Raw genomic sequence first — 72,089 nt, 5'->3', positions numbered from 1 at the left:
ACTTAACTATCTTTCACTTCATATGACTATATAACTATTGTCTAACCACAATTCAAACAGAGAAGTTTTAGAACTTGCTCTGTTAGATCTCAGTCATAGTAGGCAATTATGAATGTAATTGGCACAGGGCTTTTCCTCGACTATCAGCTGATTGTGCTCACTTAGTTTTTACGCAAAAGACTGGCAGTCTTGATCCTTAATTGTTTATGGAAATCTCAAGAACCTCTCTAGTCTAAAAGCACCTTTGTCATGGATAAACTGTTTTCACAGAAACCATTCTGATTAAATATAACCTGTTTGCAGGGGAAGAATTCACTCACTGTCTCTCTGGCTGAAGGAGGAGTTTTGCTGTCGACACAAAAAACAAGTTGCATGAATACGGATGGAGAGTTAAGTTTCAAAGGAGATAGAGGTGAGTTAAGAAATGAGGGGAATTACATCTCAAAGAAAACACATAAATCAAGGTGTCCTTATTGCATCTCTAACTAGATAGACATCAAATTCTTCTCAAACCTCTATTAGGAATGAGAAGTCTGAGCTTCTTGACCCTTGACCCCCTAAGGGGACTGAAGTTGCAGGTTCTTCAAATTCAGTTTTCTTACTGATGCTATGCTTTTTTCCGACTCAGAGAGTTAATTTTATGATTATCATGTTAAAGACCTTTTAGTATTCCAATATTCCATTACACCATGCTAGTTTAAAGGGCTGAAATATCTCTGTTGGTGGTGGTGTAATATCAGTTCAGATACCGCGGAGAGGATCTCTTTGGTCTCTGCTCTTTCACTAATTCCTTCCTTCTTTCACTTCTGCCCTCCCCCCGCCCCATCATGGGGACTCTCATCACAGACTTCTCACTGGCACATTATCACTAAGCTTTACCAATTTTCTTGCCCCATTTTAACTCCCTTCCTTCAGTGAAGAGGAGGATTTTTGTTATTGTTGCTGTTACCTTGGAAGGGGACTCTTTGAGTAGTTCTGTTGGTCAGAGCAGGGGAACACCCCTGAAAAGACTACCTAAAAATGTCCACACAGGAGAGCTAAATTTGGCAGAATAAGCATGTAAGCCAAATGGGTCTAAGTGTTCTAAGGACCAAAGGACAAAGTGGCTTAAAGCCCCAAAAAATAGCTGAGTAATCAGTGGTTAGTAATTTATATTAAAATTTTAAGATATATTAAATATATACCATAAATCAATTTCAAGTTTTGTATAATATGAGTAATGAGCTCATATTTTTATTTCAACTATATTAAACATAGTTTCATTGTTTTTCCTATTGTGATTTCTGTCAAAATGAAATACTGGCACTTATAACAATGTTTCAATATTACACATAATATATGCTAAATCGTTATGTTGTCATTTCATCACATACTATGTCTTTTCATTAGATATATGTAAATTTGTCTTATTAGTTTTCAAGTTGTAATGTCTTGTATAGATGTAATGTTTTCCTTTGACTCAGAAGCCTGGTTTCAGGTATCTTTCATGAATGCAAATATTTAGGTTATTTCAGACTGAAATGCAAAAGTTTGCTTCTTTTATGCGTACTTGAACTTTAAATAAGGTCATTTCCAAAGGTCAAGGCTAATTATCTATACTTGTGACATCTTACAAATTGTATTCTATATGATTGGTCAAGAATTTTCAAAGAGTGGGAACCTCCCCACTTTCCATTAAGTTACATTCTGCAGGAAATACCTGCTACTGTGTTTATGCTTAAAGGTGATCTTACATTTTATTTAATAAAAGTTAAAATGATATTTCATCAAAGATCACTACTGGTATTCAATAAATTATTATGATTAATTTTCTTTCTGTTAGTAGACATATTGCTTACTTTGGCAGAGCCTCTTTTATATTATACTCACAAAATCTGAAGCACGGTCCTTAAGATTCTTTAATGCTAACCAAATCTGAACAAATGGTATTTATCCTAAAAGGACAGTTTTCAAATGAAGAGCATTTGTTCTTCATTTTTGTTTTTAAGCAGCTAAAATGCTACCTTCTCCACCCCTTCCAATGCATTTACCATCCCAATGGATGGTTTCTCCAAATTCATGAAAAGCTATTTCCCATTAAAGAGGCGAATGGAAAGATCCACATTGACTTTACAAGCATGCAACTTCTGTTTGCCTGTGCTGTAGAATGAAAATGTACAACTGCTTAAAAAATGAACTTGTAACCTGCAGAGGTTTATAAACAGAGAGTGGGTGGATTGGCCTCAGGATAAGAGAGTGTGAAAATGTTTGTAGGGAATTCTTTCCCAGAATAGTTACTTAAACGTTTACTTTCATCTGAGGTGCATCTGGTCATAACAAAGGCAATTGCAGCCAAGCCTCTGGGGTCCCTGTCTCTGTCGTCACGATTTGCACCCTGCTGAATGAAATATCAATGCACTGAACCATGTCAGGGCAATGAGCATAATGATAGGGACTCAGTGGTATAAATGAGGTTAATAACTTGTGAGAAAGCAGAGCTTTGTTCCTAGATCCCTCACATCTTCTCCGCACAGTGTAGCTCTTTAGAAATATTGCCTGTCCGTGGAGAGCTAATGGCTCTCGTCATAAAGCTAATACACTGTGCTTCAGTAGTCTTGGAACTCATTTCTGAAGTCACACTAATCTGCCTTTCCTCCGCTATGTTTTGTTTTTGCTCCTGAAAGGTTTTCTTATTCCCCAAGACTTCAAGCTGAGCGTAAAGCTTTTCTGCTGCTTCTTATGCCATTTCTAATCAGGGGTGACACTTTTGTTTTCAGAGACTTTTTGTGTGTGTGTGTGATTCCAATTTTTTAATACACAAAGAAGCATTTGTGAAAGAAATAAACAGAATTTTGAAAATATCACAGCCCTGCTTTGACACCACTGCTTTAGTCATCCATATGCACTCTTCCTTCTCCCCTCCCTCACCCTTTTGCTACCTCTCTGCATCTCAGGGGAAGCTGGCTATCTACTGCTCTTGCTTGCTCCTTGCACTCTGTCTCTCTTACAAACCACTTTGTGGATATTGAATCTCACAATAAACTAAGAAAACCATATTTTATATATATATATATATATATATATGTAAAATACACACACACAGACACATATATATACACACATATTTTATGTTGCCAGGAAACTAAGTACCTAAGGACAACTGGATCCATCTTATTGTTTTCTGTACCAGTATTTCCTGGTAAGCAGTTTTGATTTCTTTTGCTCATTCCTCCCCCCCACCCCCACCCCTTACTCCTGGATTCTGAAGATCTGTAAGAGTATAGGGATGAAACTAAATAAGCAATCCTGAAGGGACATCAGATCACAAAGGATGAGAAGAAATTTATTTCTAACATTCATCGCATTGACTGAAACACAATCAGCCATGAGTTTTGACCATTTCCTTTTGGTACGCCTTTGCCTTTTCAGTGTGCTTGTCTCTTAAAATGCTTATAGAAATGCTACTGTGAGGGTAGTTAAAAGGTTACATAGTGCCAGGCACTGCTTTTGTACATATTAACACCTGTAAGGTAGATAGAATTATTAGCCTCCTTTTACAAAAGAGAACAAACACAGTTGACCCTTGAACAACATATCCACTTATATGCAGATTTTTGATAAATACCGTACAGTACTGTAAATGTATTTTTCTTATGATTTTGCATTTTCCTGTCTCTAGGTTACATTATTATAAAGCACAGTATATAATACATGTAACACACAAAATTTGTATTAATCAACTGTGTGTGTTACTGGTAAGGCTTCTAGTCAACAGGAGGCTATTAGTAGTTCAGTTTTGGGGAGTCCAAAGATACATGTGGATTTTTGGCTATGTGGCTGGTTGGTGCTCTTAACTCCTGTGTTGTTCAAGGGTCAACTGTAATCTGCTCCAAAATGGTTTAATTATCTCTACAAAGAGATCAGATAATTTGCTCAAGTTTATCAGCTGACAAGTGGCAGACGTGGGCTGTGCACCGAGACAATCTAACTGTAGAGATCATGGTGCCAAGCCCCACACCATACACAGTACAATAGGTTTATGTTGAATTTAGGAGGAAAAGAACATCAGCGTGTGATCTGCTAGATCCACTTAATGGAATTTATGATGGTGTGCGTAACCATTTGCTTCTTGAGCCTCAGCTTTCTTTTTGGTAAAATGGAACTAATAAACTTGTTCAAATTGTGATTTATTAAGGATTAAAATATATAGTTACTAACTCTGATTGTCTTATAGAAAAACAGTATGCATAGAGATTAGATGGTATGGATGACTACAGAGCTTGGAAAGTGAAGCCAGTTCTTGAATAACATTTTTTTTTTTCCTATGTCCATACCCTCCATGCCCTTAGCCAATAAAATTATTCTCTCCAGACATCCCCATTCTTTGCCCCTTTACCCAGTGTCTGCTCTGCTTTTGCGATTCATTGATGGATATCCTGTCATTCCCAGTGGTGTTGAAACTTGCTACTATATTCCATAATGGCTGCACCATTTTATATTCCTATCAACAGTATGCAAGGGCGAGGATTTTTCTGCATCCATGTCAATACTTGTTATCTTTTTTTTCTTTTATCTTTTTTTTCTAATAGTCATTCTGGAAGGTATGAAGTGATATCTCATTATGGTTTTGATTTGCATCTTCCTGATGATATAACTGTTGACCTTTTGTATATCTTCTTCAAAGAAATGTTTATAAATGTTTATAAAGTCCTTAACCCATTTTTAAATCGTTATTCTTTTTTTTTTTTTTTTTTTGCTACTGACTTGTAGGAGTGCCTTAAACTTTTTCAGTATTAACCCCTTACCAGATAGATGTTTTACAAATATATTTTCCCATTTTATATGTTGCCTTTTCACTCTGTTGATTGTTTCCTTTGCTGTGTGGAAGGTTTTTAGTTTTATATTTTTATATTTTATATTTAGTTTTATATTTTCTTCTAGGAGTTTTAGTTTCAGGCCTTAAATTTAAGTCTTTAATCCATTTTGAGTTGACTTTTGTGGTGTAAGATAAGAGTCTATTTTATTCTTATGTATGTGGATACTCAGTTTACCCAGCATCATTTATTGAGGAGACTGTCCTTACCTCGTGTATTTGTGGCCCCCTTCTCCAAGATCAATTGACTCTATATACATGGATTTATTTCCGGGCTCTCTACTGTGTTCCATTGGTCTAAATATCTGTTTCATGACAGTATCATGTCATCTGAATTACTGTACTTTTGTAATGTATTTTGATTCGGGAACTGTGATGCTTTCATCTTTGCTTTTCTTTCTCAAGATTGCTTTGACTATTTGAGTCTTTTGTTGTTCCATATGAGTTTCAGGATTTTTTTTTAATAAAAAATGCCACTGAGTTTTGATACCAATTGCATTGAATATGTAGATTACTCTGGGTAATAAGGACATTTTAACAATATCAATTCTTCCAATTAATTAACGTAGAAAGTCTTTTGTCTTCCTTAATTTCTTCAATCAATATTTTATAGTTTTCAGTTTATATGCTTTTCACCTCCTTGGTTAAGTTTATTCTAAGTGTGTTACTTTTTTTTTCATGATATTATAGATAGAACTGTTTCATGAATTTCCTTTTCAGATAGTTCATTGTTAGTGTATGGAACTCAGCTGATCTTTACATGTTGATTTCGTATCCTGCCACTTTATTAATTTTATCTATTATATTAGGTTTTGTGCGTGTGTGTGTAGTCTTTAGAGGTTTTTACATACAAGATCATGTCATGTGCAAACAGAGATAATTTGACTTCTTCCTTTCTGGTATGGATGTCCTTTATTTCTTTCACTTGCCTAATTCCTCTGTCTAGAACTTCAGTTCTATGTTGAATAGAAATGGTGAGAGTGGGCACCATTGTCTTGTTTCTAATTTTAAAGGAAAAGCTTATTGTGTATGATATTAGCTGTGGACTTGTCATATATGGCCTTTATTATGTTGGGCTAAATTTATTTTATACCTGGTTTGTTGAAAGTTTTTAATCATAAAATGGTGTTGAATTTTGTCATTTTTTTTTCTCCTCAAAAATTAAAACTAAAACTACTATATTATCTATTGATCCCACTTCTGGGTATATATTTAAAAGCATTGAAGTCAAGATCTCAAAGAGATATCTGCACTCCTATGTTCATGGCAGCTTTATTCATAATAGCCATGAAAACAACATAAATATCCATCAATGGATGGACAAAAAAAAATGTAGTATATATGTAAAATGGATTATTATTATTCAGTCTTAAAAATGAAAGAAATCCTGCCATATGGGATAACATGACTGAACCTGGTGGACATTATGCTAACTGAAATATGCTGGTCACAGAAAGACAAATACTGTGTGATTCCACTTATATGAGACATTAAAATAGTCAAACTTACAGAAATAGACAGAAAAATGGTGATTACCCAGGTTTGGGGGGAGGGAAAAAGGGGAGAGCCTATTCCATGGATACAAAGATTCAGTTCTAAATTCTAGGGATTGGGCATCTGGGTAGTGTAGTCAGTGTCTGACTCTTAGTTTCTGATCAGGTAGTGAACTCAGGGTCATGGGATCAAGCCTTGCATCAGGCTCCAGGCTTAGCAGTGTCTGCTTGAGATTCTCTCTCCCTCTCCCCCTGCGCCTGTCCCTCATGCACGTGCTTGCTCTCTCTCTCTAAAATAAATGAATAAATCTTTAAAAAAAATCCTAGGGGTGTGCTATACAACTTTGCGCCTATAGTTGAAAACATCCTATTGTGTACTTCAGTTTTTTAAGAGGATAAATGTCAAGTGTTTTTATCACAATAAGAGAAAAAGAAACTTGCCAATGTATATCTAGACCCCTAAGGACCAGCTTGCTTTCTTTCATGAGCAAGTTTCTCAAGTTAATCTAAGCATTAAACATTTGCTCAAAGTGAAGGATACGAAGGGCTACAGCATTTCCTGGATAATTATAAATTTTAATGGTATTTAATGACAATGCCATTGATATCTGGTCCCATGATGTAGAAGTAAGAACCTTTGACCTGGCAAGGAAGACACATTGAGGTGGAAGAAATTTACCATACTTCTCATTGAACATTGCATTAATTGTCTCTTTACTTGCCTATATGAAGTGCTCAGTACTGACCTCCAGCAACACTGAAAATGAGTATTAAGGAAATAAGTTGATCGATCTGTGATGTTCCTTTCTCAAAGAACTTTTAGAGATATAGCCCAATGTATAAATCCAAGGACCAGGCATTTAGGAAGTAACTGCTCTTTTATGTTCTCCTTGTAAAAGGCCACTTTCATGTTCTTTTTAAGTTTTATTTATTTATTTATTTATTTATTTATTTGTTTTTAAACATTTTTTAAAAGATTTTATTTATTTATTTGAGAAAGAGAGAGAGAGCACAAGCTGGGGGGAGAGGCAGAGGGTGAGGGAGAAGCAGGCTAAGCAGGGAGCCCCACGTGGGGCTTGATCCCAGGACCCTGGGATCATGACCTGAGCCAAAGGCAGACTCTTAACCTACTGGGCCACCCAAGCACCCCTCTCTTTAAGTTTTATAATTCAGGATCATCGATATGTTTCTCGTTTCTCTTTATTGTTTTTCCCATTTGTGTCCCATATGGAGTTTTAAAAATGAAATAAAAAGTATGTTCTGGATCAATTTGTAGATACCAGACCGATTACACATTTTCCTGCTTCTTCCCAATCTATAGAGCATCCCTGTGTAAATAAAGCATATTCCTAATTATACTTAGAGGTTCACTTTGAAGCAAGAAGTTCCCCCAAACAGATTTATTTCATCCTCTTTGTTTCATTTGCACTTTTAAAATCCTTGGATTATATAGTACTTGTTATATCACATTGTGACTTTGTTTCTATTAATGCAATTGAGAATACATAACAATGGAATATTTAATAAGAATTTACTTGGCATCCCCAACAATGTTTACTTTGGGAGGCAATATACAGTCTGAAATAGTCCAAATCCCAAAGGTGCTTATAGCCTCGTTGAGACAGGGGCAAGCTCTAATCACAAGATAATATACTAAACTATATATAACAGAATAGTTCAAGCTACCCAACCCAACATGCTATCAATAATTTCTATGGAAACATGTCTGTCCTTGCAGCAATGATGAAGAACAGGAAAATATTATATGAGTTCCTAAAATATTGGGAAATTTTCAAAAATTTTCTTCATAAGGTGTCATGCCAGGCATGGATTATCTGGAAAGAAATAAGTCAACATCCCACATTTGATGGAGTTCACTATGAGGCAAGGATGACAGACTGACAAACAGAAAATACTTTCTCATAGTAAGTGCAGTAGTAAATATACACATGCTGACTGGGAACAGAAAGGAAAAAATTCAGCTTTCCTGGTGTTAGTAGGTCAGAACATCCTCAGGAAGATAATTGCATCATAGACAGAAACAGCAACTTGAACAAAAGCACAGAGATGAAATATCATGAAGTTGCCTTTGAGTTGCAAGCAAATTCCCATAACTGGAGTAGAAGGACAAGACTAGTATGACAAAAGATAAAGCTGGGAATGTAGAAGGGGAGAAAATTATGCAGAGAATAAATATGTTGTTAGTCCTACATCGTATCAAATCAGACCTTGCACAAGAAGGGCAGGTCAATTTGGAACCTCCCTAAATCACTGACACTGGTAGAAAGAAATATTGCTGGTGATTTTGTGATCACTTTTATAAACTATGGAAATAACCTGAATATTTAACCAATATGATCTCTCAGAAAACACCGTGTCTTTACCTCCCAAGTACATTAAAATCTATACTTTGCTACCTACTTCCCTTGATTAATGTGGGAAGAAGGATGGCATAAGAAGGAAATGGAACCACCTTAAGAATCTGGACATTTCACCTTGTGCTTTCATCAACATGATGTGTTTTCTTGAGTGTTGAGACTGACTTTAGTGAATAATGAATGTTTAGAAGAAATCTCTTACATCAGAGCTGCAAATTAGGAAAATGCTGAGGCTTGAGTTAATGCTCAAACATTTGTTAATTGCTATATAATTGTGGATAGTGTCAGAAAAAATATTTATTCATATTTTGGATGACTAATTAAAACCCTAATTTCACTTTTGCTATAAACCAAAATATTTCCTTTTGTACTTTTTCATGCTTCAAATTTCTCAGATTTGGTTATATTTGTAAATTAGTATCTTTATATCAGTGACTTCTTACTAAATATAATTTTTATAATATGCGTTACAAAGTTTACAGTGTTACTGATTATACATTTAAAGACAAGGCAAACTCATATCCATTTTATTTGGTCAGCAGATGGCAGTGTTTCTGAATTGGTGAGTACAACTTCCTGTTACTATCAAATTTGAAGTTCTGCTTTAGGGGCGCGTGGGTGGCTCAGTCCTTAAGCCTCTGCTCACAGCCCCTTGTTGGGCTCCCTGCTCAGTGGTGAGCCTGCTTCTCCCTCTCCAGCTCCCCCCTGCTTGTGTTCCCTCTCTCTCTGTCTCTCTGTCAAATAAATAAATGAAATCTTTTAAAAAAAATGAAGTTTTGGTTTTGAAATATAAAATTCTTTCTTTTTCTTGTTTTAAATACAGATTTCTTATAATCTGAATTCTAATACTGTAAAGTTGTATTGGGAAATGTGTTAATATTTTTGGAAAGATTAAACACACTGAATCCGGGAAGCCCTTCCCTCCTGATTTGATTTGATCCACACTTGCAGTAATCTTTTTCTCCCCCTTCCCTCCCTTTCTTCTTCTCATCCTTCTTTCCCTCCCTCCTTCCTTCATTCCTTTCTTCCTGTTTCCCTTTATTCCTTCTTCAATTTCTCATTCCCTATTTGTATGCGTGCCCTTCTTTCATTCTTTCTCCTTTCCTATTTAAAATCATTCTTAAAAAATTTTATTTGGCAAGTTAAAAATGAAAGTAAGTGAAAAGCATTTAATTAAAGGTGAGCCTTGCAAAAGAGAGAGATTTTAGTAGAAGCCACCTGTGGGAGTGTGTATTTAAAAATATTTTTACTCTGAGAATAATGTTTTTAAAGTTAGACTAATTGACATGCTGTTTGCTGATTTACTTCAACAGTCCAAATAGTGTCATTTTTAGTGCGTAAAAAATAGATTATTTTTGAAATCCATATGGTAATTTTAGCTGTTTTGATGCAGAAAGTATCATTTAAGTCTTTGAAGATGCTTGGATTATCTTTTTTTTTCAAGAGTCAGGGAATGGATTTACAGAGCATAAGAAGTAATTTTGAGCTGTTTGGAAGGTATTTATTTTCCAGGCGTCAAATTATATTGTTTGTATGTCTAAAAGATAACCTATTTGAAAAGGAACTATTTTACTTAGGATTCCATAGGACTTGGTTTACAGCAAAGACTTACTGTACTATTGAACAGTTGAATTTTGTCATAGCTATTTCATAGCTAATAGTTAAATGTTGGATAATGTTTGAAGCAAGAAAAATGGTGAACTCTTTAGTAAATAAAGCCTCTATTTATTTTCATTCTGGAAGCTTACTGTTCTATGTAAGGAAAGGAGCATATCTTAATTAAGACCATTAATAGCTATTGATCATTAAATTTCCTTGGGATTTTTAAAGTATATTTAACTTTTAGCACTTGTGTGCTTCTTATTAAGAAGCTAAACTCAATGAACATGTTTTCTTATACAGAATGTAGCAGGTTATAAATCCTCACTGTCTTTATACAGAAGTTGTTGCCAAAATTGGAGATTTCCTATCACCCACAAACAGGGCATTCAAGCACAAAAGCTTCAGTCATGTTTGAGAGAAAGTAACATCCCATCTGAGTCAAGTCTTTGCCTACTGCATCTTCAGTATTCCTCTGAGTACACCTTCTCTGAAATGCTCGAGGAGGCCTTCAGTGCACGTCTGGGTATGTTCCAAGTTTGGGGGAATTCTGCTCCTAGCAGTTTAAAGAAAACCCGAGCAAACCACAAATACCTGGGCACAAAGACATAGAGGGTCCCATAAAATTTAAAATTTAATCCAAAGCTTTTTATCATTGTTTTTGTTCCAATTTCAACTCCAACGTGCAACATATTTCTAATTTAAATGTGTGCAATAACGATCCCTAACATTTGTCTATATCAGGAACTCTAAGCACTAAATGTGCTTTCATTATCTTTATAGTACAGCTGGGGAAATTTAGGAAACTCATACAGTCAGATATTGGTATATTCTTTAGGGAATAGGGACACATTGGTTGAAAGTTTAAAAAAAATATCCAACTAACGGGCCAACAAGGACATACAAGCGGGTGGGAGGGCAGGATTAAAGATAGATTATAAAGGGGTACCTCTGAGGCACTGCGGGGAACCTTGGTGGAGAGAGAGCACAGGGGCTCTTGGGTGGTACAAATAGTGGGAGGTAATTCAGATCTAAACAGTAGCAGTGGTAAGAATATTGAGAATTAAGGGGATATCCAAAGTTGAGCTTAACATAATTCATTTATTTTGTTTTGAGAGCAAAAGAAATGGATTTCACTTACCTCTCTAATAAACTCTCTGAAGTTCTTTTATCTTTACTTTGCCTTCTACTCAAAGGGTAGTCAGGCAAGTCAATAAATGTAAATATATTGACATACAGCTGCTTTTAACTCTTGAAAAATTTAATGTGAATTTTTTCCTAAGATAGAACTATAATTAACATATGTGGTTGATTTAATTTGAAATGGATAACATTATTTACCTCCCTTGTGCCTCCCTAGAGGCACAAAATGAAAATCTATGAGGGCAGGCATAGATTGGAAGAATAGACTGCAAGAATCAAGCAAGCACCATTTTTTTCTCTGACTCTGAGGGAAAAAATGAGAATGGTAATGTTATTGCTTTGGGAATAAGAGATAATTCACACTGAAGTAATAAAAATTGAAGTAATTTTTTTTTTAAAGATTTTATTTATTTGACAGAGAGAGACACAGCAAGAGAGGGAACACAAGCAGGGGGAGTGGGAGAGGAAGAAGCAGGCTTCCCACTGAGCAGGGAGTTCGATGCCGGGCTCGATCCCAGGACCCCGGGATCATGACCTGAGCCAAAGGCAGACGCTTAATGACTGAGCCACCCAGGCGCCCCAAAATTGAAGTAATTTTTGAAAAATAAGAATGCCATGAATAAAATAAGGAAAAAAAAGATAAAGAGCAGGTCATACAGATATCAACATGTATCAATATCAAAGCAAACAAAAAAAAGAAAATTGTGTGGTACACACACACACACACACACACACATCCCCATGCATCATTCTTACAATGCAATTGACTATATTCCCTATGCTGTACCTTTATCACTGTGACTTACTCATTCCATAACTGGAAGCCTGTATCTCCCATTCCCCTTCACTCATATTGCCCATCCCTCTGTCACTCATCAGTTTTTTCTCTGTATTTATGGGTCTTATTCTGCTTTCTGTCTGTTTATTCATTTTTGTTTTTAGATTCCACATGTAAATGAAATCAAATTGTATTTGTCCTTCTCTGTCAGACTTATTTCACTTAGCGTAATAGCCTCTAGGCCCATCTGTATTGTTGCAAATGGACAGATCTCATTCCTTTTCATGGCCGAGTAATGTTCTGGTGTGTGTGTGTGTGTGTGTGTGTGTGTGTGTGTGTGTGCGCGCGCGTGTGTGTATGCCTCTTCTTTATCTGTTCATCTGTCAGTGGACACTTGGGTTGCCTCCGTAATTGCGCTATTGTAAATAATGCTGCGGTAAACATGGGGTTGCTTATATCTTTTGAAATTAGTGTTTTCATTTTCTTTGGGCAAATACCCAGTGGTGAATTTACTGGATTGTATGGGAGTTCTATTTTTAATTTTTTGAAGAACCTCCATACTATTTTCCAGAATGGTTGCGTCAGTTTGCATTCCCACCAGCCATGCACAAGGGTTCCTTTTCTCCACATCCTCGCCAACACCTGTTTTTTCTTGTCTTTTTGAGCCTAGCAATTCTGACAGATGTGAGATGATATCTCATTGCAGTTTTGATTTCTATTTCCTTGTGGTTTAGTGATGTTGTGCATCTTTTCACGTGTCTGTTGCCCATCTGTATGTCTCCTTTGGAAAAATGTCTATTCAGGTCCTCTGCCTAGTTTTTAATTGAGTTATTTGGGTTTTCTTGGTGTTGAGCTGTGTAAGTTCTTTATATATTTTGGATGTTATTAAATATATCATTTGTGAATATCTTCTCCCATTCCCAATAGTACAGTCCCAATAGTTTATTTTTGCTTTTGTTTCCCTTGCCTGAAGAGACATACCTAGAAAAATATTACTAAGACTAACATCAAAAAAATAACTGCCTTTTTTTTCTAGTAGTTTTATGGTTTCGTGTCTCGCCTTCAGGTCTTTAATCCATTTTGAGGGATTTGAGGGTATTTTTGTGTATGGTGTAGGAAACTGGTCCGGTGTCATGTAGCTTGTCCAGTTTTCCCAGGACCATTTATTGAAAAGCCTGTCTTCTCCCCATTGCATATTCTTGCCTCCTTTGTTATAGATTAATTGACCATATAAGTGTGGGTTTCATTCTGGACTCTCTGTTCTGTTCCATTGATCTGTGTCTGTTTTTGTGCTGGTACCATACTATTTTGATTACTACAACTTTGTAGTTAATCTTGAAATCTGAAATTGTGATACCATCAGTTTTGTTATTCTTTCTCAAGATTGCTTTGGCTATTTGGGGTCTTTTGTCATTCCATATAAATTTTAGTGTTATTTGTTCTAGTTCTGTGACAAACGCTGCATGATATTTTTGTTAATGATAAAAAGACAGGTTTGAATTCAGAACAGCCTTACTATGGCCTATTACATGCCCAGGCTCATCCTTCTCTTTAACTTGGTGTCCCATCAGTCTTTTACACTGCACCTTCACTCAGCCATATCAGAGCGTTCAGTTAAATTGGAGATTTTGGGCAAGAGACCCAGGGAACAAAAAAGATTTCCTTCTGTGCCAAATAAGGAATTTCTTCTAAGGAAATTATATTTTATAAGAAGGCGGAACATTAGTGCTATTGGAATATATACTCCTCACATGCAATAAGAAGGGAAATATAGGCTGGTGGAACAAAAGATGATACACTGAATTCTTACTGCATACCAGATACTTTATATTTCTTCTTTCCATGGCCTTATAATTATCCTCATCGTACAGGTGAGAAAATTGAGGATGAAAGAACTTAAATAACATGCACAAGGTCAAACTCCATTCTACCTTCAGACCCCACATTTATAATTACTTTCCAGTCACATTGGATATTTCACTCCTGATAGATGCTAAATCAAAATATTAACATTTCATGTTTAATGTTTAGGATACATTTTCTAAGGGCAATCTTTTTCTTGATTAAAAATAGCTATGACATCATGAAAATATCTAAAGATGTGTCTGTACAATGCAGAGTGATTACAAAGGGGAAAAAATTGAAACATTAGCATTGTAGAAGACAGCTCATTCTCTACCTGCATCTGTAGGTAGAGGTTGCTGTGTGCAGCCTTTTTTCTTAATAGTTTATGAAAAAATTAAAATGCAAATAAATTCCCAGATGGTCATTGATATTTGCAAGTCTGTAGATATTTATTATACTTTGAATGGTAGAAAGATAATTAGTTTTGAAAATATAAATGGCAGGCTGAAAATTAGTATAATGTATATATTATAGGCCAAATGAGAATAACTGCCCAACTGCTTTCTGAGTGATCTGGCTCTATTTTGGTGCATTGATAAGGCCTGCATATATGCAGACTAAAAAATAATTCCAGATTTAGATGATTTTCCAAAAATCTTTCTTGAAAATTAAAAATTTTGCTTAAAACTACAGAAATTTTCTTTTATTTTAGAATCAGTGTAAATGGCTTTTATTTATATAAATATATTTTGGAATAATTTTTAAATGGCATAAAAATTGCAGAATAGTTGAGCTTACAAAAATGTGGCAGTGGAGCTTTCATATACCTTTCACCCAGATTACCTAGTTGATGATATTTTACCACATTCAATCACCATTTTTTTACTCACTGCATATAAATGTCAAGAATTATGAAGTTTGTGAGATTTTATCCAGCTTGCGAGCTAACAAGTTACCTTGCTATAGCCTCATAGACTGGCACATGTCAAGAGACTTGAGTCAGAGACTTTATTATTACTCATTAAAGCTGTATTACTCAAGACACAATGAGCAGCATTAGCTGTCCCCATTGGTTCCTCTTGCCCAACACAATGAAGATGATGACGAGGATGATGAGAAGGCAGGCCTCGATGGATGATTACACACACAGCGGGGCTTTATTATAACTGAGTAATTACAAACTTTGAAATGTCTTCATCTCATAAGAAGACTGAAAACTTACCTGTCCAAACTTTAAAGCAGAGAGACATATTAACTGTGCTATCCTACTCATAAAACAAACCTCTCTGCCCAGCAGGAGATATTAGGTCTATCTTCCACAGCTATTTGTTCTAGAAACATCCTTGCAAAGACAGGATGGGATAAAGTCTTTCTTAAGGTACATACAAATGCAAAGACCCATGGAGAATTACATATGGGCACCTATTAGAATTCTTCCCTTTTGAGCCATTAAAAATAGTTCCAAACATGATGCCTCTTCAGTCTTTAACACTATTGCTCATATTTTATGAAGACATTAATAAGACATTAATCTATACAACCAGAACACAGCCATGCAAATCTGGAAATCAAAATTGATATAATCTTATCAAGCATTTACAGATTCCATTCAAATTTTGCCAACAGTGCAACAATATTCTTTTTCCTTTCTTCTCCAAATCTAATCTAGGGTCACAGGTTGCATTTTCATGTCTCTTCTTTGTTCTTCAGTCTGGAGTATTTCCCCAGTCTTGCAGTCTTTCATGACCCAGACTCTTGTAAGGAATTTAAGGCCTTCCATCTGCACAATTTCCCTGAATCTGGTTCTGTGGAATGTTTCCTCATATGTAGACTTTCTGGGTGGAATACTGTGCAACGATGCTATGGCTTTCGGTGCATCTCCACATCACTGGACCAGGACATCTTACCCTCCACCGAAGCTGCACCTCTCTGATCAGCTGGCCAAGTTCCAAAATTATCCCTAAATTTTCTTTACTGAAAAGTCATGGTTTATCCTTGTGTAACTTCTAAATATTTGGGGGTAAATTACTATGAATCTGCCTTAATATGTTATCATCAAGTTTCCACCTCCCAGCTTTACAATATTGTTGCTCCTGGCCTGAATCAGCATCCATTATAATAGGTTATTTTCTATTTCTCTCATTCTTCCTGTATGTATTTTGATTGTGGCATAAGAATGAGATTTCTATTTATTTATATCTGTATGAAATCATGAATTATAATTTATCCAATGTGATGTAAGCCATTATGTTACTATTGATGTATTTTATGCACAAGTTTCCCTAGATTTAGTAAGTAGGAGCCTCTTCAAGCTTTTTTGTTGTTGTTGTTCCTTGAGAACTTTAATTTTTATCACGAACATGTGTTCCAGTTTCTTCTTGTACTTTCCCTTCTTGAAATTAACCATTCAGCCATTTTGGTTCTTTTTAGTAGATGTTATTTAGTAGATCTATGCATTTATGTCTTCATTGCTAGAGACAGAATCAAAGCATGGCAAAGCTAAATGACAAAGCTAACTACATATAAGCATACATATTATATATGCATTCGTACATTTATTTCTATATGTAAATCTGTAGAGATCTATTTACAACAATATAATCAAGGCCAATCCAACATTTTGTCCCTTTTTACATTTGTAAATCCTTTCTTTGATAGTGAGATCCTGGCTCCTAATATCTCAGTATATTTACTTAGTTGCTCATTCCCTCTAGATACACCAATCTTCTGACTGTTTTACTCCATCAACCGCTGGCCATGCTGTTATCTTCTTGGCTCCACTGCCTGCTCAGTCCCAGTCCCACAAGAGTCCAACTCCTTGGCACTTCATTTTTTCAGCCTTACCAGGTACTTGGCTGTATTGCAGTCTCTTCCTCCATACTGCCTGGTGGCCTCTTCAAGGAAAGAGAGGTGGAAGAAAAAGAAATTTTCTTTTAATTGTTATTTTGCAAATAATCTTTTTTTTTTTTTTTTACATTTGACTAGGTTAAATTTTGTACTTAGAGAAATGACATTTTGCAAAATAACCTAGAATCAATAAAACTGGGGGTGGGGTGGGGAGATATCATGCCATCCTACCTTGCCTAAAATTATTTTAATATCGTTGTATGCAGATTATAGTAGTAAGACATCATTTTTTAAACTCTGGCTGATGCCCCACAATTTTAGTCTTCCAGTTTTGCTACGTTAGAGATGACATTCTACTAAATCAATGAAATGCTGTTCAGTATAGTCCCAGCGGTATGGAGCTTCTGAGAAAAAGCAGAAACCAGTGACTTATCAGAAATAGTGTCTTTGAACCATGACAGGCCATCATATACCTTCAGCAGAACTGGGACAGTTGGGTCCCAAGAGTTGCAGATAAAACTCTGAGTAACTTAGATGTTATAAAAAAAGAAAATGTTGGAAGTGCCCTGCTATCTCTTCAGGATTCCAATATGATTTTCTAAGATATGTACATGAAAAAGGAAGACAGAATCACTTCTGAAATGAATGTGAATCTTTTATCAAACCTAATTCAACATGAATTGAAGCCTTAAAAAAAGAAGGTGCTCAGAGAACACTGGTATATAAAAGTGTTAATAGAGCACTAGTAAACTCCTTTGTGATTCAGATACTCTCTGGGGTCATTTCCTATATTTAATGCCGTCCTCCATATTCTATTTCATGTTCTCTAGTATTCGTTTGTATAAATTAACACATAACCAAGAGAGACAAAGATACAAGCTAATTATTATTCTGTATATAATGGCCTTTAATATTTTTCATGAGAATTTTCTTCATCTGTCAAGCTCTGGTTCTTTGTGTGTAGTAAAATTATATCAACTACTGACGTCTACCATTAATGTTTTGGTTATAGTTTACTCCAACAAATGAACCAGGAGCTGCGTCCTGTTGAAGACTGAGTCCCTCTGGTCGATCAAAAAATCCACATATACAGGAAAAATAAAACATGGATACAAGAAAGACTAAATTCGAGGTGTAGAGAATGTTTCTGAACCAACAAATGTTTAGGGACATATTTTGATCCTAAGGTGAAATAACACTGATAAATAGTAGGTACTCAAAAAATCTTAGCTATTATTATTTTATGATGTGGATTTGTTTTTAAGAGAGGAGGTGTTCGTTTTCTCTACTACCTAGTAGATCTTGGTTATGTACTAATCTGACCAGGCAAACAATATAGAACTTTCTTCAGTCAGTCAAAACCATATTAGAAACCAAGATTCTGGTATGTATGTCAAGGCTAAAGCTCTTTGATGAAGTTTTGCAAAAAGAAAATGACAGTTTTCATATAATTAAGTAAATACTTTTCTATTCTTATATTGAGCTGTCATTTAAATAAAAATAAAAGTAATATTATATGTAAGTCTTATGTTTTTAGATATTAATCCTGGAAACCACCTAAAAATAGCATAATGAAACTTGCAGATCATATAACCAGAAAGCCGTAATTGCTGCTGTGTAGTTTAACCCAAGTGTTTGTTGTTAATGTGGGTCCTGTAAATCTGCAGCTTAGTAGTTCAATTCATAATCCTCTCCTCACCCTGCTGATTGTCATTTTCTCTTGGCTCTTCTTCACTGAATATTTTGGCCACATGCCTCATTCCACCCTCACCTGCTTTTATTTTTTTTAAAAGTGTAACCTCTTTTGCCATTGTCTCCTTTTTGTTTATTTTTCTCATCTATACCCAAAGACCTTGTCATTTTTCAAATGTTTTACTTGAGAAAATGTTTCATTACTTCATACACATCTGATTTTGTCCTTCTTGTATCCATATTTTTTTTTCCTGTGTGTGTGGTTTTTGATCAAACAGAGGGACTCAGTCCTCACAGGGAGCAGCACCTGGTTGATTTATCTGAATGGAGTGTGACCAAAAAATTAATGGTAAACAACAGTAGTTGATATAATTTCATTACACAGAAAGAACCAAAGCTTGATAGAAGAAGAACATTTTCTTCGAAAGTATTAAGGGTCATTATACGCAGAGTAATAATTAGCTTCTATCCCTGTCTCTTTGGGTTATTAATTTAAATGTAAACAAATACTAGGAAACAAAAAATGGGATACGTGAAAATGGCATTAAATATAGGAAATATCCCCAGAGAAATTATGCAACATGTTCTGGATTTCTTAAGTGCCAGACAAATATTCTTCTGAATGGCAACTTGAGAATTGGCTAAGCAATCAGTGGGGTGAGGGCCCATGGGAGTCAGTCCATTTCTCGATTCTGCAGCACTATAAAAACAATGCTGGTAAAGTTGGTCTAGCAGGCCAAAAATTTCTTTCAATCATACAACCACCATCAGTACAGAATTGGGGTGAGTTATTGCAGTCAAAGTGACTCTGTGACAGTATGTGCTGGGCAGAAACAAACTATACTGAGCCTGATTTCTTGGCTACATACTGTAACGATTTTTTACATCAGTATCACTGTCACTTTTGCATTCCCTGAGAAAAACAGTTTCTGCTTTTGTATGGTTTAGAAAGCTTAGTCTACTACCAACACAGACTGAGATCTAAAACAACCTAAGCGTATTTAATAATAAAAAACCCACTCCATTTCATATTAATTAATTGTATGTGATTATTATTAGAATTCAGACTTCAGTGATAGATGAGAATGGAGTTAAGAAATTGATCTTTGTTTGGGGAGATTAGTCATATGAAAGTAAGAAATAAAATTCTCTGAGATGAACATATGTGTAAATAATAAAACTCCTCCACTGTTTGCTTTATCTAGCTGTTCCAGGATTTCTATAAAATTATCCAAATTAAAATAAAACAATATGTCAAGGACACTGTGGATGTTAATTCCAACAAATTAATGTTTTTTTTTCAAATGTAATTAAGGTCATTTATTCAGTGATTTGATTATCCTTCCCATGATAATATTATTATTCTTGTATACTCATTCATCTCCAAATTCTGAAAGTCACTAAGCTGGTTTGAATCTGAACACTACAGATGTTTAAAATGGCATCTTTGAAGTTATGTAAGGTGGGTTCATATCCTCTCTCTTACTTACTAGTCATTGAAAGCAAGTATTTAAACTTCTTGTCCAAATAATTTAATATTTTAAGCCCCAATTTTCTTCCCTGTTTTACAAGATTAAATGAGTTCAGGTCTGCAGTATGTTAAGCACATTTAAAATGATCAATAATTCGGGGTACCTATAAATGTCACCATCACCATCATCATCATGTAAAAATATCTTTCCTAACTATTCCCAAAGAAGCACATGATATCTTGGTTAAAAAAAAAAAATGTTTACAAACCTATTTTTTCCAGAATTAGTTAAATGCTAATGCTAACATATGTATTAATCTGAATCCATTCTGCATTGTCAAATATATAAGCAATTCATCTTCATTTCCTGACCTAAGATGCTCTGGAGTAACCACATTCATCAATAAAAAGCTATTATATAGGGCAAGAATGGTGGGTGGAAAGTCTCAAAATAGTTTGTATATTTTGTTTACATCCATCAAGATGAAAGTGGAAAACTGTAAAACACATTTTATTACCTGATAAGCACCATGAAGTGTTTACCACTACTGTATATAAAAGTCATATTTTATTAACACAGGTTAATGGAAGGGAGCAACATTTGCAGGATAGCATGCATTTATGAGTGCACATATCCACAATCTCATTTTAAAACCCTTAGTGACTATGGAAAATCTATTGTATTTGCTTCTATTTGTTATGTAGGCATTTGTTAATGCAGAAAACACTTATTGAGAATCAACTATAGATCAAGCAAGTCTTTAGATCCTGGATACCTACAAGAAAGTATACATGTCCCCTGATCTCCAAAAGCTCACAAATGAAGGAGAAAGATTACTATCAGAATAACTATATTGGCTGTAGCTAGATCACATGCACATCTCTTTAATATGATTATATTCATGGACCAAGAAACCCACCGCCTCTATTTATGTGCCTGAGTGCATCTGTTGGGGTGTGGGGAGTGGCAGGGTTTTGGAGGAAGAAATACAGAAAACTTCACAAGATAGGTGTCACAGTGAAAAAATACATTCACAAATAAATAGCCATAGGTGTGTTTTAGAAAGGATATTCGTTTTGATACGGTTCTGCAGATGTTGAATATGGAGAAATGACCAGCAATGAAAGTGGAAAATTCTTTAATTCCACACTTGGCTTGTTTGGGCTTTATTTTTCAGTTGTTCAAAGTGATACAGAGACTTCTGAAAATTCATTCATTCATAAGTATTCATTCAAGAATTATTTCCTGAATACATAATAAGTTCCAGGAACTATTTACATGCTGAAAAATATAACGTTAGGCAATGATGCACACATTTGTTGCTCTCATAAAGTTGGCAATGCAATGGATGAATCAGATAGGAACTAAATAATCTTATAAATATATACATATCAAATACAATTTAAAAAGCGATAAGTACTCTGATGGAAAGGAAGGAAGTGCTATGGCAACATAAATCAGAATAAATAAATGATGGAAGGAGTCAGGGAAGGTTTTTTAAAGAAATGAGAATTAAACTTAGATCTTAAGATAATTAAGACTTACTCAGAGGAAGGAGCTGAGGATGGGTGGAAACATAGTTCATGGCAGAACAATGTTTTTATGTAGATGGTACATAACTGGTTTGAAAGTCCAGTGTGGCTGGAGCACAGGCCATGATGAAAATAGGTAGTTTGGCATACAGATGTTAAGTCTTCATAACTAATATCAAATATCTGTTTTTGTTTCTCTTAAGAGAAATTATTACTGAAGAACTTAATAAAGAATTGCATAGGTAGTGTGGGAGAGAACCATGCCCAGGTTTACTTTGTGGTTTCTGGCTAATGGCAAAGACTTCATGGTGCCATCATTCTCAAGGGACAGGATATGATAAAATGACCAAATAGAGAAGGAAATGGAATGATATTTTAGAATAATTCTAATAGTAATGTAGACAATGTTTGGATCTGGGAAAATAGGGAGCTGGGAAAGGATGATACTTCTAATGATAAAACCAGTTTTTATTTTCTTTTTAGTCTTTTTTATGTAAATTTTTTAGTTGAAGTATAATTAACATACAGTGTTATATTAGGTATATTATATTAGTGTTATATCAGGTGTACAATATAATGATTCAACAATTCTATGTATTACTCAGCGCTTATTATGGTAAGTGTACTTTTAATACCTTTATCTATTTCACCCATCCCCCTCAACTACCTTCCCTCTGGCAACCACAAATTTGACTCTCTGTATTTAAGAATTTTGTTTTTTTGTTTCTTTTTTCCTTTGTTGGTTTGTTTTGCTTCCTAAGTTCTACATATGAATGAAATCATATGGCATTTGTCTTTCTGTGACTTATTCACCTAGCATTGTATCTTCTAGGTCCACTCATGTTGTAAATGGCAAGCTCTCATATATATATATATATATACATACACACACACACACACACACACACACACCACCTCTTCTTTATGCATTCATCTTATTTATTTATTTATATTTTAATTCCAGTGTGGTTAACATACAGTGTTAAATTAATTTCAGTTGTACAATATAGTGATTCAACAGTTCCATATATTACTCAGTGTCATCAATATAAATGTACTCTTAATCCCTTTCACCTATTTCACCCATCCCCCAACCCACCTGCCCTCTGGTGGCCATCTGTTTGTTCTCCATAGTTAAGAGGCCGTTTTTTGGGTTATTCTCTCTTTTTTTTTCCCTTTGTTCATTTGTTTTGTTTCTTAGAGTCCACATATGGGTAAAATCATATGGTATTTGTCTTTCTTTGACTGTTTTATTTCACTTAGCATTTTACTCTCTGGATCCATGCATGTTGTTGCAAATGGCAATGTATCATTCTTCTCTATGGCTGAATAATATTCCATTGTGTGTGTGTGTGTGTGTATGTGTGTGTGTGTGTGTGTGTGTGTGTACACAGCACATCTTCATTATCTATTCACCTATTGATGGACAACTGGACTGTTGCCATAATTTGACTATGGTAAATAATGCTGCAATAAATATAGGGATGTACATAACCTTTCAAATTAATGTTTTTGTACTTTGGGGGTAATCACCCAGTAGTGTGATTGCTGGATCAAAGTGTAGTTTTATTTTTAGTTTTTTGAGGAACTTCCATACTGTCTTCCACAGTGGCTACACCAGTTTACATTCCCACCAATAGTGCATGAGGGTGATATCTCATTGTCAGAATGGCTAAAATCAAAAACACAAGAAACAAAAAGTATTGGCAAGAATGTGGAGAAAAAGGAACCCTCATTATATGTGAGCAGGAGGAGAGGCAGAGGGAGAAGGACTCTCAAGCAGACTCCCCGCTGAGCATGGAGCCCAACACAGGGCTTGATCCCACAACCCTGAGATCATGACCTGAGCAGAAACTGAGGCGGTTGCTCAACCAGCTAGCCACCCAGGTGCCCCAACAGATTTCTCTATATTAATTTTGTATCCTGTGACTTTACCGAATTCATTAATCAGTTTCAGTAGTTGTTTGGTGAAGTCTTTAGTGTTTTCTATATATGTAGCATCATTTCATCTGCAAATAGTAAAAGTTTTACTTCTTACTTAGCAATGCCTTTTATTTCTTTTTCTTATCCTATTGCTGTGGTTAAGACTATGTCAAATAAAAGTGGTGAGAGTGGACATTCTTATCTTTTCTCTGATCTTAGAGGAAAACCTTTCAGTTTTTCACCAGTGACTGTGATTTTAACTGTGGGTTTTTTATATACGGCCTTTATTATGTGGAGGTATGTTCCTTCTATACCTACTTGGTGAGAGTTTTTATCATGAATGGATGGTGTATTTTGTTAAAAGCATTTCTTCATCTATTGAGATGATCATATGGATACAGCATGTTAATAAGAGAAAAATAAAAACCATATGATCATCTCAATAGATGTTATAGTTTTCTTTACTGTGTAACAAATTATATACACATTTAATGGCTTAAATTGAAATTTTTCCAGGCAGAAGTAATGTGCTATAGGTTAAAACTTGTACCTACAAAAGGAAATGAAAATTTTTGAAAATAGAATAAATTAAGATAGAATAGACTTTGTTATTGTGTTTAATTGCTCTAAAAATTACTGACAGCTTAAAGCAACAAAAGTAAAAACTGTGTCTTTATGGTGTATATCAAAGTGAAATGTTTGATAACAGTACAAGAGATGGAGGGGGAATTAGAAATATACCATTTTAAGATTTTTACACTATTTAAGAAATAGAATATTTCTTCTGATATTTCTAATGATGGACTCAAGCTATTTTAAAGATATATTTTAAATCCCATGGAATCTTAATTTTAAATTTTAATAAGATTAGCAATTTATTTCTTCGGATATCCTGTCATAGTACTTTCTTCCTTTCCTTCAGAGTACTTGCCTCTTTTTAAATTATATATATTTTATTATACATGTATAAGATTATTTCATATCCAATTCCTCCATTGGTTTGCAAACTCTATGAGAGCAACAAATGTGTGCATCATTGCCTAACGTTATATTCACATTTTATTCACAGCATTTAAACAGTGACTGGAACTTATTAAGTATTCAGGAAATAGTTGAATAACTATGAATGAATGAATGAATTGACTTAGGTAATAAGTCAAAAGAACATAAAATGGAATCATAAAAAGTGTCCAATTAATCCAAAGAAATCAGAAAAATGTTTAAAAAGAAACAACAAATGGTTTGTATAAATCTATTTATACTAACAATACTTTAAAAGTAAAGCAGTCACTCTGGCAAAAAGTTTGGTGCTTCTTCAAAAAGTTAAATGTAGAATCACGATATGACCCAATAATTCCACCTCTAGGTAAATAGTCTCAATTTTTGAAAACAGCATTTAAAAAGATACTGGTATGCCAATGTTCATAATTGCATTACTCATAATAACCAAAAGATGGAAACAACCCAAGTATCCATCAACACATTAAAAGATAGATAAAATGCAGTATATACATACTATGGGATATTATTCAGTTATAGAAAGAATGAGACTATGATAGATGCTATAACATGAATAAGCCTTAAAACATTATGCTAAGTGAGATAAGCCATTCACAAGAAGATAAATATTGTATGATTACACTTAAAAGAAGTATCTAGAATTGGCAAATTTATGGAGACTGAAAGTAGAGTAGAGGTCATAAGGGCCTAGGGAGACAGGGGATGGGAAGTTATTGCTTAATAAATGGGTACAGAGTTCCTAATTGAGTGATGTGGTAAATAGTGGTAATGGTTGTACAACATTGTGAAAGTAATTATGATACTGATACCAATTTCAGTGTGGGTTTTTCCCCCACACGAAGCAATTCTCTGATATCATTTAAGCGTCTTTCAATTCAACTCCTTTCTGACACAATTTATCTGGAGATAGTGTTAGAGCCCACAAGTTAAGGGCTCATTTCTACAAGACTTCCCTCCACCTCACTTCGGACACCAATTGAAAGTCCATGTTCATAAGATTTCTTGTGCTTCTAATTAACTAGTCATAGAACAGAGGTTCTAATGACCCCCTCTTTAGGTTTGGTTAATTTGCTACAGCAGCTCACAGAACTTAGAGAAACATTTTACTAGCTAGATTACCATTTTATTATGGAAGGTTTTAACTTAGGAACAGCCAGATGGAAGACAAGTTGATAGGGCAATATATGGAGAAAGGATGAGAAGCTTTCATGCACTCCCCAAGTGTACTATTCTACGCAAATCTTCACGTGTTCACCAACTGGAAACTCCCCAAACCCTATCCTTTTGGGTTTTCATGGAGGATTCATTACATAGGCATGACTGATTAAATCACTGGCCACTGGTAATTGAGCTCAATCTCTAGCCCTTCTCCTTTCCCTAGACATTGAGGGGAAGCAAGGTACTGAAAGTTCTAACGCTCTAATCACATGGTTGGTTACCCTGGCAAGCAGTCTCAGTCCTTAAGTTACCTAGGGGTTGTCCAAAAGTCACCTCATTAACATAATTAAAGACATCCTTATTGCTCTCACCACTTAAAAAATGCCAAGGGTTTTAGGAGTTCTGTGCCAAGAAGGTAGACAAAGACTAAATATATATTTCTTATTATGAATAAAAATATCTCAGGAATTAATGCAACTGATCATATACTTAAAACAGGTAAAATGTTATATTTTGTTATATATATATATATATATATTTATGACAAAAATTATCTAAATAAGAAGGCAGAAATTTCAAATTGGATAAAAGGCAGGACCTGACTACATGCTGTCTACATGAAACCCACTTTATATATAATGATATAGATAGTTTAAAAGTAAAATGATGGAGAAACCAGTGAAGAATGAACTAGAATATTATGTAAACAAAGGAAAAAGTCTACTAAGATGTTGGGGCATCCTGGGATAGAATCCAATTCTACTACAAGTGTATGCTACAATCTCAATATGGGGGACAGGGGAAAAGGAGATAATTCGAAGTCTGAATTGTAAAGTCTGCATTCATTTTCGAGATTAAACTGCTGACTACTTTCAAGCCCTACTATTCTGTCTTTCCCTCTTGTCCTATATCCACACAAACTTATAAAAAAAAAAAAGCCCACAATTCCCCTTCCTTGACACCAGTGGCATGTTCAAACCATGTAAGCTTCAGCCTATAATCGTATAGGAACTCTCAACCAGGCCCCACCCCCTAAATACACGCACATACACACACATACAAATAGTTCTTTCTCCTTTCTCTTGGAAGCAGTTTTTGGACCTTAGATATCAGCTCTGTTCTTCCCAGAAAGCCTCATTATGTAAATAATACCTCTCTTCATACTCACTCGGTGCATGTGTGGTGTCATCAGTTACAACATTGGAACCATTTGAGGCTGGGACGGGGTGTCTTCTGCCTCTCAAGGGTGACTACAGTATCACTGATTTATATAAATTTAGAAAATTATGTGTTTTTTTTTTTACTGGATTCTATAAGACTATTAATAAAAGAAAACATGCATAAACACTGTAATATAGAGTGTAAGTTCCCCCCACCTCACCACACATACACACACACACAGGACACATATTAGAAATTCTGAAACCACTTTACTTGTATAATAAGGTTGAATAAACATAACAAAGTCAAGTTTCTCAATCTCAGCGTACTAGTTTACAAATTAGGTAAAATTTTACATATAAAAATGTGAGTAGGCTAAAATGCAATTAGAATTGTAGATATTTTGATGTGTATGTGTGCATATTTTTTTTCAGATAGAGGTTAAAAATATCTCTCTATCTCTCTATATAGATAGATACATGTAATAAAAAGCACATCAAAGTATCTATATACTGGTTTCTGCATGCCATTCTTTAATACAAGGAGCCAAGGCTCCTTGGAGAAATGGCTGATTCTATAGCTCCAGCAGGGAAAATACAAAATTAGTCTGTAGCATCTTACTATGCCAGAAACTAAAAGGATGCCAGAAACTAAAAACAAAACAACAGGGCATGACAAAGGGACATAGGAGCCAACCTGAAAGAACCTCCAATAGTCAAATCTGGAATAGTCTGAGGAAATAGTAGCAGTAGCAGGGGTAATGGTAGGAGGTGGCTCCCGGGTGGCTCAGCGGGTTAAGCAGACTTTTGGTTTGGGCTGAGGTCATGACTTCGAGGTTGTGGGATCAAGCCCCTCCAGTTGGGCTCTGCAGTCAGCCTGGAGTCTGCTTGTCCCTCTCCCTACCCCTTTGTGCCTCCTCCACTGCTCTCTCTCACTCTCAAATAAATAAAATCTTAAAAAAAAAAGTAGTAGTAGTAGTAATGGATTTTAACCCAAGTATTAATATAACTCCATGCACCCATACTGACACAAATGATTGACAAAATTTAAAAGCGAGGAAAAAGGGATAAGTCATTCGTACTTAAGAATTTCAAATAATAGATAGAAAACCCCTCTTCTAGGAGATAGAGCTTAATTGCTTTCCCCTTGAGTAGAGCTGGGCTTAGTGATTATCTTCCAAAGGATAGAATATAAAATGGGAAAAATGGTAACTTTAAATTGGAGAAAATTGTCAGACAGCATCTTTACCAAGCAATCAATATAAATATCACCAGTAATAAATAATGTTAATATAATATTCATTTCTCCCCAGATATTCTTTATCTCTATGATATACTTCCTAAAACTTAATAACCCCAGTGTAATAATGAGAAAACATCAAACAACTGCAAATTGAATGACTTTCAAAAACATACCTGACCAAATCTCTTCAAAAGTGTCAAGATCATAAAAAACAAGAGAATATTAAAAATTTGTCACAGACAGGAGTAGACTAAGGAGACATAATGACTAAATGCAATGTATCCTGGAATGTATCTTTGAACAGAAAAAAAAATGACCTTAATAAAAAACCAGTACATCAGAATAAATTTGTAGTATAGTCAGTAGTATACAAATATCAATTTATGCTTTTGATTAATATGTCATGATTATATAAGATATTAACATTAGTGCAACTGAATTGAAGATTATATGATAACTCTGAACTGTCTTTGAAACTTTTCTGTAAATCTAAACTATTGCATAATAAAAGTATATTTAATAAACTTGACATATCAATAATATAATAAGCTCACGATATATTCCTTCTGTTGTTATGCAATAACACACATCACAACTCATACAATAGTCTTACCAAAAAGTCTTATCTCAAACATAAGAGATTAATATGTACACTTGACACTTTCTACTAGACAACAGTTATGGGTTTGAAAAAAATAAAAGCCAATACCATGAAATATGGTATTGAATTTAAAGAAGGTGGGGAGTATGCTAGTTTTCCAGGGCTGTTCTAACAAATTACCATAAATTCATGGTGTAAAACAATGTAATTTGTCCTCTCACAGTTCTATAGGCCAGAAGTTCAGAATCAAGGTGTCATCAGAGCCCTGCTTCCTTCGTAGGCTCTACGGGAAAATCCTTCCTTGCCACATAAAGCATCTGCTGGTTCCAGCCATCTGCTTGTGGCACCGTCACTCCAGCCTTTGCTTCCGTCTTCACATAGTCTTCTACTTCGTGTAGGACAAGTATAAGGATACTTGTCATTGGATTTAGGTCCCACCTGGATAATTCAAGATGATCTCTCCTCTAAATCCGTAATTTAATTACATTTGAAAAGACTCTTCTTTGCCCCAGATAAGGTCCCATTCACAAGTTCTGGGACATAATGTATCTTTTTGGAGTCACCACTTATCCTATTATGGGGGGAACTGAGGATACTACATATTTAGGAGACATGAAAATTACATGCCCTGAGTGACACTTGGTTGGATTATGGATGTTTTTAAAAACCTCGAGAGACATTAATGGAACAGTTGGGAACATTTTATATGGACCGTACCTATTAGATATTTGTTATTTTATGAGTATTATATTTATTGGATCTGATGATATGTTCATTGCATGAATGAATGCATTGGTTCTTAGTGGTTACATGCAGATATATTTGAATTTGAAACGATGATTGCAACTTACTTCCAAATAGTGAAGAAATATTATGGAGGGATATGTAAGTGTAAAACAAAGGTATAAGTAATGAGAGAGAGAATAATGAGAGAATATTGTAAAATGCTAACAATTTGTTAAATCTAATTAAAGAATACAATCACTTTATTCCTCTTTTATTTTTTGTGGCTTAAAATTATTTTTAAATGAAGCATTAGGGGTGCTTGGGTGGCTGTCAGTTAAGCATCTGCCTTCAGCTCAGGTCAGGATCCCAGGGTCCTGGGATCGAGCCCCACGTCAGGCTCCCTGACTGAGCCTGGAGCAGGGAGCCTGCTTCTCCCTCTCCTGGTTTGTGCTCTTTCTCGCTATCTCTGTCTCTCTGTCTCAACTAAAGTCTTTAAAAAAAAAGAGTTTAAAAAAATAAAAAATAAATGAAGCATTAAGAAGACAAAACAATAATACGTTAGTGATATTCTGTTTTTTATCTTAGGGAAGAGAACTGTGACTCAAGATTTAGAGGCCAAATACTTCCTCTTCTACCACTAAAGCTTATGTAGTTAACAGTCTTAAGAATTAGTCTACCTGTAAAAGCTGACACTTTTACCTTCTAAAATATTGTTTGAAATTATGTAAAATGTATTTTTTATTAAGCAAATAGTTTTTCGATGGTGACTGAAGAATTGTGTGGGAAAATTTACATATCTAAGCAAACAACAGAATTCTTTTAAGTGCAAAATATTAAGATTTAGGTATTCAGAGACAGTCATGCACAGGGTAAGAATTTTTGTCAATAAATGTTCAGCTTCTTTTGGTTTTGCCAATAATATATCAGATTTATTCATCTATAATATTTAGAATTCAGCAAATTACTAAATAAGGTTCATTTCCCAAAGTAGAAAAATAAATGGTTCCAGAGAAGCCCTGGATATTGGATATATAGATTGGTGTTATTCACCCCCTGAATGTTTATAGCTGTTGTCTCCTCTATTGGACACTAAGCTACTTACGTAGTGAACAGTTAGAGGATTGTTATTTATGTTGCTTGACTCTGTCACTTTTTCACATTCAAGGAATTTGCTGAATATCATCTCAATGCATGACTGCAGGTGCACTGACATGGGAATATAAGGCAGTTATTGCCAACTGAAGTGGTGAATATGGGGTGGGTGTGTGTGTGTGTGTGTGTGTGTGTGTGTGTGTTTTAAAGTATGGGTATGCTTCAGAATTTCTGGAACAATTTGGTTTTGATTTATGAAGGTCACTAGTGAGTATATAGATCAAAATTTGACTTGTTTTCAATAAGGGTCTTGATTAGCCAGTCAATAGCCAAGTGCATTTCAGAGTGCAGTTCTAAAGTTCCTTGGAAACACTTCCTTAAGTAGTATGAGTCAGAAACATACTATTCTGACCATGGAACAATTTTTTTTTTTAAACGTATGCCAAGGTCTACTTTCTAAAGGATTACAGAGAATTATGAATTATTTTTATTTCAAAAAGTGCCTTACTAGTAATGACAAGTAACATTTTTTCTGTTAAAGAGATTATTACATGCCTTGCTGTTCTATAGCTTTTTATTTAATCTAATAAAAATAAAAGTAAATTGGAATTACTTCATTTTATTTATTTATATTTTTATTTTTTAAAGATTTTATTTATTATTTATTTATGAGAGAGAGAGATAGAGAGAGAGAGAGAGAGAGAGAGAGCACAAATGCGGGGAGAGGCTGAGGGAGCGGGAGAAGCAGACTTCCTGCTGAGCAGGGAGCCCCATATGGGACTGGACCCCAGAACCCTGGGATCATGACCTGAGCTGAAGGCAGATGCTTAACTGACCGAGCCACCCAGGAGCCCCAAATTACTTGATTTTGTCCAATTAACAGAAATACTAAAGTATATATACCCAAATTAATGTTATTTAAATTTAGTAAGCTTCCAGGATACAATACCAATATTAAAAATATTCATTTCTATATACTAGCAATAAACAATCAGAAGCTAAAACAAAAGAAAGTGAAACAAAAAAACCCCAAAGGGGCACCTGGGTGGCTCAGTTGGTTAAGCAGCTGCCTTTGGCTCAGGTCATGATCCCAGGGTCCTGGGATCCAGCCCCAAATCCAGGCTTCCTGCTCAGCAGGGAGTCTACTATTCCCTCTTCCTCTACCCCTCCCCCTGCTCATGCTCTTGCTCTCTCTCTTTCAAATACATAAAATCTTTAAGATAAAATAAAATAAAAATACCCTTTACAATATCATCAAGAAATATGGAGGACTTACATTTAGGAATATATTTGATAAAATATATGAAAAACCTTTACACTGACAAATTACTGTTAAACTATTTTGTACAAAGTAGCAAACTGATTCTAAAATTCATACAGCCATTCAAGATGCAGAATACCAAAAACAACTTTGAAAAGTAAGAGTAAATTTAGAATATTTATACTCTATGACTTCCAGACTTATTATAAACCTGTTCTAATCAAGACAATGTGGTAGTGGTATAAAAATAGTCAAATAAATCAATGGAATAGAACAGCAAGCCAAAATACTCCCACACAGATATGAATAGTTGATTTTTGACCAAAGTACAAAGGCAATTTCAGCAAATGGTGCTGAAATAATTGCATATCCATATGCAAGAAAAAAGCAAAAATACAAAAAACCCCACAAAGAAACTGCAAATCTCTCACACTCTTTATTAAAATTAACTAAAATGGATTATGAACTAAATGTAAGAGCTATACTGTAAGATTTCTAGAAGGTAATATTGGGAAAAAACTTTTGTTCCTTTTGTGTAGGCAAATATTTCTTAGATACAGCACAGTTCCATAAAAGAACACACTGATAAACTGAACGTCACCAAAATTAAAATTTTCTGCTATTCCAAAAACCCTGATAAGAGAATGAAAACATAAGTCATAGACTGGGAGGAAATTTTTGTAAACTATTTGATAAAACACTTGTATTCAGAAATTAAAATAACTATAGAAACTTAAGAAGAAAACAAAACACCCCAATAAGAAATGGGCAATAAATTTGAAAAGACTCATTTGCTGTGAAGTGAGAGTTACACAATGCTATATGGAATACCATGACAGGGCATAAGGCATTCTGTAAATCCACAGTTGGTAGTGTTGCAGAAGCATTGCATTCAAGGCAAGCAAACTCTTACCAGAGTGTCTACTGCAGTAAGGACAAGATGCTGACCCTTCCATGATGGAAGCAGTCTCATATAACCAACCCACCACCAGGTAATTGGCTGCTCACTGAAGAGAAGAGGGTCATTTAGAGGCTCAGGGTTGGTCTCTGCTGCTAACAGATTGAGCACTTGAGCACAAGCCAAGTCGACCTTGGCGAGTGGAAGTCCATGTTGTGAGCCCATGCATAACCTCCATTCCTGCTACCATGGCAACTTTGTTCATGTGCCTATTGGGCAATGACAGAGGTGGTTGGGAAAACAGGCTGACTGGTATCCACAGAACACGTCATCCTGTCCACTTGATTATTAAATGCTCCTCTGCTGGGTCACCCTTTGGTGAACATTCACATGGGACACAAATATCTTCATGTTTTTGCCTAGTTAGAGAAGACTATCCACATACTACTTCCCAAATTTTCTTGTCCCCCAATTTTTGGTTATATTGTCATCCAGTACCTGACCATCCAGGCAAACCATTGGCCACAGCCCTTGAATTGGTATGTAATTCCGTATCTGGTTATTTATTTTTCAAGCAAAGTGCACAGCCAAGTGAATTTCTTGAAGTTCTGCCCACTGGGAATATTTCCCTTCACCAAGGTCCTTGATGGATATCCCTGAGATGTCACTATAGTGTTGCAGCTGTCCACTTTTGGGTAATGCCTATACATTATGTAGAAACCATCGGTAAACCAGGCCCATCTTCCCTTGTCAAATGATCAGAGGAAACTCCCCATGAGACCATAGGTGCAGGTTTGGAGAGAGAAGCTAATGTACCAAGAGTGGAGACCCTGGACATTTAGGCCACTTCTTCATGTAACTTATTTGTGTCTTCAGGGCCTCTTCAAGTCCAATCATGTTTACCATTTCATTTGATGCTGGAGTACTGCTGTATATGCCCAGATTTGGGGGTTGGTGAGTCAGATAACACCAAGTTCATGATAGATAGATCAGGTTGCTTGATAACTTTGATAATCCATGGTCAAGTATTCACTCTCTACTAATGTCTAGTTGTAGGCCAAGAGCTGTTTCTCAAAAGGAGAGTAGTTATCTGCAAGACGGAAGGGTTTTCCCCAAAATCCAAAGAGCCTGTGCTGCAGTTCCAGACAGACCTGCTGTAAGCTCTTTCAGCTGCTCTAAAGTTCAAGAATTAAAAACAGTAGAACAAAGATAGAAAATAACCCCAATAAAGGCAATATTTCTGTTTTTTCCAACCTTTTATTCATGCATATTTTGATCTGCTTACATTGTTATTCTTATTTTTTCAGCTTTATTGAGGTATAATTAATTAATAAAATTGTGCATATATTTACGTGTACATGATGATGATTTGATATATGTATACTTTGTGAAATGATTACTACAATCAGGTTAATTTATGCAACCATCATTTTAGATAGTTCTCTGAGTTTGTGTTGAAAATGCTTAAGGTTTACTTTCTTAACAAATTTAAAGTACACAAAAAATAATATTAACTATAGTCATCATGCTGTACATTAGATCCCTAGAGCTTACCCATTTTATAACTGAAGGTTTATACCCTTTGTCTAGCGTATCTCAATCTCCCCCAACCCCCAGCCCCTGGTAACCACTTTTCTACTCTTTCTATGAGTTCAACACTTTTTGTTTGTTTGTTCGTTTTTTTAGAATTCACATATAAGTGAGATCATATATTCTTTCTCTGTCTGGCTAATTTAACTTAGCATAATGTCCTCTAGATTCATCCATATTGTTGCAAATGGCAGGATTTCCTTCTTTCTTATGGCTGAATAATATTCCATTGAATATACATACCACATCTTAATCCATTCATCCATTAACAAACTGTTTGTACATTTTCATGTACCTATTGACCCTCCAAATATCTTCTTTGGAAAAATGTTTATTCAGGTCTTCTGCCCATTTTTAATTGGATTATTCCTTTTTTCTTTTTTTTTTTTTACCTTCTTCTTCTTCTTCTTCTTCTTCTTCTTCTTCTTCTTCTTCGCTATTGAGTTGTGTGACTTTTTTATCTTCTAGATATTAATACCTTATCTGATATGTGGCTTGCAAATATTTTCTCCTATTCCATAGGTTGCCTTTTCATTTTACTGATAACTTCCTTTGCTGTACAGAAGCTTTTTAGTTTGATGTAATTGTTTATTTTTCCTCTTCTTACATTTACTTTGAGTATCATATCCAAAAAAAAAAAAAAAAAGAAAGAAAGAAAAAAGAAAGAAAAAGAAATCATTGCAAAAATCAGCCTCAAGGAATTTTATCCCTATATTTCCTCTTAGGAGTTTTATGGTTTAAGGTCTTAAATTTAAGTCTTTCGTCCGTTTTGAATTAAATTCTGTGAATGATGTAAGATAGGGATGCCCTTTTGTATGTGAATATCCAGTTTTCCCAATTTTATTTATTGAAGAGACTATCTTTCCTCTATTGTGTGCTTTTTGTTCCTTTGTCAAATATGAGCTGATGATATATGCATGAATTTATATCTGGGCTCTCTATCTTATTCCATTGCCTCTATTTTTATGTCAGCCCTATACTATGTTGGTCATTATAGCTTTGAAATATATTTCGAAATCAGGAAGTGTAATGCCTCTAGCCTTTTTTTTTTTTTTTTCAAGATTGTTTTGTCTATTCGAGGACTCTTACAGTGTTATATGACTTTTAGGTTTGTATTTCATATTTCTTTGGAAAATGCCAATAGAATTTTGATAAGGATTGCATTGACTCTGTAGATGGCTTTAGGTGGTTCACATATTTTAACAATATTTTTCTTTTAATCCATGGATATGGGATCTTTTTTCATTTATTTGTGTCTGCCTCAATTTATTTCATTAATGTCTTATAGTTTTCATTGTAAAGGTGACTCAGCTCCATGATTAAATTTATTCTAAACTATTTTATTGCTGATGCTACTGAAAATGGAATTGTGGATTTTTTTTCTTTCTGATATTTTGTTATTAGTATATAGAAATGCAGTTGATTTTTGTATATTAATTTTATATCCCGAGGCTTTACTGAATTCACTTATTGATTCTAACACTTTTTGGTGGAGTCTTTAAAGTTTTCTATAAATAAGATCATGTCTTCAGTAGAGACCATTTTACTTCTCCTGTTCTGATTTGGATACATTTTGTATCTTTTACTTGCCTAATTTCTTCCAGACTTCCAGCAGTATGTTGAAAGAAATGACAAGAGTAGGCCATCTTGTTTGTTTGTTTGTTTGTTTGTCTTTTAGGCAACCTTGCTTTGCTCTTGATTTTAGAGAGAGAGCTTTCAATGTTTCACCATTAAGTATGATGTTAGCTGCAGGCTTGTCATATACAACTTTTATGATGTTGAGATATATTCCTCTATACCCACTTTGTTAAAGAGTTTTACCATAAATGGATGTTGAATTTTGTCAAATGCTTTTTATGCATCACAATAGATATTGAGATGATCGTGTGATTTTTATCCTTTATTTTGTTATGTGGTGTATCACATCTATTGATTTGTGAATCATTCTTGCATCCCTGGAGTAAATCCCTGTTGATCATGGTGTATGATCCTTCTAATGTATTGTTGAATTTGGTTTGCTAATATTTTTTGAGGATTTTTTTTTTAATTCTATGTTTATCGGGGATATCAGCCTGTAATTTTCTTTTTTGTGGCATTCTTGTCTGGTTTTGGTATCAAGGTAATGCTAGCCTCATAAATTGACTTTGGAAATATTCCTTCCTTGTCTATTCTTCAGTAGAATTTGAGAAGGATTGGTATTCTTTCCCTTTCATTTCTGAGAGATAGTCTTGCCAGATAAAGTAATTTTATTATTTGTCAAGGTTGGCATGAGGTGGAGGGGAGGGGTGGTGGCGGTGATGGTGGCGGTGGTATTCTCTTAATCCTGCAAAGTCAGGCCAGTTACTGACAGTCTCCGGTTTGCTCTCCATAGGGCAGTACTGAATGCTTAAGCTTGTGTGCTTTCTCCCAGTCCCTCAGAGTCAGGTCAACTTTCCACCCACACTCATTAACCAACTGCAGAAGCTCACATTCACTGTCCTCAGGAACATGCACAAGGAGACGGCCATGTTGTGGGAGTGGGTAAGAGTCACACAGTGTTGGGAATGCCCATACTACAGTTGTGGGAATCCACAGACAAGATATACCAGCATCTCCTGGTCTAGCTTCTGATGGAAACCATCAAACAATTAGTAGGATATCAGTCCCTTTGATGCCTTCAGAGCAATGGCTGCTGTTCTCCTAGCTCCCCTACCCTACGGCAGTTATGCAGACATCTTGGTATTCTGGATGGTGAAAAAGAATTGGGCCTCTTTGACAGCATCCTGTATGCACAGCTGGGGAAACCGGGTATTCAATTGCATGTTCTTATTCACCATGTGGGAGAAATTGCCAGTCAAATAGGTCTCTCTTGGCACTGAGCACTGTTTTACCCAGCATGTCTGTCTTGGATTTTTCTTTGCTCCAAGGGTGTGTTGGAGCTTTTCTACTGGACTTCTGGGCTTCTGCAAAGGGACTCTCATCCTTAGATGATTTTCAAAACTTGTGTTCTTTTGGGGGGAAGAAAGTGGAAACTCTTTTTTGCTATTTTGTTGATGTCACTCCTTCTTTACACTTTTAAATCATGGTATTTATAAATTGCTGTATGTTGCTTTTCATTTAGTTTTTAATTAATTTTTCTTTCAATTTTTAATAAATATTTTAATGGTAGCATATCTTCATTTATAAAGGAATCTAAAAATACTTATATATTCACTCATTTTTGCCATCTAGACTGTTGCCATTTGTTTCTCTAAATTACATCCCTACAAAAAACACATTAAAAGAGAAAGATGTCACCATATCAGCAACATTTCACCAGAAAATATACATTGTCTTACCAGAGGAGCACCACAAACTTAAAAACAGACAAAAAATCCTGAATTTGAAATGATCAGGGGCAGATTATATCCTCCCTAGTATTCCACAGACCTATCTCGTCCCCACTGACTTATACTTAGTTGTAAGTTACAACTTCATTCAGTTATGATAAGCTCCCAGCACCTGACCCGACTTCATTGACTTCATTTGCTTTCATTGACTTCATTTGGTTTTTGTTTTGTTTTGTTTTGTTTTTGAGTATAGCTGACACACAATGTTAGATTAGTTTCAGGTGTACAGCCCAGTGATTCAAATTCTCTATATGTTTTGCTCACCACCAGTCTAGCTACTGTCACCATATAACACTTACAATATCATTAGCTATATTCACTATGCTGTCCCTTTTATTCCCATGACTTATTCATTTCGTAACTGAAAGCCTGCATCTCCCACTCCCCTTCACCCATTTTACCCATCCTTGCACCTCCCCTTCTCTCTGGCAGTCATCAGTTTGTTCTCTGTATTTATGAGTCTCATTCTGCTTTTTGTTCGTTTGTTCATTTACTTCATTTTTATATTCCACAGATGAGTGAAATCCTATGATAACATATCATTCGTTTTTGAGATATTTAAAAGACCAGTGAGAAAGAGACACCTCAGCAGGAAAAATAAAAATTCTTAGTGGGAAAAATATCTAAACGATATAAAAGTGTTCCACTGGTGAGAAGAAAGTTGAATAGCACATTAGCGTGCTTCTGTTGAATACAAGAACTTGTTTGAGGGAGGTGTGGTTTTTTTTTTTATTTTTTGTCTGTTTGTTTTATACAGATGGTTTCCATGTATTCTAAGAATAGAAGAAATAAAAATTGGATACTTTTAAAAGTAAAGTAGACTTAGGCTGGAAGAAATGTTTGTGATGTGACAATACCGAAAGCAATTACTGAGAATCTTTGTAGCACCAGGAGTGGAGTTTAGCTTTGTCTTTTGAAAAAACAAAAAACAGTGTTTTTTAGATATTATGCTTGGGATCTGAGACAACACATAGCAGTATGTTAACTATTGTCAAAATCATATGGGCATAAAAAAAATGTCTTACCCCCCGAGTATTTTCTGCCTTAAAAATCATGTCTGTGACCCACTTAGTACTAAGAATATTCAAAAAATGGAGCATTATTTAAAACAGAAAAATGTATGCACTTTGGAAATCTTTCTCTGATACTGGAATAGTGTTGTAGCTGTCTTGATAACATCCAATCTACTGCACAGCCAATAACTTTCAAACTATAAAATATTTGTCCAATGCTTTAAGCTGTCCTCAAAATTTAAATAGACCATGTTAGTATATTTCTGTGAGTGATTGGAATGCCATATCTTTAAAAAAATATATCTTATGACTATGAAACTCCAAAGAGTATTTTAAATTCTCAGTTGTTGTTGAACTTCTGCAAATTACTTCCATGTTTGCCACTAGTTTCAGACCTTTTTAGCCTGAAAATGAAATACTAAGAATGAAGAAATAATAACTAATAGGTCCAATCTAAATAAAAGAATGGTAACTGGCCTTAAATTATATACATACAGATATATTTTTCTCATATCCAAGCCAATATGCACTAAATCTTAGATGTAGTTTTTAGTCTATGTGTCCCCATTATTATACCAGTAAATTGAGAAGGAAAATTCTAGTTAACCAGTGATTACATGAAGGAAACAAAGCATAGGAAATAATGGATGAATCAAACAGTAAGATTTCTAAAATGTTTAAATTTTATTTATCTATAATAATTTATTGAGGGATATACAAGCCATCAATTTAATAGAATAGAATGGAATGGAAAAATTCCCACTAGGGGCAACTGTATAGCAATCCAGGGACTAATTCCACTTCCCTAGAAGCATCGTAGAACCTTCACAGGGTCAACAATATACTTCTTTAGCAAATCCTCTTCTACAGTTCATAACACATTTTGTTTCTGATTATTGTGCCTCCTTCCCTTCTTGGTAAACAAGTAGTTGCTGGTTAGGTTTACAGATTCTGCCGTAAACTTTTCTGGGGGGATTGGGTATTTAGCAGCATCTTCAGAATAATCATAATAAAGGTTATCTCTGCTCTCATCTAAGGTAGTCCTGCATTGATAAATATGACTTGTGCTTCCAGATGTATTCATTTCAATGATTTTTGAAGCTTTGGCCTATCACCTTAATTCTAGTCTCACTTAGATATTATGCTTGGGATCTGAGATAACACATAGCAGTATGTTAACTATTGTCAAAATCATATGGGCATAAAAAAATTTCTTACTCCCCGAGTAAGAAATTTTATATTTCAAACATGTAGGACCCTATGAACATATATTAAATAACGCGTTAAACCAAACCAAAACTTGTTTTAGCATTTCTAATGAAACTGACATAAATTGATATACTACTTGATGTGACATTGTTTAGCTTACTGCTTTTTTCTTTTTATAACTTGCATTTCAATCAGTTGCTTAAAAGGTCATGTTTAATGTCACATTAGCACTTTCACAGAATGATTTATTTTTGTTTAGATTTAGTATGATAAGATAAAACTTTCTGGGTGTTCATTCCAAATGGAACTGTTCAAAAGTTCCATTTAAAATTTTAGTATAATTTCATTAAGGTGTCCAACTTTATAACATGAATAGTGCACAGTAATATTTATTCAATGAGTCTTTCATGGCTTTTTGGGTTTCATATGCAAATTAATAGAAAAATAGATATGAGTATACCTATAAATATCATAACTACAGTGAACTCTTGAACAACACAGGTTTGAACTATACATGTCAACTTATACACGATTTTTAAAAAATAACTACAGTATGGTACTGTAAATGTATTTTCTCCTTTTGATTTTCTTAATACTTTCTTTTCTACAGCTTACTGTAAGAATGAAATATATGATATAATATAATAATACAATAATAATACATATGAAACACAATATATGTGTTAATTGACTCTTCATGTTACCAATAAGTCTTCCAGTCAACAGTAGGCTATTAGTAGTTAAATTTTCGGAGAGTCAGAAGTTATACATGGATTTTTTATTGCACAGGGGGCCAGCATCCCTGGCTCCATCATTTTTTAAGGGCCAACTGTGTATAATAATTACAGACACAAAATGTTATTGATACACTTTTCTTTTAAACTAGCTTAAAATTAAGAAAATCTATTGAGTTAATGAATCTGTTGAATTTTTTTGAACATCTAAGTAACTTTCATTTTTTGATCCATTTTTTTCATCCCACTGGCCAATAGTTTCTTTAAGCATAGCAGAAGGCATTTTTTTTTTACTGACAACCTTATTGAGTCTTATTGAACATGACTATATACATAAAACCACTTCTTTTGTGTGTTGTGCCACTGAAAACAATAACCCAGGGCTTTAGTGAATCAGGCAAGCATATATTATGGCAGTAGTCCCTTCTACTTTTGAGAGTCTTGTGTCATTTCTTTTTTTATTATTGAGGAAACCCCAATCTGGCACTGGTGAGTGGCTTATCATTTAGTTAGAGTCCATATAAATCAAGGCCAGGAAAAAAATCACAAATTAACAAAGAGGACCTATATTTCTCATCTCCTTGGCCATTATAATTAGTTCAGAGTACCGAAGACCTAAGGACTAGTCACTGATGGTATCAGGAAGAATATGTCCTGATCTTTTAAGATAGGAGAAATCTCCTTTGGATATTCTTTCCTTCTTTATTGAAGATTAGTTGACCATAGAATTTAGGGTCCATTTCTGTGTTCTCTATTCTGTTCCCTTGATCTGTGTGTCTGTTTTTGTGCCAGTACCATACTGTCTTAATGATTACAGCTTCATAATAGAGTTTGAATCCAGAATTGTGATGCCACCAACTTTGCTTTTCTTTTTCAAAATTCCTTTGGCTATTTGAGGTCTTTTCTGATTCCAGACAAATTTTAGGATTATTTGTTCCAGCTCTATGAAAAAAAAGTTGATGGTATTTTTATAAGGATTACATTGAATGTATAGATTGCTCTAGGTAACACAGACATTTTAACAATATTTGGTCTTCCAATCCATAAGCATGGAATGTTTTTCCATTTCTTTGTGTCTTCCTCAATTTCTTTCATGAGTGTTTATATGTAGTTTTCTTAGTACAGATCCTTTACCTCTTTGTTTAGGTATATTCCTAGGTGTCTTATGGTTTTGGATGCAATTGAAAATGGGATTGACTCCTTAATTTCTCTTTCTTCTGTCTCATTTTTAGTGTATAGAAATGCAACTGTTCTGTGCATTGATTTTTATATCCTGCTACTTTGCTGAATTCCTGTATAAGTTCTAGCAATTTTGGTGTGGAGTCTTTTGGGTTTTCCACATAGAGTACCATGTCATCTACAAAGAGTGCTGATTCAGATGTCTTTTGTTTCTTTTTGTTGTCTGATTGCTGAGGCTACGACTTCTAGTACCATGTTGAACAACAGTGTTGATAATGGACATTCCTGCCATCTTCCTGACCTTATGGGAAAAGCTCTCAGTTTTTCCCTTTGAGGATGATATTCACTGTGAGTTTTTCATAGATGGCTTTTATGATATTGAGGTATGTATCCTCTATCCCTACACTATGAGGAGTTTTAAACAAGAAAGGATGCTATACTTTGTCAAATGTTTTTTCTGCATCTATTGAGAGGATAATATGGTTCTTGTCCTTTCTTTTATTTATGTAGTGTATCACATTGATTGATTTGATGTTGAACCACCATTGCAGCCCAGAATAAATCCCACTTGGTCGTGGTGAATAATCTTTTTTTTTTTTTTTTAAGATTTTTATTTATTTATTTGCCAGAGAGACAGCCAGCAAAAGAGGGAACACAAGCTGGGGGAGTGGGAGAGGAAGAAGCAGGCTCCTAGCGGAGGAGCCTGATGTGGGGCTCGATCCCAGAATGCTGGGATCAGGCCCTAAGCTAAAGGCAGACGCTTAATGACTGAGCCACCCAGGCGCCCCATGGTGAATAACCTTTTTAATGTACTTTTGGATCCTATTGGCTAGTATCTTGGTGAGAATTTTGGCATCCATGTTCATGAGGGATTTTGGTTTGTAATTCCTCTTTTTGGTGGGATGCTTGTCTGGTTTTGGGATCAAGGTAATGCTGGCCCCATAGAATGAGTTTGGAAGTTCTCCTTCTATTTCTATTTTTTGAAACAGCTTCAGAAGAATAGGTATTTGGGAGATTTTTAATTACCGCTTCAATTCCCTTGCTGGTTATAGGTCTGTTCAGGTTTTCTGTTTCTTCCTGGTTCAGTTATGGTAGTTTATACATCTCTCAGAATGCATCCACTTCTTCCAGATTGCCTAATTTGTTGTCATATAGTTGTTCATAATATGTTCTTATAATTGTTTGTGTGTTGGTTGTGATCTCTCCTCTTTCATTCATGATTTTATTATTTGGGTCCTTTCTCTTTTCTTTTTGCTAAGTCTGACCAGGGGTTATTAATCTTATTAATTCTTTCAAAGAACCAGCTCCTAGTTTCATTGATCTGTTCTGTTCCTTTGGTTTCTATTTCATTGATTTCTGCTCTAATCTTTAGTAATTTTCTTCTTCTGGGTTTAGGCTTTATTTGCTGTTCTTTCTCTATCTCCTTTAAGTGTAAGGTTAGGTTGCATATTTGAGACCTTTCTTATTTCTTGAGAAAGGCTTATATTTTTATACACTTCCCTATTAGGACCGACTTTGCTGCATCCCAAAGGTTTTGAACAGTTGTGTTTTCATTTTCATTTGTTTCCATGAATTTTTAAAATTCTTCTTTAATTTCCTGGTTGACACATTCATTCTTAAGTAGGATGTTCTTTAACCTCCATGAATTTGAGTTCTTTCCAAATTTCCTCTTATGATTGAGTTCCAGTTTCAAAGCATTGTGGTCTGAAAATATGCAGGGAAATGATCCCAATCTTTTGGTACCAGTTGAGACCTGATTTGTGATCCAGTATGTGATCTATTCTGGAGAATGTTCCATGTGCACTAGAGAAGAATGTGTATTCTGTTGCTTTAGAAGGGAATGCTCTGAATATATCTGTGAAGACCATCTGGTCCAGTGTGTCATTCAAAATTCTTATTTACTTGTTGATCTTCTGCTTAGATGATCTGTCCTTTGCACTGAGTGGGATGTTAAAGTCCCCTACTATTTTTGTATTATTATCCATGTGTTTCTTTAATTTTTTTATTAATTAGTTTATATAATTGGCTGCTCCCATGTTAGGGACATAAATATTTACAATTGTTAGATCTTTTTGTTGGATAGACCCTTTAATTATGATCTAGTGTCCTTCCTCATCTCTTATAAGACAGTCTCTTCAACAAATGATGTTGGGAAAATTGGACAGCCACATGCAGAAGAATGAAACTGGACCATTTCCTTATACCATCCACAAAAATAGACTCCAAATGGATGAAAGTCTTAAATATGAGACAGAAATCCATCAAAATCCTAGAGGAGAACACAGGCAGCAACCTCTGTGACTTCGGCCACAGCAAGTTCTTGCTAGACACGTCTCCAAAGGCAAGGGAACTTCATCAAGGCAAAAAGTTTTTGCACAGCAAAGGAGACAGCCCACAAAACCAAAAGATAACCAGCAGAACAGGAGAAGATATATGCAAATTTCTTATCAGATAAAAGGCTAGTATCCAAAATCTATAAATAACTTATCAAAATCAACACCCAAAAAACAAATAATCCAATCAAGAAATGGGAAGAAGAGATGAACATACATTTCTCCAAAGAAGACATTCAATGGCCAAAAGACACATGAAAAAATGTTCAGCATCACTTGGCATCAGGGAAATACAAATCAAAACCACGATGAGATACCACCTCACACCAATCAGAATGGCTAAAATTAACAAGTCAGGAAATGATAGATGTTTGCAAGGATGTGGAGAAAGGGGAACCTTCTTACACTGTTAGTGAGAAAGCAGGCTGGTGCAGCCACTCTGGAAAACAGTATGGAAGTTCCTCAAAAGTTGAAAATAGAGCTACCTTATGGCCCAGCAATTGCACTACTAGATATTTACCCCAAAGATACAAATGTAGTGATCCAAAGGGGCACATGCACTCCAGTGTTTATAGCAGCAATGTCCACACAAGCAAGCTATGGAAAGGGCCCAGATGTCCATCAACAGATGAATGGATAAAGAAGAGGTGGTATATACATACAATGGAATGTTAAACAGCCATCAAAAAAATGAAATCTTGCCATTTGCAATGATCTGGATGGAACTAGAGGGTATTATGCTAAGTGAATTAAGTTAATCAGAGAAAGCCAATTATCTTATGATCTCACTCACATGTGGAATTTAAGAAACAAAACAAGATCACATGGGAAGGGAGGGAAAAATAAAAGACAAAATCAGAGAGGGAGACAAACCATAAGAGACTCTTAATCATAGGAAACAAACTGATGGTTGCTAGAGGGGTATGGGGTGGGGAGATGCGGTAACTGGGTGTGGACATTAAGGAGGACACATGATGTAATGAGCACTGAGTATTATATAAGACTGATGAATGACTGAGCTCTACCTTTGAAACTAATAATACATTATATGTTAATTAATTTAAATAAAAAATCAAAGTAGAAGATTTTAAAAAATAACATAAAATCACATTAACAATATTTAAAAAAAAGATAGAAAAATTATTATTATTATTTTTTTTTTTTTTACTAACTGACATAGAAAATGGAAACACGTGGATCCCAAAGGTGCTAGTATACTTTTGATTTCTCAGGAAGGATAAACTTTAAGTTGAAGTAAATACAGTGGAAGACAGGAAACAGAAGGAATAAACTTTTCTTTTCATTGCATTTCTGTATTGTCCTAGGTGAATTTTTAATTATGAGTTTGAAAAACATCTGTTTATTTTTAGGCTGAGAATTCCTTGCTCATAACCTACCAGTACATAACTGATGAGGTCCCCATTATCATAATCAAAATAAAAGTACAATTAGGAAATTCTGGAGTTTTTTTCCCTACATTTTTTGTAAATCTTTCAAGTTCTTTATCCATGATGTATAATTAGTTGATGAAAGTGTATATATCTGTTTCCTGAATGAATAAATTATTAAATTAGTAGTGTTTATTGTTATTAATAGTAGTAATAATAAATTATTTGACGCCTAATAATAAATCATATCATATTGACATTTAATATTTTCACATGAATCTATAAAATATGAAGAATGTATGTGTGTTATTTTTTATATCCTCTATAATACTTGGAGGAGAATTATACATATTAATAGGAGAAGATGAAATATTATTGAATGCCTTAGTGGATGACTATCTATTACTACATTTTTTATGGCCAGAGATGAGAGCATATTAATTAGATTATACATGCTGCCTTATAATAAAAATGATGTAACTGTCAAACTAAATTATACTTTAATTTGTCATTTAATATAGAAGAAGACTGTGGTGAGATGGACAGTTATATACATATTTCATCACCCAGGAGATATTAATTCCTATAATTTTAAAGGTTAAAATCAATTTTAAAACATCAAGAATTTAAAGAAATTAAGCTGTATTTTAAAAATATTCCACACAGTTATAGTTTATTCTCTGTTATGAAATACAGCTTATTAGCATTCACAAATCACAAATTGACACCTATCTCTCTTTTTTCTGATTTTGGGCAACATATTATTATTATATAGTACTAGTATTCATTTCTGAAACCATATTTTCATACCAGTCTTTTTACCACATCTTCTCTGCCCATGTGCTTTTATTTTTATTCATCTTTTACCAATCAGTTTGCTTTGTTTATATTCCAAAGGAAGGCTCCTAGTTGAAAATCTATGTTACCTTTCAACTTAAATGACATAATGGCTGGGTATAAAAATCATGAATTATGTTCCATCATTTACTATGATTGAATATTGTCATGCTGAATTCTGAGGCTGTCTGATTTTTTTCCTGTTTGTGGTTTTTTTTTCTACATCCCTGGATAACTTGTTTGTGATACTTAACATTCAGCAAGATATGTCTGTGTCCCTATCATTAGGTTTCAGAGTTTCTTATTATAGTCTATGTCCATCAACTTATAAATCTTGCTCATTCACCTTATCTGAACCACTACCCTCAAACTTCTCTACACACACTTATCTAGTTCAGTTTTTTACTTGTCACAACTCTCCACGTCATTTTATAATGGCCTCTGAAAACTGTTATATACTTCTTAAATCCATAAATTTATCTCTCAAAGTTTTCTTATCTCCTTTTCCCAATTGAAACCTGGCTGTCCACATAGGATAATGTCTGTCTCAAAGCTCTATGTATGATTTGGTGCCCCCAGATCTTGGGCTTTTCTTGGTTTGGAAGAGAGCTAACTTACTCTTCATTGTAATTTTCATTTTTTCTTCTTTTATTTTTCAAAACTACAAATCTTGAAATTTATGTCATCAGATAATACCATTGTCTATACCTCTTTATTATTGCCAGTTATCATATTCCAAGTTACCCCTACCTTTTTTTTAATTGAAGACTTAAGCTTCACTTGGTCACTCTATCCTTCTATTCTTTTATTCATTTTATCCTTCTTATAGACTGTGTAAATCAACCAGAAACCCTAGATTTTTGATTTTTTGATATAAGATTTCAGCATCTTTTTAGCAACCAATCTTTATTACTTACTTCATCAGAATTCTCTCGTCCCTTAATTCCAGAATCCTCAGTTCAATCATTTATTCCTATTAGGAACTTCAGATTACTAACTTTATCATTTTTAACCAATTTATCATATCATGCATGTCCTGTTTTCTTTATTTACTAATTTTAGCTTCTGTGTCATAGAAAGCTATTCAACTCTTGCTCACATTCTTTTTTTTTTTTTTTTTTTTTTTTTTTTCCGCTCACATTCTTAATGTCATCATCTTTCCTTCTATCTGCCAAAAATCCAACCCTGGCTAACCTCGAAAATAAATATATTTAATGTTGAGCCTCTACAGGTGCAACTAGATATCACAAGAGAAAGATCACACAATGGTGTTGCCGTGTTTCATTTAAAATATTTGATCCAAAGTTCAAATGGATATATCCTACACCTTTTAGCTATATGGTTGCATTCCTAGGCAAACATGCTTTCTTGCTCTCCAGAGTAATCATTTCATAAGTCTTCTGTCCTCCAATCTCCAATATCCCCTTGCTAACCAACAATATCTTTGACTTATATTTGTTAAGAAATTTAAGAAATCAGGTAAAAACTACCTTTTTATTCTTCCACTAAATGTAACAACTATTTTCTAACTATGTGCTCTTCCTTCTTTCTGTAGAAAAAGTGCTCTGAGACCCAGTGCTAAGAACATTATGTCTGGCTATCAAGAAAAATTACAAGGCATACCAGAAGAGAAAAAGAAAATACAATTTGAAGAGATAGAGCAAGAATCAGAATCAGACTGGAAATTTAAAACAACTATGCTAAGGGCTCTTGAGGACAAAGTAGAAAATATGCAAGAACAGGTGGGCAATGTAAGCAAAGAGATAGAAATCCTAAGGGAGAAAAAAAAAAAAAAACCAACTATAGATAAAAAAAAACCCTACTGTAACAGAAATGAGGAATGCCTTTGATGGGATTATTAGTAGACTGGGTACAGTTGAGGAAGGAATGTCTGAACTTGATATATCAATAGAATCCTCAGTTGAAAAGCTAAGAGAACAAAGACCAAAAGAAACAAAATAGAATATCTGCAGCACAACTACAAAAGACATAACATGTGTGTTATGGGACTGCCAAAAGGAGAAGAATGAGAAAGGAACAGAGAAATATTTAAAATAATAATGAATGAGAATTTCCCTAGATTAAAAATATGGAGAAATGTTCAATGTTTATGAGTATGGATATAAAGACTCAATATAGTTAGGTGTCAGTCTTTCCGAACTTGATCTTTAGAGTCAGGGCAAACCCAATCAAAATCCCAGAAAGGTATTTTGCAGATATTGATGAACTGATTATAAAGTTTATATGGAATGGCAAAAGATCCACAATAGCCAAAACAATGTTGTAGGAGAAGAGCAAAGTTGGAGGAATAACACTACTCTACTTCAAGAATTACAGTAAAGTGACAGTAAGTCAAGACAGTGTGGTATTAGTAAAAATTAGAGAATTTGATTATTGGAACAGAATAGGGAGCCCAAAAATAGATTCACATAAATATAGTCAACTGATCTTTGACATAGGAGCAAAAGCAATACAATAGGGCAAAGATAGTCTTTTCAACAAATAGTGCTGAAACAACTAATATCCACATGCAAAATGAAAAAAAAAAAATAGGGGTGCCTGAGTGATTCAGTCAGTTAAGTGTCCAGACTCTTGATTTCAGCTCAGGTCATGATCTCAGGGTTGTGAAATTGAGCTCTGTGTGGAGCTCCACACTGGGCCTGGAGCCTGTTTAAAATTCTCTTTCTCCCTCTTCTTCTGTTCCTCCCCCCTCTAAAAATAAATAAAAACAAAAATAAAATGGATCTAGACACAAACCTTACACCTTTCACAAAAAGTCACTTGAAGTGGATCACAGACCTAAATGTAGAGTGTGAAATTACAAAACTCATAGGCACTATCGTTGGAGAAAACATAGATGATCATGTGTATAGTGATGAGTTTTTAGACACAACACTGAAGTCATAATATGTGAAGAAATAATTCATAAGCTAGACTTTATTAAAATTAAAAACTTCGGCTCTTCCAAAGATAATGTCAAGAGACTGAGAAGATAAGGTATGGACTCAGAGAAAATATTTGTAAAAGACTTATCTGATAAAGGAATGTTAGCCAACATATACAAAGAACTCTTAAAACTCAACAATAAGAAAACTAACAACCCAATTAAAAAATGGGCAAATACTTTAATAGGTCTCACCAGAGAAGACATACAAATGCCAGATAAGTATATGAAAAATGCTCTGTATCCTATGTCATCAGGGAAATGCAAGTTAAAACAATAGGATACATCATGCTTATTAGAACAGCCAAAATCCAGAACACTGACAAGACCAATGCTACTGATACATGGAGCAAAAGGAACTCTCATTTATTGCTGGTGGGAATGCAAAATGCTACAGCAACTTTGGAAGAGTTTAGTGGTTTCTTACAGCACTAGACATACTCTTACCATATGATCCAGCAGTTGCACTCCTTGGTGTTTACCCAAAGGATCTGAAAACTTATGTCCAAATAAAAACCTACACATGCATGTTTATTTATAATTGTCAAAATTTGGAAGCAGCCAAGATATCCTTTGGTAGGTGACTGGATGGAATACTATGTAGTGCTAAAAAGAAATGAACTATCAAACCGTGAAAACAAGTGGAGGATTCTTAGATACATATTACTAAGTGAAGCCAGTGTGAAAAGGCTATATACAGTATGATTTCAACTATATGAAATTCTAGAAAATGCAAAACTATGGAGATAATTAACAGATTAGTGGTTTCCTAGGGTAGGCAAAGGGAAAGTCAAATAGATGGAGCATAGAGGATTTTTAGGGAGGTAAAGATACTCTGTATTATCCTATTACAGTGGATTCATGTCATTCTCCATTTGTCCAAAACCAGAGAATATAGAACACCAAGAATGAACCATAAACAATTTACTTTGGGTGATTACATTGTGTCAGTGTAGGTTCATCAACTGTTACAAACGTGCCACTGGTGTGGAAGATGTTTGTTGATAATGGGAGAGACTATCTATGCATCTGTGGGATCCAGGATATATGGGAAATTTCTGTCATTTCCCCTCAATTTTACTATTAATTTTAAACTGCTCTAGAAAATCTCAATACAAAAATATCATAGCATATTTATTTCTGAGCTTGCTTGCAAACCCAGGTCTGTGTCACTTCAAAGGTAATTTTCTTTTTACAACAACATGAGATTTTCAGTTTAAGCAGTGTAATTTGCTCATATTTTTTAAAATGTGGAAGTGAAAGAAATTTTTTTCTCATCCATTTTTTTTTTTACTATTTCATCTATTTTTATCATTTCTTAGGTTCAACCTCCTGATCTATCTTTATCTACTTCTGACTTTTGAAGGTTAATACATTGTTACTTCTAGTCATTACCCCTAACATCTGTTTTCCTTTCCAATTTAGCTAACTTGTTTCCTCTATGCCTGAGGTTATAGTTATCTCCACCATCTTAACCCTTAAGATGAAAATTACAGTTTACTACAGAGACTTTGTCTCTGTAGTGTATATTGTATGAATATGTGTATATTCCTGTTCTAAATGGACATATCTCAAGTTTTTGTTTGTTTGTTTGTTTTATTCCTGGAGTACCTATTTATAAATTAAAGTGACATCTCTTTGAAGATAAGATGCCCACAGCTTAGATAATTCATAGGAAAATAATCAGCTAATGTAGGAATGGTTATTTTTAACATGATTACTACTTATTGCTCAAAATATAATTATTTTAAGTGTCATGGGTTGCCTCCTCCAGACTCATGAAAAATATAAAAATATTAGAAAAAATTTAACATATTACAGAAAACATATACTATAAATACTGGAGTCTGCTTCGAATGGATGTTACATTTCTATATTCATAACATTATCTAATACTAAGAATTTTTAAAAATGTAATAAAAGAATGTTTATTGATAATAAAGCACAAAAAGTAAGGCTGTTGTGGAAATGATAACATGCAGAAAGTGTTAATTGTTGAAATTTATTTTCCACAAATTCTTGAACCTCTTTTACAATAGCTATTTCTTATACAGATCTGTGACATTTCAAATTAAAGATAGTAGTCAAAATTTTCCACACTTTTAGATATATCCAGTACTTAAATAAATTTTTCAGATAACAGACTAATTTTTTTTTGTTTTTTCAACCAGATGGTTTGTGTCATGTAGATAAAAGCATAGAGATTAAATGCTTTATAAAACACATCAAATTCACTTAAATATTACACAGTTGTTATCAGATTTTGGCAACATTTTCTGTCTGAATATTTTGAAGCTGACAGTTTCTAAACAATGTCTACATCCTGTATTACATTTAAATTGGAGAACCAAGAAATTGAATTTTGATGCCAAACCACAACTTTGTATAAACATATACAAAAAAAGATTATTATAACATGAGCATAGTAAGGCATCAAGAAGTCTGATTATATTTAAATATGGACAGTTTTAAAAGAACTAAATGTTAAGACATTTCTGAAACACAACTCACTTCATAACATGTATATGTGGTATAAAAATATAACTTTAGAGTTAAATATATAACTTGTAAATTACCTCTTCATTTTTAACTGGGAATGAATGTTCTTAAGAGAAAGAATGTCACAGAGTACTGAGGAAAGTATTTTTCATAAGTAATTGATTAAGATTATGGTCTGGTCTTGAGACATACTAAATATACAATTTAACCGTAGTTATAAGATGACATTATTTGAAAATGCACCACTGATTTAATATCTAGATGTAGGGGTAACCATAATATTCCTTCATGAAAAAAAAAATTCCTTCGTGATAGTATCATTTTGTTCTAGAAATCCTACCTGCATAATGTTAATGCTCAATTTGACTAAATTGTATTTTACCTTTAAAACATTATTAATTTTATAACATATATATATATAATGTAATTATGTAATTACTTAATCTTGGTGTTGGGATTAATGAGGGAAGTAGCCTATGTCATAGGGCTATCTCATAAGATGCTTTCATTTTCTCTTAAAACTAAAAAAAAAAAAAAATTCATAGTGTTCACAATCAGCATTTGCAACTTATTATATTTTGACTAAAAATAATATTATAAATAAAAGATAACTATGGTGGTCAAAATGTCTTACCCCAGGAGAAAAAATTTTCTATTAAATATATATCTCAAAGAAAAATCAAGTAATTAAGCTAATAGTAGTTGGATGATCCACCCTTCTCTTGCTCCATTTCCCAGTTCTAGAATTCAATGAAACAATGAAAACTAAGATGTAAGTAAGATTGGGAAGGAGTGGAGACATAAAAGAGCTGAGCTTCTGCTATACGGTTTTCTTGCTGTGATTGCACAACATCCATTATTTTTTTTTTTGATATCACCCTGATACCCCAATTTATTCTTTCAGTTACTTTTTGGGCAAGAACTCTCAGAGGAGATCCTTTGTCTAAGAAGAGTTGTTAACATGGTGTCCTACCGAAACCCACATATATTCAATGAGAAGGAATGACTGAGCCCATGATAGCCTTCTATACTGGGGCAAAAACATAAAGTCAGCAAGATATGATGGGGAAATTTGTATTAATACTTAAAAGTTTATTTTCCTTTTATTTAATATATTGGTGGTACAATGCCTAGCTTAAAATGTGTGGAGAGTAACATCAGCAAAAAGGCAGACGAGGCATCTCCAAACACTCATTCTTCCATAGAACCATCAAAAAAGCAACCACAAGCTATTTGAACTCACACTCTAGGAGCTCTAGAAAACAAAGCTTTGTAGCAAATGAAGCAAAGTTCCAATCAAGGAAAATTTTCTTTAAAACAGTAGGAAATTTTGTGGTGTTTTACTTGCCCTTGTCCCCTTCCCGTTGCAGTGATAGTCTTATTCCTAAGTGGCAGCCACCTGGTTCCTGGTTTTCCTCTTCCACCATGAGGGCGTAGAACAGGCTTTACCACAGACTTTATTTGCAAATTATCATGTATGTCTCCTCTAACCTGTCTGGGGTGTATTTGAAGGATTTACTAGTCTGTCTTGCAGAACCAGAAACACAGATGGAAAAAGCAGCAGGCACTGTTACAAGGTACCCAAATGTCATCAACAGATGAATGTATTAACCAAATGTGGTATATACATACAATGAAATACTATTCAGCCTTAAAAAGGAATGAAATTCTAATATATATTACATCATGAATTTCCTTGAAAACGTTATGCTAAGTGAAATAAGCCAGACATGAAAGGATAAATATTGCATGCTATGCTTATATGAGGTGATCTAGAATGGGCAAATTCATACATACAGAAAGTCTAGAAGATGATACCAGGGGCTAGGGAGAGTTGATTCTTGGCTAAGAATTAAAAGAATTCAGTGCTTTATTGAAAATTACATTTTTTAAAAGAAGTAACTCTCAAAGGATCTACTGCTCACGTTTCAGCATGAAGAACTCTGTAGATCCCAGCAAAATGGTTAAAAATTATATTTAAAAAACTTCTAAAATCTTTGGAAATGTTTCTAGGGGCATACAATGAAATAAGGAAACACTTATTGAACGAAATCTACCTAAAATTTAGTAAGAATAGTAAGAGTCTGGGTATTTGAACCACAACCCAGTTCCTCCCTACATAGCACCACCCCAGCTCAATGAAAATTCTACTCCAGATGAGTGCAACTCACAGGCCTAGTGTTGCTCCAGCTATCAATCAACTGTTGTGTTTTTGGTTTTGTTTTTTTTAATTTTAATTCTTTCTAAGCTAACTCAACAAAAAGTCCACAGTGGTGCTCAATATAATCAGCCTATATACTTGTAATGTTTTGTTTATTCTCTTTATTCAACCATCTCCAGTTTATAATTTTCAAATCTTGTATGAAAGTGAAACATTATTTATTCTCCCTATGGTCTCCTATTTAAGTTTTCTGAATGTCTAAATAATAATTCATCAAGATAGGAGTCTTTGGGGCACCTGGGTGGCTCAGTCATTAAGCATCTGCCTTTGGCTCAGGGCATGATCCCGGAGGTCTGGGATTGAGCCCCACATCAGGCTCCCCGCAGGGGAGACTGTTTCTTCCTCTCCCACTCCCCCTGCTTGTGTTCCCTCTCTCGCTGGCTGTCTCTCTTTGTCAAATAAATACATAAAATCTTAAAAAAAAAAAAAAGATAGGAGTCTTTGCTTAACTTATAGTAGACACACCGGAATTATCATCTCCCCTTTTTTCTTCAATTTGATTTTCTTAAAGCATTGCTTTATTGTTCTCTGTTCAACAGTTTCATTTTCTGATTACTTTTCCTTAATACAAATCATTTGACAAGTTCATGTGCTTGACACTTCTTAAAGGCTCATGTCTTACTTTCATGTTTGCTTTTCTCTGTGGGACTTTCTTTTAAATTATGAATGTCCTTTTAAAATATGAGCTTACTGGAGAGCTTCATTAATAGCTACATGTTTCTTTAGACACATACAGTTCATTGCTACTGTGTATAATTTGTAGTAGTATCACTTGATAATTTATTTTAATTCTAAGTGCAGAGTTTGTACATTACTTCTGTGAAGTTTTCAGAAATTTTCCTTGTTGAATTTATAGTACTCAACAGACGATTCTCACCATCCTCCTTCGTGGCCAATGTTAGATATAGAAACAATGGTTATTTGCTTCTCACAGTACTCTCATTCCCTCCTTGTCTGTGCAGTCCAGGTCGCATATTGAAGGAGCCCCACTTAGGTTCATAGGATGTATTTGGCATCAAGCTACATAATAGGTACTTTCTTCCAAATTAAGTCAAAAATTTCTTAATCCATTCCTACTTTACTTCATCATTCTTTTTGCTTTGAGTCTCCTGGTTGTACACCCCCTCAATTGTTCTACTATTCCCATTATTTCATTATTTTGCCCATTCTTCAGTAATATTCAGTTTTCCTGACTATGATCAATATGTCTTATTTCAATTAGTAATAGTAATCATAACAAAAGTTATTGGACTTATATTATGTGTCAGATATTGTGAGAAAAGTTTCATATACACAATCCTTCTTTTAGCAACATGATTATTAAATGCGTTGGTTAATACACTCCAGGGGGTTTTGGGTTCTGAGAACCTTCCACCAGTAAAATGCCCTGCAGTTCTATCTCACTCAAAAATAAACATTTATGTCATCAAGGCCATGGCATCATCAATCAAGATGTTCTTGTCATTAAGAAACAGATCCAGAGAAGGAAGCAGCTGGCCTCATTACCTTTAATTCCCTACGAGACAAGATTAGCCTTTTGGAATTTATTTTCCACATACCTACCCCAAACTTTTACCAATTATTCTGAAATAGTCTCTTATTCATGGGACACAGTAAGGCAAATATAAGGGGGAAAAAATATGTTCTTTTTATTGTTTGCTTAAACTTAATTTGATAGTTGTTACATTTTAGTTGTTTTAGTCCTTCATATGAATCCAGTGAAGAAAGTTCAGGTGTAATATTGTAACAAATAGATTTTTCAGTTGGCCTTCCAGAATTTAAACAAACAAAAACATGCAATGAGGTAATTGATTCTTCTACTGGAATCCCTGCCTCTCCATATTAGATGTCAGTACAGAAATGAACATTTCACCCACTTCCACTTCTGTTCACAAATAAAGTTTTTATGTCTTTCTAGATGGTGATACACACATTGGTATGTTGCTGATATTTCTTCTGTCCCAAGGGTGAATGAACAGAAGTGATTTTGCACATAGTTGGTTAAATTTCACTTAAACACTATTAGGTATTTTACCTCTTTTAGAAGAATCAAAAAATATTTTTAAATTTTTTTATGAGCCCAGGTAATGTGAAATCATTTAGCTGGTCTTACATTTATTCTTATTAGAATTAGGTGATGATCATAACTCCCTAAGTTGTTTAGCTTTGGAAAGTTTACTTAACCACTCTAAGACTCAGTTTTCCTTGTCTTTAAAATGGGGATAGAAATGATAATTAAAAAAAATATATATGTAGGCTCCGTGCCCGGTCTGGAGCCCAACGTGGGGCTTGAACTCACAACTGTGAGACAGAGAGCTGAGCTTGAGATCAAGAGTCTGATGCTTAATGGACTGAGCCACTCAGGTTCCCCAATATAATTTTACTCTAAAGATAAAACTAGGTAAATGCAAACTATTTGACAAGTCTCGTGCTCTAGTATAAGGTAATTACATCTAGGTCATGATAATTGTTAATGATTGTCATTGCTCAAATCAACAAATCAATTATTTCCCAAAACATAACCCTTTATAATGATAAGTAAAAACATTAGAGAAGAAGCTCAAGATCATTTAAGTCCTTAGGTCCCTCTAGGAGGTTAGTTACCAAGTATTAGTGATGGATTTGTTACTAGAAATAGCTATACTTCCCAAACAGGGTACCCATACCTTCCTTAGTAAATATAGTAATTCCAATTCCCTTTGTTCTACAGAGAGTAAAACAGCATATTTCAAGGAAGTCCTAATATCTTTCTTTCTTTCTTTTCTTTTCTTTTTTTTTTTTAGTTCCCTATTGAGACCATAATAAATGTTTGAATTGCCCACCTAGAAAGATTTTCTTTGAGGAGAAAGTGCAGGGGTCATTTGAAAAATCACCTGATACTATGCTAGAAAGAGAATAGCTTTTCTCTTGGGGTTGGCTATCAATAGATGAAATAACTTTTTCTCTCTCCTTGCCTCATCCCCCACCCCCATCACTCATTCCTTTTATAATATTCGACAAAAGCATTGTTCAACTGCATCTTGTCTGACAGTGAAGGTACATAAAATGCCCATTTTGTTTAAATGAATGGCAGTAACCTTTTGCTACACTCACTACTACTGCACCATAGGAAACAGCATGAGCTCTGCATGTATCTCTTCTCTTTGAGCTCGTGTTTTACAGGTGATATAAATCACAATCCCCTTTAATCTGATAATCATTTAACGAGATCTCTGTGTTGTATTCCAGTAGGTTCTTTACCTGTTTGAGACACCTAATGTTTCTCATGTTGTATACTCATTAACACTGATAATCAACACATTTTCTTAAAGAAACAAAATGGCTGATAGCATAGTCTCAAATCCTGCAATGCTTTCCTATCTTTAGAAACAGTCTCAATGACTGTTAAATCTTTGAACTTAGGACATTCATTTACAAAATATTTATTAAGTTTTGTTGAGTATCAGTATCATGTTAGGTGTTGGGGATTGAGTAGTGAGCAAAAAAATGATCACCCACCCTTTCATTGATCTCTCGCTTTAGTTCTTCAGTTCCCTTAGAATATAAATAACAACAAACTTATATTTATATATGTACTTTTACTATATGTTTACTATTTTTGAAATAGAAAAAAAATAATGCATATAAGTCTTCCTAGAAAATTGATACCACTATTCCATTGCCAATGACATACACATTCCATATGTACAAAGTGGTCAGGAGCGATATTTAAATATAAAAACTGATAATATAGAAACAATACGTGAGAAGAGGTGGGCAAATTAACTAATTCATATCACTAAGGATCATACAGGAAATGGTCAAATTGGTGAAATCATACAATCCCTGGTTTAAGGTTTATTTTTGATTTATGAAAAAGGATACACTGAGACCAAAAAGTATTGTAATGCAAAGAGTTTATTTGGGACGGTCCCAGGAAATACATATGGGGATGTGGAAATGAAACTGGAAGGAGAAGACAGATAATAAAGGATTAACAGTCAAGCAAGTGACTTGTAGATAAAAGAAGCTTAATCTGATGAACCCCTCTCTGGCATCCAATGTGGAACGTCTGACTCAGAATCATCTCACCTGAGGGGCGAGGGAGCTGAGGGTATAAAGACCACCATTTGGTAGTGGTTGAGAGCTGTTTTTCAGAGGTGTGAGCTGCCCTGTACTTTTGGCTCACTGCATTGAGGGCTAGGACGCCTTCAGCATCCAGATGAACCTCTTCAGGTGAAGAAATGCATGGACTAGCAATTGGACGTCTGCCCACCGTGTGCTGAAGAGGTAAGGCTGAATTACTGAGTCATAATTCAGTAATCAGTGAAATAGAACAGTGGGAAGTAACAGCAACAAAAACCAAAAGGGCAACTTACATGAGTGATATATAAGTGGAGTACTTTCCTGCACATACTGGGGAGTTATAATTATTACCAGGCACCTGTAATCCCCCAGACTATATTAGATTCTCATTCTGTGAACTCCCATTGCACTTTATACTTCCTCAATTGTAATTTATCAACCTTTATTATTTTCACTCTAATGGTCTATGTCGTTTTGTAGAAAATAAGCTCTATGAGCACAGGGACAGTACACATCTTACTTAATGTCATATCCCAGTAATTAACAGAATGCCTACCTTATAATAGGTTCTCTGTAAATACCTGATGAATAATGGATCAGTGATACTAAATATATTTTGCAATGCTATTCTGAAAAAAAAAAGGAGGGTATGTTTTTAAAATCAAATATAATGAAATACAGCTTTTGGGACTTAAAATGGCTTTAAATAATATTCATGTTTAAAAACTCAACAGAAATAGCATTATTGCACTGTTTTTTTTTTTTTTCCTATGTAACTCCTACGTGGTGGGAATGATTATAGGGCTTTATAATTTCACTTAAATTATTTTCAGTTTAATCAGTTCACTGGTATTTTTAGAAAGTTACTAGTAGTTTAATAGGGTAAGTTTAGAATTTGATTTGTTTTGCAATCTGATATCATTTACTTTTGATCTAAATTTCCTTTCAAACTCATATAAGAATGTTTCTGAACTGGCAGGAAAAAAGTACTAAACATTAAATGTATTATGATATTCAGGTGATGTTACTTTGAAGAGAGCATAAACCCTCAGGAAAAATAAAGGAAATCAGCAGAGCTCTTAACTAGCACTTACCAAACCTTTCTAAAATAATGTTTAATAGGCCATACGATAGGTAACATACGATTCTTCTCTAAAATTTTTGAAACTGCTTTGATTTGGTAAACTATCTAAATAAATGCTGCCAGGTTTAGGGGAAAAAGTGTCCTCTGTGGGTGATCCTGTATACTGCATTGTTTTGGTGAGCTTTTTAGAGTTGTGAGAAGCAGTAAATTAGTTTAACTGTAGTAAGGAGTAGAAATTGGGAGGGGAGAAGAAAACTCAGGACTTTTAAGTTGATATATACATAAAACTTTCTCTGAAAGCTTTACAGATTTGCCTTCTTTGAGAAAGTGGAGGTTCTCAGATGTTTCATAACTAAATTGGCGGCTAAATTACTATTGAGAATAATAGTCAGCTTCCCACTGTGTACACTGACTTTACAAACCTGACGTTTTAGACGACATTTTTGTTTTTCCATAGTTACAGAGATTTTATCTGTGTTTCTTCAATGGAGAATTATGATCACTGAGTGTGGCCAACATGGGGCTCTCTCAAGACCCTGAGATCACGAACTGAGCCAAAACCAAGAGTTGGACCTTTAGTCACCTGTGCCACCGAGGCGCCCCAAACTCTTTACTTTTTAGATGAAAATCTACTTCATTAATTCAGAACTGAGAAATTGTACAATTTATGAAGTTTCCATAGCATCTCAAAACTTGTCAGTCTTATGAGATCATTGACTAAAATGTATCTTTGGCTAGACAGTGGATGAATGACAGGTTAAAATCCCTTTGGCTTCCTCATTGGAAATGTGATCGCTCACCTTTGTAGCTGCCGTAGATCATTGATTAGGGGGGATCAAACTCGTTGCTAATGCTGGAATACCAAAGTGGAGGGAGTAATCGAACTCTGCAAACCCACAAAGATTGTCAGAAGACCAATGACTTTTCCTGGACTATTAGGGATAGACTTACTTTCAATGAATTAAACTGATGAGTTTAGGGAAAAGTGTGATGTTGTTAAGTACATTTATGGTGGTTTTACTAAAGCCTCAATAAGAATCCACTCCTCTGTGTCAAAGCTGAAACATCTTAGCTTTTAAATGTCTAGGACGGCCAATTCATGGCCATCCTGAGTTATCCTAGATCAGTTATTTCAACAGCCACTCAATCAGCACTGACAATTACAGCTGAGTGAAGCCTATAATTATGTAGTAGTGTCATACATTACTGCAGCAGAAAGAAAATTACAATTTACACTTTGCTGTAGTAATAATATAATAATTAAATGGTTCTTATATGACATTTACAAATTTTCACTTTCACTTTTGGTAAGTGTTAAATAATTGCTAAATTTAAGACTAAGATCAGAATCAATATTACTCAGGTGCATACATTTGTAACCTATACATGAGCATATGCTTTTTATTTTTGTAAATATACTAATGGTTAATAATGTTTTAAGCAAAAATTACTTTATAAATATGCATTCTCATATATATATTACACAAACACATGTTATACAAATGCATATTTAGGATAAAGCGCGTCTCTATCTACGTTCAGTGGCTATGGTTTTTGTTTTGAATGTATGACTGTAATTTAAGGGTTGGTAGTGTTGATAACTCTCAATAAAAATTCTGAGTTTATTTTCCTAAAGTATAAAAAAGAGCTTTTTATATTTTCCTTGAATTTAGAATTCATTTTTTTACTTTAGAAACTAAGACTTTTCTTTACATTGTGTTATAATTTGTTCATTCTTTTCTGAAGTCATTAGAGATTCTTGCTGCAAATACCACTTTTTGCTTCATAATGAGAAATCTAAGATGGTGCATAATTCAACTGGCAAGGGACACATTCTTATTACATACTTGCATTTTTTCCCATGTGCTACTTTCTGCTTTATAAGATTCTTCTGAAGAAATCCTAATGGAAAATGGAAGAGAGATGTCAAATGGAATATCTTGATCTCATCTGCCTTTGGCAAACATTAAAAAAAAAAAAAAGGTCAAAGTATGTTCAGCTCCGACTTTAGCTTTATCCTTGAGTTCTTTCATTCCATGTGCTTTTAGCCTTTTACCTACCAAATGCTCCATCAGATCCACAGGTGACTCTTTATGATAATACATATGCTTAGTTCTGAGAAGAGCTTAAGTCAATGATGAAGTTACACACAAGACTATTATAATCCAGGCATTTAAACAAATTGTTAAATCATTTGAAGGAGGACCTAAATACAAGAAATAAAAACACTACTAGTCAGTTTTGAGATTATAGACTTTCATGAAGTAGTAAAATTTTATCAAATAGGAATTGATCAGGGGCACCCGGGTGGAACAGTCGGTTAAGTGTCTGACTCTTGGTTTCAGTTCAGGTGGTGATCTCAGGATCATGAGGTTGAGCCCCTGTTGGACTCCGTGCTCAGTGTGGAGTCTGCTTGAGACTCTCTCTCCCTCTCCTTCTGCCTCTCCCATTCGTGCTTTCTCTCTATATATAAAAAAATAAGAAAAGAAATAGGAATTTATCAGAATCATTACTGCAAAAAGCTTTGAATTCTTACACTATGTAACCTAGTGTATTGGGCACTTATTTGTCAGATGCTGTGCTAAGCATGGGAGGCGTAATGGTGAACAAGACTTTTCCTGGTAGAGTTTACAGTGTCTTTAATGTAGAAAAGCAAATAGTGAATATAATACAGTTTTAGACGTCATAAACTTCATTTATTATAAAAATAGTTATTGAACCACTATATGGATGGCTATATGCCAAGTTGAAGCAATCCTGTTTCCTCCCTGGGGTATTTCTAATGAGAGTTATTTCGGGGGAAATTCTTCTGGTTATGCAGCTTAAATATTTACCCCAGATCAATCAGTGGCCATGCTTCCCACATGGATGAATGAAAAAGTGTCCAGAGAGAAAATCCACAAGCTTGCTAGAGCATCTCAGATTCTTTTAACTCTCTTTTTGATTTGAAGCCTTTAAATATCCTTCACCATCAAGCTTATTAATATTTTGGGGGCATCAGTGTGACTAACGATTATGACTATGATTAGTCAATATGAATAATATGCTTGCATAGTTATTCTTAATAACAGTGTCAATATCATGTAATTAGGTGACTTTTCTCCACAAGTGCTAATATAGGCCTTAGATGGCAAAAATTTGTGTTAATCTTCTATTGGAATTTTGATAGGTGGGGTTGAGAGTGAATGAAAATAAGGAGATCCAAGGTATTAGCAAAAAAATGAGAAAGTATGGTAGATTACACATTAATGATTCCTCTGTAAGAATGTATATGCCCACTGGTGTCATACCTCCAACTGAATCATTAAGCTATTCAGAACGTCCACAGCCAGATTAACAAACTTCCTTCTCCCCCACACCCCTTAAGTGGGTTTTCTTTAATGTTTCCCCTGTCTCTTTACCCCCACAAAAACCTAGTTCTGCCCTGGGGATACAACTTCCCCTAAAGCCCTTTCACCTAAATGTATACCGTCTAAAAGAACGTAGGTGACTCCATCCATTACTTGTACCACCACACGTGAAGTATATGTGACTGTGACCAGAACCACAAATGGGTAACTTTGATGGAGTGCTTCATTTGTGCTAGGCACAATGAAGTCTGTTCTACATCCATTTCATGGATTATTTTACTTAATGCTAAAAGCAATCCTTGAGATAGGCTCTAGTTTTATTTGCATCTTATAAGTGATAAAAAGTAGGCCCTGTGTGATTATTTAACTCCATAACGTGACACAGCTAGAACAGCTTTTTGTTAACTATTGACTTCTGCATCAAGAATTCCTGTGAATAGGGACGCCTGGGTGGCACAGTCCTTAGGCGTCTGCCTTCGGCTCAGGGCGTGATCCCAGCGTTATGGGATCAAGCCCCACATCAGGCTCCTCTGCTAGGAGCCTGCTTCTTCCTCTCCGACTCCCCCTGCTTGTGTTCCCTCTCTCGCTGGCTGTCTCTCTCTGTCAAATAAATAAAAATAAAATCTTAAAAAAAAAAAAAAAGAATTCCCGTGAATATAGTTTAAAATGTTGATTTATGAGGATCCATTCCTAACCTGCTGTCTAGGACTTCCTGGGGTTGTGGGGCTTGTAAACTTAAATAAAGGATGTAAACTGAGACAAGTTCAAATTACCAGAAATTCAAACTGAGTTTATTTGGGAAGAAAGAAATTGCGATTTAAAAGCAAGCTACCAGTGAGTCCACCTGGGGTTCAGGGCGAGTATTTAAGGGCAAAAGGAGTTTAAGGAGGGGAAAGCCCAGTGAGAGTTCAAGCAGTAATTTCATTGGCTTGAGGGTGGGAAGAGATTCTTGGCAAATGTTCATTGGTCAGGTGATAAGAATCAATTTTCTGCAAATCAGGCATTTATGGGAAATTAGTCTCTCAGCTAAGTTCCATTCTTTTGAGGGAGCATGTGTGAGATTCTCCATTTCATATTCTTTTTCCTTTTTAGATAGAAATTCTTTCACAGACCCAAGGATATGAATTTTCAGGAAATTTTCTAGATGATACTCGTGTATCTTAATGCTTGACAACCAATGAACTTAGTAAATGAACAAAATAAGATATTAAAACATATACTCAAGAAATCTGAAATCAGGAATCCTTACCACTATTTTGTAATACAAAATAATACCTTCTAATGTGAGTGTCCTGGAGTTTGGGTGATTGGGTCTCAAGGAACGTAATTCAGGTGTTACATAACACTAGTCTTTTTATATGTGAAAGATAATTGAACTAGAAACATGCTATGACGTATGTAATTTTTAAAAAATATTACCTTCATAGTTACTATGAAATTCCTGGTCTATTAGATATATATTATTCAGAATAATGGCAAACTTTCTTAAGCATAATTATTAAAATTAAGTAAAATCTGAAATGTTATAAGTTAAATATAGTATTGATTCTATGCATAGGGATTATTTCTTATTGAAGTATTTATATTGTGGTATACTTCCAACAGTGTCATCAAATGTCTCATTTGTTCCCACAATAGATGGATTTTGAGTGTTCACAAGGTTATTTTTAAAGTCAATGCCTAATGTTTGGATGTTGAACCAGTATTTTGCAATTGTATATTGTGCCATTTAGGTTATGAAAATTATACTTGAGTATATTTAATTTTGTCCCCAAATTCATTTTGTGAGCTTTCCATATAACATGAGCTTAAATATTTAAGCATAATATTTTCTTTTTCAAACCATGTTGATAAAAACGTTTTAAAAAGTTTTTTTTTGTTTGTTTTGTTTTGTCTTTCTGATTCGCTGTCATTTTGACAAGTATCAGCAATTATTTTGAGCTATGTGACACTGTAATTTCCTGGAGCTATTGCAGTGATCGGGGCAAGAGCAATACCCTATCTTAATTTGTTCCTTCCACACTCTTATAGGAAGAGTAACTGGAAAACCAATTTTCTTATAACTAGGTCTAAAATAATGTTTAAAAAAACCAGAGCAAGGGCTTCTGTAAATTATGAATGAACCCAACACATACAAAAACTTAGAGCTCTCTATTTTTTTTTTTTTTGATATTGTAGTTTGCTTTTTTGTTATTTCTCAACTCCTGTGTATATTTAGCAGATGGGAGTAGTAAACTGGTTAAGTGTAAGAATACTACCAAGATTAGCAAACTTAAAAAGGAAGCCTTTGATTATAAAGATGAGAGCATGATGATAGAGCATAATTTGTTATTTATGATTCACCCCATTTCTTTTTAGCCTCTTACCAGCATTGGTATGTGTTTCCCCCTTTGCCTTATGCTGAAACAAGAGAATTGAAACATCATATACCAACCATTCCTCATAGGCTTAAAGGATTTTATTCCTTATCCTCTAGTGAGTGCTGATGACAAACTATCAGAAGCTCTAGGGAAATTATCCCAGGTGTTGGCTCTGGCAAGGGAAAGGAACATTGTTCCTAAATAGTGGATTGATTCTGAGTGAATGCCTTGTATTAGATGATCCCCAGTCTCAGCAAGATTTTCAAAAGAGATTATTGACTTGCTGCCCCAATGTCTCAGGCCAACAACCTGTAAATCATATGACAGAGACCAAGGGAAGTTTATCTTTTTGGACAGAAAGAAAAAGAATTCAGATTCCCCTTTAAAGAAGATTGAAACTCCAATTATTGATTTTCGAGAAAGACAAAATTAATAGAGGTTTCTTGCCTCCTCTCCAGGCAAATCTCAACGTCAACTAGCTGAAATTTTTCCTACCTTTAAAATCTAAAATGTAGCACAGAATCCGTTAGATTTCACCCTAAAAGGTTAAATCCAGATTTTTAAAATTAATTTTATTTTTCTCATTAATGTGGTTTTTTAAAGGAAAAATAATTTTTTTACTTATAAACATGTCCAGGGATATTCTGCTAGTATTTTCCTGAAATCCAGATCAGTTTTATTAAAGTTTATTTTTGCCGTGCTCAATTCTGTAGTTGTTTTCTGAGGTATTATTAGGCATTTGTAACTGAAGGGGGTGTTTACATATTATGCTATGTTACCAGGTAATTTGATAACCTAATCGCTACTTTTGAATTGTTTGTGGTAGCCAAATGCAATTATAAATATGACAAATATTCATCTGCCTCATGGCTACCTTTGGTCTTAACTTGAGAGTATTCCCCCAAATCTCTGACTATTGTGCACTTTGATCCCCATTTTCCACCTTTTATGCCCAAATATCAATAACGTGGGAGTTACTAACAAGTCTCCTGCTGTGTCCCAGAGTGCAAAGAGGTCAGTTATGAAACAAAACAAAATATCACTGTAAATCCTTTTGCCATTTGTGCATATGAAAAGGAAATGGAAATCCGGAAGTGGAATCTGTAGTTAGGTTGCATGTACCCATGAGGCATGTGACTTTTCTGTGCCAACTCAATGTGCATGCCCCATCTTCCTGATATCCAGAGATCTTACTACAAAATGTTTCTATTTCTTCTTTTTCCTCCTTCTCTTCTTAAATTTTCTAATCCTTTACCTTAGCTCTCGAGATATGGTTTATATGTATATTTTGAATTGATACCATTTAATATCATCTGAGATACATAAAAAGTTGAAAATTGATTTAATTTATAAAATTTTTATGTTAGCCACATTAAACATGTATTGTTGAGTGGTCTTTTACTTGCTCATTTTGGCAAATTATAAACAAAACCAAGCAGCTTTTACCTAAGCTTTATTATTTTATTTACTTCTATTACTTTTCTCTCTCCTAGAAGAAGCAAAAAAGTGGTAATAAAACATTACTAATAAACACAACAGTTAAATGCATGATCTACCAGACTCATAATGCCTAATGCATTCCATTTTAGAACATGCTTACCAAAAAGTCTTATTCATTTTTTATATTGTTTTACAGAATCCAAAGTATTATATGATCACAAAGCAGATAACACTGCTTAATATGCACATACATACACACTTCATATTCAAATATTTAGTTCAATTGTACAAAATTCTATTACTGGAATTCCCCAAACAATGTTAAACAGAATTAATTGCTAACATTAAAAAATAGTTGACTTTTACATAACATTTAGATTCTTCTTGTCTCAAAACATTAGAAAATCTAAACATTCTAGGCTCATATTTGCATGGCATTAGTGTCCTTATGCTGAATGTTAACCATTGTCTTTGGTTCACTATCACTTTCTGATGAAGCACCTTTGTTTATTATCTTCCTGATCTGTAAGCATTTCCATCTTAGACCCAGGTTAATTTATCCTCCCATCTACTTCAGAATTCCTTCCTAGAGTATCCAAGAAAAATTTCAGTGAAAATAATTCAGTTCCTCATAATGTCATTTCTTTCATTGTTTATTTTAGAGGTATGTCTTTCTTTAAACCGATGCCCTGTCTGTATAAGAAAAAACTTAGGTGTACAATAGCTAGCATCAAACACGTGGAAGAGTATCACATGAAATAAGGATGAATTGTATCCTGTGGAATTCCGGAAATGAGAAGACAGACTTATGGGAACAAAAATATTTTCAAAATACAGGAGGGCATTTATTTTGGTATGTTTTAGTTAGGTTTTACTATATAACAAATCACCCCAAAATTTAGTGGCTTCAAACATTTTATTTAGCTCACTGTTCCATGGGGGGTGGCTGTTCATAGCTCATTTGATCTGAGGGAACTCTGAAGATCTTTGTTGGGATCATTCATGCGGCTTCAGTCACTTATCTTTGGGTAGTAGGCTGTTGGCCATGGTAACAAGGGTGACTTTGTTACTTTTCTCTGTCTTCAGCAGGCATTCTGGTTGCAGAGTTCCAAGAAAAGGAACATGGGCTGCAGGGTCTCTTGAGGCCTGAAAATGGATTCTACCCCTTAATAGCTGGAAATTATTATGCTTACTTTTGCAATCCACCAAGTGGCCACGAATAGTTCCTTATTTACCAGAAGTGGTTCTCAACAGCAAATGCAACACCTGGGATATTTTTCTCAGATAAATTCGCCTATGCATGTATGGTTAGCAACTTCTACTTTCCTTAGAGGCAAAAAATGCTTTCCATTTTCATAACTGTCTCCTGGAATATCAACTAATTCTCCAATTATTACTTTCTCTTTTAAGAATTCTATCAAGTTTACTATTTCTGATAATGTAAATATGGAGATAATATAAATATATAGGATCTCTTTTTCTTCTTTTTTTTCCTTTTCTTTTTTCATTGTCTTTGCCTCCAGCTCCTGTCTCTATCATTCCCTTCAAGGATTGAGACTCTGCCTCTGACATTCCTTCCACTACTCAAACCTAGCTTCTACCTAACAAAATGATATGCATTCTTCATGGTCTACTTCCAATTGCTGTCATGAACTCTTTAGCAAACTTTGCTACTCCTGTTTACCCATCTAATTCATTTCTACTTCACCATTGCTGACCATGTTTAATGTGGTTATAACTTGTTTGTGCATATGATTTATTTCCCACATTAGATAATTCTCTGGTTCAACTTTACTCCTCCACAACAGTGAGTGTATATGATAATTAAGTATAGTATTAATTCAATGAGTGAATGATAGAATTAATTGAGTTAAGATCCCACATCAGCCTACTTATTTTTCCCTGTATCCTATGATATACTTTCTTTGAAGACAAAAGCATATTTTATTTATTGAGGTGTAAGAGAACCTACACAGCATGTGGTCTGCTTTCTAGTAGATGCTCAGTGTATATCTGTGTAATCACTGAAGTACTCCAATCTCTCAATTGTCATCTTACGAAATATAGCAAGCCGAATACCCCATTATTGATATGTTTTTACTAGCACGAGATTGTGTGGGATGAGTACTCATATATTGAGAAATCTATTCTTGTTGATTAGGATAAGCATTCATTAGAATTTTGGCTGCCACATACATTGTTAATTTATATTCAAAATATAAACATCTAAATCAAATGGGGGGTGGGATATTGGAAGGGGTGAAGGGGCTGAGGGTATATAGAAATAGCTGTTAAGAAAGATGGTCCCGTCCTTTCCCAAACCATTACTATTTTTAAATTGAAAAAAAAAAATTGAAAGTGGGATTCTACAGATATTCCAATTTTACTTTAGTTTTTATTTCATCCTATTAAGAATTTGTGATTGACTTTTTTCACAACTGTTTCAGTTCATGTTGTAATTAGATTTAGAAACATACTTTCTACTTATTAATTCAAGAGAAATAGAACAAGACATGTTCTATGACAGTTACTAGGCAAGATAAGCCAGGCTGACATAGATGTACGAATACTATTTGAATGCCATAATTCACTATATCCTGTTTGCTTAACTAATGAAACTAAAAATTATCACTCTTTNGTGTTATAATCACACACACATACACACACACACACACACACACACACAATCAGGCAAGCCAAACATCTGTCAATCTTTTTGAAAATTCCAAATTTGTATCTTTGTATGCTAATATGTTTACAAACTGATCAATTATATTAATTACTGTAGAAACAGGTTAGGCATCTCATATACATATACCTATCCCCAAATATTTTCAGTACCATTATTTTAATATGAGAATACTTTCTCCTTTAACACACACTCACTCACTCACTCACACATAGTTTGTCACAAGACGGCCAAGAAGAAAGCATATAGGAAAAAAAAAAGTCACAGTATCAATAATAAACGTAATCTCTCAGATAATCATGCACATCTTATAAAATTTGTGTAGATGAATATTGTCTGAAAGGAAGGGTAGGTTTCTTTCATATAAATGACCATTTTAGATACTACATGCAACTTAGTATCACTAATGTGTAAAGCAGTATGAATTCCTTCATCTGGAATTAAATCAGTAAATGTTTATCAAAAGGGAACACAGAAATGTAGATGAGAAACTACTTTTTAAATGAAATGTATTTCATAATACATCTCAGCCTTAAGGGAAGTTTATGCTTTTTAAATGTTCATTTGTTACTGCATGGAAATGAAACAGTATAAAGTAGTTATACAGATATATCTGCATCTTAAACAATCTTACATTTTTATTTCTCTTTGCACAACAATGAAACACTTTTAACAATATTATCTAAACTGCTGAATTAAAGAAAATTCCAAATATTGCTTTTCTACTTTATATGCCTCATTACTATGTTCACATGCTGTTTTTGCTCACATGAAATTCTGCAAATGGAGGACAGAAGAGAAAGGACGTTTACCATGTCTGTACAACTAAATTAATTTAAAGATTTCTAGAGTCTTTTCTAACAAAACATCATTGGGGTCATCCATTAGAAGTGTCAAAACACATCATTGAGGGGCGCCTGGGTAGCGCAGTCGTTAAAGCGTCTGCCTTCGGCTCAGGGCGTGATCCCGGCGTTCCGGGATCGAGTCCCACATCGGGCTCCTCTGCTGGGAGCCTGCTTCTTCCTCTCTCACTCGCTTGCTGTGTTCCCTCTCTCGCTGGCTGTCTCTCTGTCACATAAATAAATAAAATCTTTAAAAAAAAAAAAAAAACATCATTGATTTTTCTTTTAGGAAGTGATTTGTGCGCAAAAAAATGGATATAGACTGTACTTTTAAAAGAGAGGTTTCTAAGAAGTTCTCTTATGTTCCATATTAATCTGAATTTGCAAAATGAGGAAGGGAGAAAAACCAAAAAACATATTCTAGGACCACGATTTGTACTTTTTAACATAAATGCCAAGAAACCTTTGCTTGAAAACTGGCTTTCAATTTCTGGAATTAACATTTGTCTTAACATTGTGATGTCTGACTAAACTGCCTTTATATGGTCAGCAAAAGTGTTGTTTTGGGTAGAATAGAATCACCTCTTTTCTTGGAGAAAATGCTATTTCAAAACAAGCACATGATTTGTGAACAGGTTCAACGTGGAATAGATTTTATATGCTATAGATGTCTTCCAGTGTTTACGTCAGTGCTTCACTAGTTGTACTAATCTAGGTTTCATTGTTATTCTTTTTCTGTTCTACCAGAACTTTGTTTACCTTTTTGTTTACTATCTATAAATCATGTTTGGATTTTTTTTTATTTGCACTAATATGGCTGTCATTCTTTCTTTTTTTTCCTTTGTGTTTCCTTGTTCAATACAGGCACATGATCTCTTTTTAATATATATTTGGATACACAGGATGATAAATAGCATTTAATGGTATTCATAGAATACAGAAAACATGAGATTTCTGAATAACAAATGTATTATTGCCTATGTTTACTAAGTAAACATTTGAAAGGGAAACCCATGGTAAATGTACTGAAGAATGAAACATATATGCACACTGAAGAAATAATTCAACTGAGATTTGAACGTAAGTGCAGAGAAAAGGAATAAAGAAAACAACACACGCTTTTTTGAAAAAAGCGTTCTAGGTGGAGTAAGAAACAGACTTATAGATGTAAACAAAAAACGTTCATGTTAGGTTAAGTAATTCTTTCATTCTCATTTGTTAAATTTTTATTTCTACTGACTCTAGTGATCTTGCAGTTTGTTTTTTGATGTTCAAATGTATGTATTTTTCCTAAGTATCCTTTATAATTGAATACAAACTTTAGTGACCATGGTCAGATAATGTGTTCTGAATATTAGCAGTTTCTTGAAAAATGTTTCATTTTATGATGTGGTTGATTTTCCTAAATGTTTAATAAATGCTTTGGGGAAAGAAATGTTGATTCCGCATTTGCTAGGTATTCTTTGTGTCTGTTAGGTCAGGCTTATGTATAGCCATTTACGTCTATCTTTGAGTTTGGTCTGTTTATTTCATCTGCTTACCCTATCAACTCTCAAGAGTAGTTTTAAAATCTCACAGTAATGGTTTATTAATTTTTTTTGTTAGCCAATTACTGTTTATGTATTTTGAGACTGTATTTTACAAGAATTAAACATTATATTTTTAAACATGATGAATATACTTTGTACAATTAGATGTTGAGATAATTTTCTTTGAGAATACAGAGGATATCATTCTGTTCAACTCTGGACTATATTGTTACTTTTTTTGTAGCTTTTTTTTTTCCTTAGTGTGACTCTATGGTGTTCTTTTTGGTCTTGTACACTTCTTCAAGATACTTTTAGGTGTGAAGCTTCTTAAAATGATTCTTGTGTTAGAATTCTTGGATCTCAAGATTGGGGTCCTGAAAAATCATCAATCTTTATTTCTTGATTATTGACACTTTGTTCTTATTTCTCCTCTCCTTCAAGATCTCTAGTTCTAGTAACTGATATTCTTACTCCATCTTTCACATAGTTTATTTATCTTGTTTGCCTTCTTTTTGCCTCTCTCTAGTTTGCATTCTGGATGGTGAAGACAGCAACATCCACTGAATATCTGAAACTAGATAGCTGAATTTATTTCTTAAAGTTAGAGAAAGCTATGCTAAATAAGCAAAATCTCATTGAGGAGAGCAAAGCACTGAGGTTTTGGAAAGCATCTGGGAAAGATTATGTTGGTTACATAAATGG

This window comes from Ursus maritimus, unplaced genomic scaffold, assembly GCF_017311325.1.
Source record: "Ursus maritimus isolate PB19 unplaced genomic scaffold, ASM1731132v1 scaffold_8, whole genome shotgun sequence".
Classification (NCBI taxonomy): Eukaryota; Metazoa; Chordata; class Mammalia; order Carnivora; family Ursidae; genus Ursus; species Ursus maritimus.
The sequence above is the reverse complement of the archived record's forward strand: the minus strand, read 5'-3'. Positions refer to the sequence as shown.